This window comes from Falco punctatus (assembly GCF_963210335.1).
Source record: "Falco punctatus genome assembly, chromosome: 15".
Taxonomy (NCBI): Eukaryota; Metazoa; Chordata; class Aves; order Falconiformes; family Falconidae; genus Falco; species Falco punctatus.
Window position 1 is genome coordinate 17,142,342 of NC_137595.1, and position 72,089 is coordinate 17,214,430.

The 72,089-nt window shown below is 40.1% G+C and overlaps 1 long non-coding RNA gene across 1 annotated transcript; it reads right to left on the bottom strand.

Moving 5' to 3' along the window:
• Positions 1-14,076: 14,076 nt before the first annotated feature.
• Positions 14,077-55,864, bottom strand: LOC308053910. The gene is made up of 2 exons (XR_013923853.1): positions 38,488-55,864; positions 14,077-38,433 (listed from the first exon to the last, which is right to left on the bottom strand). It is a non-coding gene; the product is annotated as an uncharacterized lncRNA (long non-coding RNA).
• Positions 55,865-72,089: the final 16,225 nt, after the last annotated feature.

Consider the following 72,089-nt stretch of genomic DNA (forward strand, 5'->3'; position numbering starts at 1 on the left):
ACTTTACATATTGAAGACTGCATAAAACTGAGGTAGCAAAGATAAAAATGTAGTTAAAATAAATCGATGATATTGAAAACAAGTGACCGGCAAGAAGTGAAAACCTTTCCAGTAAAGCTATGCACTTGGTCCTGGAAAGATCCTGAGCTAGCATGGCTCTTAGCTATGTATGAAATGGGAAGCAGTGGCATTGTCTTTAGTGTCCTACCTGGTAGAGATCGAACCTCAAGGGGAATAGCCTTGTCCTGATTCTCAAAGCTAAACACATGCTGGAGTGTGCCATGGAACCACTGGCTGCGGCTGGTTTCACCAGCTGTGGTTGTGTGGGAAGGAGGTGGCACCTCTCGGGATGGAGCTCAAAGGACAGTTGTAAGAGTCCAAGCAAAGCTACTACCCAAATGTCTGTTACGTGTCCCTTATCATTTGAAAATTCACCAGTTAGTGGGTACCACCCAAAGGGTACAGGAAAGGAGGGATTAATTTAGGGACTCTTTAAAACCAGGTCCACATGAAGTTAAAAGCAGGAAGGGAAGGGGGAGGTAAAAGTGAAGTCACCTGTGCTGGCTGTAGGAATGGTGGCTAAACTGTAAATGCAAACCTGATGGCAACTTTGCTTGTTTGCTTGTAAACTATGGCTCTAATTTGCAAACTACAGCTCTCATTGCAAAGGCAATTTTTTACTTTTTATCTTTTTTAATTCTCCAGTTTTAATTTTGTTCAGCTCAATGCTTAAAATATATGTAGAAAAAATGTTCTTACAGAGGTTTAAAAATATGAGGGTTCTTCAAACAAACTTTATGCAAAGTTGTCAGAAACCCACGCTACCGGTTAAATTGTCAGGTAACTTTATTTCCTGTGAGGAGGAAGTCATATATAGATTGCAGTCGTAAGATGATTCATATATTTCTTGCTCATCTCCCAACTGCTTCCCTCCTACGGAAAATACAAGACACAGTATGTCCTACAGATATCTGGGCAAGTCAGTCTCACACACGTTTTCTTCCTGTAGACAGATAGGTGAATAATCCAGATATATGCAGATTAGAATACTTTGACAAAGAATAAAGTTCATAGTATTTTAATTGATTCAGTAAATCTTTTACATTTCTGCTCAGTTAAACCAAAGAACTCAAACAATATTTTTGAGATGCTTTTATTCTCACATTCAAAAATGGATAGTGTTGTGCCATATTTTGAGGATTAGTGTATGTCAGCCTCTTAAATGTAAGCAGAATGTCTTTCTCTTTCAAGGGAATGCAAGCATTTTAAAAATACCGAGAGTCCTGAACTGATTTATAATGATTAGAAATGCTGTTCATATAGCCTGCTTTTTGGCAATGTACTGGTGTAGTATCTGTTGTGTAAACACTGCATACTGAGCACAAAGGGTCCGCTTCTGTCAGCTGTTCCATTCAGACAATCCCATTAAGATAAATGAAAATTCTCAGGTAGTATTAAGACTTTGCTATGCTATATATAAATAGTTTCTCACACTAAGGAGTTAACAAGTATACTATTATTATTTATTTTAATGTATGGAAAAGAAGGTAGAATTGGAAAAAAGATCTTGGTTCTTTTTATCATAAAGCACAGGTTTTCAATGTATAGGTCATTTAATAGCATGCTCATCAAAATAAGAAGGATAATAATTTTGTAAGAACAAGCACCGAAATAATATTTTAATATTCATTAATAGAATGCAGTGACACTGAAGTGCATTTATCCTATAAATTGGCCTGCACTGACATTGGGAATCATCTAATGTAATGACAAAAACCTCTTCCAAAGGGTAAAGTGATTCAGCTGACAAACTGGCAATTACTCCCACAGACTTTTCAAGTCTGTCTTTAAATAAAACATTTGTTAAAACATTCCACTATATGCCTTCTATCACCTGCAGCAAGATAAATGCTGCATTATATTCTATCAGTTACTTTCAATTAAAAATATTTCAAAGCATGTTGATGTCGCTGAAAATACACAGGTTTTAGATCTTTAGAATGGTGAAATTTCCTTTTTGGTGATGACTAGCAAAAACTAATGAAATGGGTTCATCAGTTAATTTAATGGCTACAGAATTTTATTCTTTCATAAGAAATCTACGTTCTATTCATTCTTCATAATCATCATGCATCATGACTACTGTTACTGCAGAGTCAAACAAAGCCAGGTTGGATTGCCTTTACCTCCCCAGTTGTTTTCTGCCCCGTGCCTTGGTTAGCTGTTTGCAGCAGGTGAGCAGTAGATCTACAAGGCTGTAATTCTTTGGTTGCTGTTTTCAGCACGCAGGCTTCAGGATAACAAGGCATCATGGCCAATGAATATTACCAGAAGACGTTAATCCAATTAGCTCAGCATAATTTATTAGGCAGCACACAAACTAATAATCTGTCCCTGTGTTAAGTATTTTGGCACTGCAGAAGAGACAGGTCACATTTTTAAAGCTGAAAGCAACTCACAAAGCTGGGTTTGTTGAGAGAAGGCTATGTATTTAAATTACCTAACTATTATGGTTAGAAATAAGGTTTGCACATGGCTTCTTTTACTTCTTGGAATCAGCGCCTCTGAAGAAGAGACCTAAAGAATGCTTTCTGTCCCTGAAAGCTTAAATTTTTTCTTTCCCCCCTTGATTGTATCACCTGGGCTAATAACAATAATTACCTCTGCTTTTGAACCTTGCCTTGCTTGTATCTTAGACTTAGCTACCACAGTGCTATTGCTAAACCAGGTTATACGTCAATGTCCCAGTGATGTGTGAGGTCTGGCAGAGTATTGATAGCAAACAACCCATCATCTGCTAAAATCAATGGATTGCATGCTGCTAAATCCTGGTGGTGATTTAAAATCTGGGTGTGGTGAATGCCTTGCTCACCAAGGGCGTTCTGCTAGAAACTGGGCAAAATTATATCTGAATTTGAAAGCTGTTACAGTATGAAAAATGCATCTTAGTCACCATGAACAAAATGGATACGAGTTTCTAACCTCTCTAAGCAACTCTGGGCACAATCCCGTGAGCAACACTTGGAGCTGGTTGTGATTCTGAATCTTAAGGCGCAATGAGTGGCAAGTCATTATTAAGACCCAAGAGCCTGCCTTTTATTTATTGTAACATGCACTGTTATACGTGATAAAGGTCCTACTGTATTCAGTTCTCATGTCTGCCTTTATGTACATAGAACTACATCAAAACCAAAGCTCTTTGCTCATGCTTTTGCCAATAGCTTTATTCCCTGCTTGCCTCAGTTGCAAACCAGATCTGTCTGTGGTGGGGGTAGGAGGAGGATGCAACAAAGGGTGCTGCCATAAGTGTCGTCCTCACACCAGCCTGCCAAAAAAAACCCCAAACCCGTAATGAAAAGGTCACAATTACTGCTGTCTAGCTGCAACGTTCTCAATAGATGTGAATGGGAGAGTTGCTTTTTTGATTGCTTGATTGCTTCCTCAACAAGAAACTGGCATATTCGAGACTGGAGACAAAACAAAAACTGTAAAAAACCCCAGCATATGGAATAGCTGAGGAAGCAGAAGCTAAAGAGTTTGAGATTCCTCTAGCCCAGGACAACATTTTTTCTTTTTTAGAGATCCAATATAAACTGCAAAAGCAGTGGTTTTTACAGAGTTGTGACAGCTTGCAAAGAGCCAAATGATTAGAGAAATAAAGCTAGGGCTGCAGAGAAGTAATTCTCTGAAATCTTCTGGATACAATTTTTTTGGTAAAACCACGTACTAGCACTCAGCAAAGATGAGATAAAATAGTGACATTAGAGATTGCGTCTGTTCTCCCAGTGTTTTACAGAAGTTTCCAGACGTTTAAATTACCTGTTCAGAACTTTTAAATTTCAACTTTCTTCATGGTTATTAATTTATAATCACTTTGGATCATCTACATGGGGAATTTTAGTATTCTTTGAATTTTTAATGTCTTTTCAAGATTGATATTTATGATGTGTTTATAACATTATATTTGAATGCCATTAAGCAGTGTGGTAACAAAATAACGTAATATTTCTGCTAAGACATGTTCAGTAATGTATATGGTTGTTTTTTTGAGGAAGAAAGAAACCTTTGGTGTTGAGAGGCTCTAAACAACAGGCTATACTGACAAAAGTGTATTTGGGATAGCAGGGTTCCTGGAAGGCCTTCAAGAACAACTCTGGAATTTATTTGTAACAAGTTTACTATAAATTAAGTTAGTAATTGCTTCGGGATAGTATGACTCTCATCCAAAAAAATAAAATATATTCTCAAGAATAGCATATAGAAACTCATGAGCAAAATAATCAACTTGTGAGCTGAGATGGAAAAGTAAACCCAAAACTTCAAAGGTGATATGTATTCAAATTAAGTCTTAAGAAAACATCTTGTTTATATATACATGAAACTGCTCCCTCTTCCCTCCTACTTCCCCTCTTTATTTTACTGCTGGCTTTAATGTCTACACATACTTTGTAATACATATGGGGCTCTGTATAGGTAGTAATAAATGATATCTCCAATTGACATTCCTAGAAATGACAGCTTCTGAAATATAGTCAGTCATCTGACATATAAATCCTCCTTCTGAATCTCATCAAATTCTGGATTTGTCAGATGCCTTTCAGATTCATGGTCTCTGTGGTTTGGTTGTTGCATCTTTGAAACAGCATGGGATAATCAAAGTTGCCCTTGCTGGATCCCATTAAAATCTTTTACAGAAACCCCAGAGGCCTGTACCAGGCAATAGACTGCACATCCCCAGAGCCTGGTGCTCTTGAGTTTCTCACAATTCTTGCACAGGTTTCAGATGAGTGGCTATGTGGTTCTCTCACCGGGGGACTGGTGCTAATCCAGATGAAAATTAGAAGATGCTTGCTTACAAGGTGGCCAAAGTTTCAAGAAAATATTATCCAAATAATACTGACCCTTCGAACAATTTTTTCATCTGTTTTTTTGTTGTTGCTAAGCTGGCGTGACAGATTTGAGTGGTGGTTCATTTTATACCACTGGTTCTTAAAGCATATTGCACTAATAGCCCACCTGGGGCACTGTCTTATCTAAAATGCTACAGAGACCATCAGAAAAAATGAAATTGAAGTAGGTAAGTCCAACACGTGAATATTTTGTCCATTTTTCCTTGTACAGGAGTTCGGGGTTGTTCGGTGGTGCTGACATGGCTATCTGAGGCTCTGAGGCAGGACGACCCACCAGCCAACCACACAGGTGACCAGCATTTGTCTGAGTATGCTGTTCTCTTGATGCCAAACAAAAGATCCTCCAAGGTTTCCAGGGAATTGTTAATTTAAATAGAACAATCAAGCTTAATTAGCACAGTTTATCAGTGAGATGACTCAGAATATTTTTGTGAGATTTAGAGAGTACACTTGAATGATTTAGATAGCTTTCATTTCCTAGCAGGAACTACAGTCTTCATTTATGGTAAGTCAGCATACCTGCATCTGCTGAGGCGTTTGTTCTACCTCCCTAATGAATGCAACAGTTTGTAATTTGCTGGATAGATAGAGGTGCACAGAAAAGTGACTGGTATTCCATGTTCATTTGCAACAGGGTAGATGTGCTCTAATGTAAAGCAACCATCGGAAATGCTTCCATTTCATGTTATTTTTTTGATGAGAAAAGTTTGGAAAATGAGCTCCTTTGGCATGGTGAAAAATGGTTTCCCAGGTCATGCTGTAGGCCGAAGTGTCGGTAACATAAAGATTCTTTCATGTTATCAATCTTAATCGGATACCTTCCGTAATTTTATAAAATATATATGTGCCATCATGGTACAAATAATGTTGTCCTCCCGTGGTTCCTTATCTCCAGTCTCTTACCTGAGTATGCATTAGATTTTCCCTTCTGAAATGCCCAGTAATTTTAGAGCTGAAAGCAAATCGTTCCAACTAAAAAACTTTAGCCCTGGTAAATCTGGAACTGGAGGGTAAAATCCTAAGGAATGACAGCAAAAAAATACATGAAGCTTTGGAATATTGTCCCTAAAGGCAAAATATACAAGAGTGTCAAAGATGCAAGGTGGAAGGACAATGTTCTAGAAGACCTTTTGCTGTAGCTCTTGGTGAATTTTGGAATTATTTGGTACACTTTTATTTGCCAAAGTGAGAAGGGATCCATGCCTTGTTGCAGTTCTTTGGATATACTGTTATATACTGTTTTGATTCTGAGTTTTATTATCCTGAACCACCTGGAAGGAACAAAAGGGCAGCCAGTTTACAGGCAAAGGGTTTGTGTAGCAATGGTCACAGGGTGCCACCAGCACCACAGGCTGGACGGACAGTGTGGGGGCAAGCATAACCTCTAGGCATTTTAAAGAAAATATCAAGCCACACGAATTAAATTTGAAGGGGAGGGACCACCAAGCCTGAAAATAACATATTCAAACAGTACAAAAGACAGCTTACCAAGCCTTTTCCAGGAAAATCTGCTTCTGATAGAATGGGATAAAGGCAGAAAAGCCAGGATGCAGGCTTCCAAGTGGTATTCTAAACCATGTGCTATAAAAGATGGGATAGTTGTATATGATTCTTACTGTTCTTAATGGACTGAGCATGCATTAAATTAAGAAATCTGTGGGCTTGTAGCACATCAAGCTGAAAGGTTATTTATGTATCCTGCAATAACCAGGTAAGAATGCAGTTACTCATAGATGTATTATGAATACATGCTAATTGCTATCAGTGGTTGTGTTCTGAAGATCATGCATTTTTTATGCATGGCAAGCTGCTAAAATATCCCTACTACTTACTTCTGCATCACAGCGTCCTCGTTGAAAAAGCACTAGCAGAAAGGTCTTCCATTTTAGCGTTTTCACCAAGACTTTGAAAGCTCACGGTGAAGGTGCAAGAAGGATGTGACAGACGTTGCATTAACATAAAGCTCGGAATACTTATCTGCTTCTGCTTCCCAGGGAAGCAGTCACTCAGCTTCCTGTAAAGGCAAAAAGCATAAAGAGACTGGGATCTGTTATCAGCCCTCTTGGGCAGAACTGCAATACAAAGTGCTCTGCTTAATATTGCTTATCGCTAATTTTGTGCACGATAACTGAAGCATGAACAATATCTGAGTGGGAAGCAAAACTAGATCTATAGCTGCATAGTCAAGCCTATCAAAATATATTGCTGAGCTCCTGTAGCCAAACAGTTCTGCAGAATATCAGCTGAAACAGAACATTCCAGCTCACTGGGCCTCCAGTCACCATATGCTTGTGCAGCCTCACCTGTAATAGCAAATAGCTACGTGCAAAGGTAGGGTGCATTAAAAATTAGGAAGGGATGCCGGAGTGAGCCTGCATGATATTGAAAATTGATGGGTTTTATGTGTTTTGTTATCGCTATGTCTTACTAAGTTGTCAGGCAATGATGGTGAAGTGAGCCTTGCTGAAATCACTCACATGAGTGAGGAGTGTATATTACTCTTAGAAATATATACATGCTAAGTCGTGCCGTGGAGATTACCCTGAAGAAAATCCACTCTTGTCTGACTGTTCCTTCTGTAAGAGAAGCAAGAGAAAGAACAATGGTGTTGCTATATGGCTTGCCTGTTTAAACCAGAAAGGTTCTCTCTTCCAAGCTTATCCTGTGCAGGAGGAATTATTTGCGTATTTTGAGGGTGACCCAACTATAGGTGAGCGTCGTTTCTGAGAATGTAGGATCCAGGGTGGGATTTCATGACAGTCCCTGCATCCTTCATGCACCTGTGTTAGATGTGGGTTACAAACCTTGCACTGGTGAAGAGTCTGAGGATGCTCTCTGGTTTTTATGCAGAACTTCAGGATTGTCCTGAGTTTTGTCTGTTTCTAATGGAAGGAAACACTCAGCAAAATGCCAAAAAGAAAATATTAATGTCTTATTTTACACTGATGTGTCCAATACAAGATCTTTTTTTACATAGTCAGATTTAACTGCACGTTACTTTTCTGGGAATTCATGCAGAAATGCTACAATTAAACTATCGTGAGGAAATACAGGGAGTTTTCATTTCCCTGTTCATTTAATACCAAAAAAACCCACATTTGCACTAAGGCCACATTTAGAGGAAGTAACTGAAAAAGTTTAGCTAGATTGGGTTTCTATTTGTGTAATATTTTTCCTGTTTATAATGCCAAGAAATCTTCAAAAGATTTCAAGGCTTGAGGGCTGCAGTACAGACAAGCCCAGCAACACTCCAGGGTTTTAAAATTTCAAGTAGGACTTTTTCTGGGGAGTGGGAGGATGTTTAGTTTTAATTCAATCAAAAAAGCTTAAAGGAAAGAGATTATCGCTGCATGTTTACCTCACTGTTCCTTTCGCTTGGTCCTGTTACCACAATTACATCCGAGCAGATGGCACCAGGTACCTCATCAGAGCCTTGGTGGGTAACTGGTGCTGCTCCCAGTAAGGATACAACTGGGCTACCATTAAAGTGTTAAAAGTTAAAGCAACAAAATTACAAGGCAAAGGGATGAGGGAACTTGTCATTCTTTCTTTGATGTCTGCTACAGTCCGTGCACCATCATGTCTGAACGTCTTGCTGTGAGTTAAACATCATTTTGCTGCTGACAGATAATCTCTACAAAAGATACTTCCCTGCCGGCCGGCGGTTTGGGAATCCAGCTGCGGAGAGAGGCAGGGCAGGATTATCATGAGCTCCCTGTAAAATCTGTTTCGTTAAGTGTGGTTCCATATCCAGCGTTGATTTGGATAAACATGATCTCAGGCTGTTCAGACATAGCATTAAATAATGCATTTTCCACCAAAAACATTTTTTCTCTGTTTATTCTAAAAATCAGTGTTCTATGATTAAGCTTGTTCCTAATGACATATTTTTTTCTCTTTCAATGTGCCCTTCTGGTAATACTGAGGGTAATAATAAGCTAGAGCCAAGTGCAAGTCAAATAAATGGGCAATTGCTGAGGGAAAATATTAGGAACTGCTATAAAATCATGTGCCATTAACAGGGTTTTATTTTGACCATAAATGGCAATAATTATTCTTTCATGAATATTTCAGAAGACCGGGATGGGTTATTGGGATAGGATGAGATAGGAAATTGTTCAATTTAACTGTACTTTCTTCACATTAGAAACTCTGGCAATGCTATTTTCCTTTTTAAAGTGCAATTTGTCATTTCTGTCCAAATAATTAATTTGAGAAGTATGTATATGCTCTTATGATATGAGCTACAACTTCAGCTCTCTAATAAGTGTGTGATAAGCCAGCACACATGCATGAAAATAAACATGTAGGGTAACCTGTGGTGCACAGAAGCATCCCAAGTAAGTCTCTGACAGAGCTCTGTAGGCCGTGGCACCAATTTCATCCTTGATGAAAATCTTGTGTTGCTTAACCCATCTTGATAACCAGAATAAAATGATGAATTTGTTCACATTAATTAAGCATATTACCTAAATGATGCATTATGAATGCTTTTATATCTTTACTGTTTTTCATTTCCCTGTTATAAAAGGGCTTGCAGAACAAGGGGTGTGTTGTGAAGGGGAAAGAATTAGAAAAGACTTCGAAGATTTAAAATAAAACATTCCATATAGTTCATTTTCCTTTGGAGCAAAATTACAATGCACTTAAGAGAAAGCAATATGTCAATCAAAATAAGAAAACCAATATTACTAGTGACCCCTAAAGAACTTGCAAGCAGGCAGGTTAATCAAGTCTTTATTTTTCAATACACCTATCTGAACTTCAGCACAAAGTAATTAATTTTAGGTTCCAGTACAGAAATGCACTAAATATCATCTCCGGTTGTGTGCTTTTTCATAACATACTAATCAGTCCTTTTTACACTGTGACTTTGTTAAAATGTGGGGGGTGGTAGAACAATGGTGACATTTGAAAGGTCTGTCCTTACATTCTCTGATAATCTGCTGGAGTCATAAAAACTGTTTTTCTTAATTAACAGACAAAGGCAACATGTTTTCCAAGCTGCTTTGCTGTATAGATGTATAAATAATCCCTAGCATATTTAGCTGGTGTATTTTTCATCTCTGAGTAGTTTGGGGATTTGTTTTGCCCCGGGAAAAGCGCTGTGGCATCCTCTGTGCCGAGGCTGGGTCTGTGCTGCTGGGTACCTTGCCTGTTACGGAGGGACTGCACCTGTCTCAGGGCTAGGTCTTCCCTGAATCCAGCCGTCCTTCTGATGTCCACTTGCTCTCCTAGTCTGCTTACCTGTTTGTGGCTCTCAGTCCAGTTCCTCCAGAATTAAAATCTGCCAGAATTAACAGTCTGGAGACTTGGCCAACTCTCAGTCCCCCACCTTCTCTGACTCCACCTGTGCAAGTGCATGAGATGTTTTCCACTTATATTTTCACTGAAAAAAAATGAGCAATTTAACATTTGAAGTGGATAAGTTTCTATAGAAAGGAAGGAAAGAGAATGTGTAATTTCCTTGTTTTGGATACCTCTGCTCCTGAATGCTGAAGACTTTATGTTAACTGTGGAAACTGTTCTGAGAGCACTTCAGCAGGATAATAGGATTTGGAAAACAGATAAGTTTATTTTCCTATACGTTGTTTCTATAGGCAGTATTTTTATTTTTCATATAACTTCCTGAAGGTGCTGAGAGATGCATCACAACTTCAATGAAGTTCCTTTCTACCTGGAGGTAAGGGTGTTTTCTAGAAAGAGCAGCACTTCTATGAGAGTTTGGTTGATATGGTTTTATCCATACAGGATATAAAAATTGAACCATGTTAGGTTTGACAGTGCAGCTAGGGCTACATACACTGGGAAAATACAGGACATAGCTAAGCAAGTTATCACTACTAAAATAAAATTAAAAAAAAAGCTGAAAGAACAATCCATAAATGATACGAAATCTATAATGGCCTTATGTGTATACAGCTGTATATTAGGTTTATTGTTGAAGTGTAAAGGTTACTTTAATTTTATGAGAGGTCTATACTTACTAGATATAGAGACAACATTGAGAAATCCCTTCTAAAATAGGTTTTGTTATGGCCTGAAGGTGCAGCTTATCACAGGTAAGTAGAATATTGCATTGATCTCCACTGTAGATAATGAGACTGCCTGGGAGCAGCAGTCTGGTCACATGAAACAAATTGCTGATCACAAGTCAAACATACTGGGGGTTTTAATGTTTATTTTGAACTGAACTGTAACAAAAAGGGCAAACCCCTGTGTTGGCAAGTACATGGGCAAAAGGAGTCTGCTAGGGGAGAGGAGGGAGTCTGGGAAAAGTGGTTGGGGGCTGAATGGACATCACGATCAGGCACTAAGTGAGGAGGCAGAACGCCTGCTGCATTGATCACCAGCCAGAAGTGCTGGCCTTTCGCTCCTCAGTGCACACACACCAAGATGGCAGAGGACAGGCTTTTGCTTCTGCCTCTCATCCTGCCGTGGTGCTGGTGCAAGTGCGTGGGACACGGTGCACAGCACCCTTGGGAGTCTCTCAGCTAAACAGGGAGGAGTGTGATGAGCAAGTACCACTTCTCTGTGTTCCTGGCAAAGGATGCTTGTTGCTAGGAATGCCATTTAAACAGTGTCTAGGGGCTGAGTGAGTACACTTATCTTATTGTGTTAGGTGAAGGGCTATTACCAAAAATAAAGTATGTTGGCACGTTGCGAAATGATAGCACTTAAAAGATGAGCAGGACTTTTGTTGTAGAGAGCACATCATCAGGTACAAGTGCACACACATGCCATGCCCAAGTGGCTGCTTGGCTTTTCAGGAGGAAGGTGGATGAGATGAAGTTACCGATAGTGAAGGAAGCCGATGCCCAGCCCTTCTCTTTGCTGGGAGAGGCTGCAGCCCCTGGAGAGACCCCGGTCCTGCCTGGCAGGATGGTTGCACTGCGCGTTCCCAGCCCCTCTGGTGCTGCATGCAGCTGGGAAGTGACTGGTGGTGGGGGGGTTGACACTTGCCCTTTGCCTGGGGGCTGACAGTGCAAATTACTAGAGATTAGTTGGGGCATTCTGTGATTTCTTTTGTATTTAAACATTGCAGTCAGTCCCCATGCTGTGGTTTACCCCAGCTGGTAACTAAAGACCTGCTCACTCCCTCCCCTCACAGTGGGATGGGGAAGAGAATCGGAGGAGCAGAAGTGAGAAAACCCATGTGCTGTGATAAAGGCAGTTTAACAGGTAAAGCAAAAGCTGCGTGCACAAGTAAAGCAAACCAAGGAATCCATTCAACCCTTCCCATCACAGGCAGGTTCAGGGCTCCATCATGCATGACGGTTACTTGGGAAGATGAATGCCATCACTCCAAATGTCCCCCCCTCCTCCTTCTTCTTCACCCAACTTTATATGCTGAGCATGAATGTCATATGGTATGGGATATGCCTTGGGTCAGTTGGGGTCAGAAAACATAGTCCCATACTAGCTACTATGAAGAAAATGAGCTCTATCTCCGCTAAACCCAGCATACACGGTAATATAACATAATATATCCTCAAAACTTGTTTCTTGCTTATGCTTAGTGAAAGGAAAAATGAACAGTGCTCCCCAAGCACTTTCCTCCATGTAATTAAGGTATAAGGCTTATCCTGTGCTTGCTTCTTGGCTGGCTGCGTGGTACTCTTTCTCTCAGTGCTTTGTCTTACGTATTGGTGCAAATAGATAAATGGTATGTATATAAGATCTTGGTCAACACCACAACGTAACATTAGATTTTTCCTTTAAAACTTCCGACTCCTGTGTGTTCCCTGCTGCTGTCGTACCTCCATCATCCACTGCGTGTGAGCCCAAACACAGAGACTGTTATGCAAATGTTTAGTGTTAAAGTGAATGGATGACTTGTTGTGCTTATTTATATAAATTTGTTTCACTAAATCCTGTCTCTGTATTGTAAGCTGCAGGGCAAACAGCCGGGCTCTGCTCCCACTGTGTGTGAAGAGTTCATGTTTGCAATAGCAATGTAAACCCAAATTACAGGTGTTCTCTGCACCCAGGCTCTGCTGTAACAAAGCATTCTGTGATACTGCCTCCGGTCAGGAAACCACGCCGGTGGAAGGATGTACCAAAAAAGCTTTGGTTTGTTAAATTCCTGTGCTTTTTCTTGGACATGTGAGGATGTTGGACAAGAGAGAAATTTTGTCTGCTCGAATACGGCCAGTTTTGAGTGAGAGTGCAGCCTTAGGAATATATAGTTTTACATTACTGGTCTGTGCTTTGGAATTAAAACTAGATGTGTGGAAATACAGCACTGTCAACATGTCAGCCGAGCCGACACCTTTCAACTGGCAATGAATACTAATTACCTTCGCCACAGCAGACAATTCTTCTGTCTAATATAATTTCATTAAAACGCATCTGAAATGAAAATCTGTTTGGTTCTAATTTTAAAGGAATTTCTTCGGTAGATCAGGCCAGAAATACATGTTTTCCTTTAAAAACAAAAAAGTGAGAAAATCATAAAATAAAATAATTCATCTGAATATTAATGTTTTTCACAAATTAAACTGAGTCTTAGAAAGGAATTATTTCCTGGCTGAAGATGGTGTCCTTAATGCCAGCTTTTTGGGGGTTCAGGCAACACCTTTCAGGTGGTACCTTTCCTGTATGTCTCTTAAGTTTATACTGCGTTGTTCTAAATGGGCTTTTTACTGCCATAGTGGATAGTGCTAAAGATAGTAATAAAGATTTCCTGGTAGTTTAAGTGTTGGAGACCTGAGCTGCTGTGCCAGCAGGCTTTGAGCAGATCTGTTGCAGCGAGAATTTCCATTTCCTTGGAAGGTGGAGCACTTTTTGTTGGAAATGGAAACATAACTGCTATCCTTTTTCAATCTTTTTGTAATTGAAGCAGAGTAGCCAGCTGCCCTGGTCCTTGGGGGCTGCCCATTTTTCCCTCTGGCCCATTTTGCCAGACCCCCAGTTGCTGCCTGCAAACCTCGCCGTGCACAGCCGGGTGCGTGGTGGCCAGAGGGCTGGAGCTGTGACCCAGCTGGGCTGCCCCCAGCAGCAGGACTCTGAAGGCCAGATTTGCCAAAAGGCATCAGGTGAGCTGCCGGGGAAATGGTGGGTTTCTGACAGACGTTCCCAGTGCGTTGGCAGAAGCTTGCTCAAGCTGAACTCTTTCTATAAAACACCTGCTCTTGGTGAACTACTGCACTTTTTTTCTTACCTCCCTGAAATTTTCCTCACTGTCTTCCTGAAGTTCTGCGTGTTTCTGGTACACAAGGTGGAAGAAAGTCTGATGTTTGTGACAGCTGCCTTTAGACACCTACTTATGTCATCTGATAAATCAAGGCATTTAAAACCATGTTTCATCCTTGGAGAGTGGAGTCGTCTTACTATTGTATGAAATACATCCTTTAATTGTCCTTTTCTGTGGGAGCTTTGTCTAAATGAAGAGCCAGAGTTTGGGACTTTGGTCCTTAGAACAACTTAAAAGCCAGCCAATTGTTTATTGGCTTCCTTGTCAGAGGTGGCGGAGGTGACACGTCCCACATTGCTCTCTCTCATCTGACACCTCATATATTGTCCATTATCAGAACAAAATGGGAAAGAAAATCCTTTATAGATGCCTCTTTGGGAGCTTCAGCAATAAGATTTCAACAGTGCTGAGATTTTTATGACAACATAATTAGAGCTTCCACCAGACTGTAAAAACTCAATTTGTTGAAAATTGTGTAAGCTGATTTAGGGTCAAATCCCAGACTTCTTATTCAGGCTTTCCTCTGAATTTCCATTGATCTCAATGGCATAAGTTCTCTATTTCTAGCAAATTATCTCTGTGCTTCTTCAGTTGTTGTTCCAATGAGAAATCTTCCTTCTCACAAGCTGTATTTCAGAGACATATGTTGAAAAGATGTTACTGATGCAGTTAACAGAGCAAACAGGATCTTCTGTGTCTGTGATGCTGACTTTGACATTCATTGATGCTACAAAGATATTTGATAATCTCTTGTAATATAGCCTTGTGTCAACAAAGCCACAGGTGTGACCATAGAGATAAGATGATAATTTTGAGTCTATTTTTTTCTCACAGTTACGCTTTTAAAAGTTCAAATCTTTAGTAAATAGAAAGGTGAATCTGTGCTATTTTCCTTTCTAAAATGGTGACATGGGGTTGTTTCTCAGCATGTCCTGATCAAATTGGCTGAATTTACAGATACAAAGATGTGTTTTTCTACCTGCCAGTTTGATCTAACCTCATGCTTGCATCTGAAAGCCAGGCTGTATTTGATGTGATCTAGAGGACCACCTGTAGAGGACCACCATCACAATAACGGTATGGGGATCAGTTCAGTTAACGGAATTGCTCTTTTGGGGAAGATTATTAGTGTATTCGCCAGATGGAGGAGCAGGTTCTTATTCTGCAATCTTGTTTCTAGGTCAAAAAACACGGGCAGGCCCCAGCAATGTTCCCTGAATTATGTTATCTTTGAAATACTCTGAAGAGGAGGTAGCATAAAAACTTTCTTTTGAAACATCCTAGATCTCAGATAAGATTCTGAACACATGTAAGGAATGTATCATTGACTACAAATTTTCTGGGTTTCTTAAAATCATTTTGTTAGTCTCAGTGGTGTGTAGGGAGTAATACTTTACATGTTTTTTATTACTATAGTCCAGTAACCCTTAAAGCCACCATCTTCCCCTGAGAGTCCCTTTGTGCCAGGTGCTGTACCAACATGGATGAACGGTATTTCCACATGGCAGAGCTTATAATCCTCATAACATAAGGTGACCAAAGAGTGGAAGAAAGTAAATATGGCCCTTTTCACTCAGGAAGAGAATTGGAGGACAAAACTGGAACCAGTTTAAGGTCACATGGGTGACAGCAGAAGAATAAGAAATGACCTGTGATTTTCTTTATGGTAGTACAGAGGCCATGGTGCACAGCCGTCTTCTTGCTAAAAAAATAGTAGGGAAGTCTTAGCAGCGTCAGAGCTAATGATTATGGCCCTTCATTGAAGGTATCATCCAGGAAGGTTTCCAGGTTGACAGGTCTGGAACAAGCCACATCTGACACGCAGGAAGCTTCCATGCAGATGTCGCGTGCTGCACACTCAGGGAGCTCTCTGAGCCCATGCTGTCTTCTCAGAGCTCCGTGGTGGGTGGCTGTCCTGCTGTGCTTCGCTGGCAGTTCCCTTCACTGCAAAGGGCAAGGTGGCTCACAGCAGTCTCAACATCCACTTTTTTCATATTTCACATAATACAGGGCTCACAAATATATTTCTGAAAGAGACAATAAGACCATGATCACCACCTTCTAGAAGCAGCTGCAAAGCCATAATTCTGTATACAAGATACTTTTCTTAGCACAAACCGAGCTGTTTCATTACCTGGGAGTTCACAGCTTTCCAGAACCTGACATTGTAGGGAACAGAGCACTGAGATGACAAATAGCTTGTAAGCTTTTAACAAGACAAGTAATCTTTTATATCAGAATTGCCGTAGTATCTACTCTGAATGTACCTTTCCAGTAAATCGCTCTTATCACCCATTTTAATCAGAACTGAATTCAGCCTTCCTTCTCTAGGGGACTTCAGATCTAAACACCACAGCTTATTTAAAGCATTGAGGTTTGATCCTGTCGAATGCTGGGCCCCCTCAAACCCCAGTGTAAAGTAATTGCCAACAGGCAGTGCTCAGTGTGTCCCACAACCTGGCCCTTATCACACAGCAGCCGTCCCAAACCGCTTGCTGCACCTTCCAACATGAACATGATCTCTTTGGTTCCCCCCTTCTCCTGCTTCTCCACGTTCCCTTTTAACAAAATCCCACCAGAAAGGGTGTAACACAGGGACACTAGCATGATGCCTTCAAGCCAAGACCTGCCCCTATGCCCTGCTGCTCTCCTCCGCCTTGCTCTCTTTGTGCTCTCCCAGAGGCAGGTGGCATCTCCTTGCCTGTGCATGGGTGGTGTCCACCCTTGTGGGACCCCATTTTCTGCTGACCCCCAGAACCTACCAAATAAATCATTGTAATGCCAAATGACAGGGCGCATGCTTCTCGTGGCCAGCTGTAGGCAAGGCGGACCTTTGGCTGCTGAGATCTTTTCCTGCAGAGGCAATGGGCAAGTTAGGGGCATATTTCTCTATTTATTCTTGAAGAACCATCCTGTTTGGGAGCTGTCAAGCAAAATTTCAAATCCAAGTTTTCCAACTCTTTAGTTCTTAAATTTTTTAGCTTTTTGTGTACGGCAGACTGTATTGACAATGGAGAAAAGAAAGCCAGCTTGAGACGCTTCCTAAGATTTTTTGCTTTTTTTAGTATCTGCCTTTATTGTGGGGAGCAGGGAGAAATTCTCCAGCTCCATCCACATGATACAAGGTCACTTAGACTGACATAAAAATATATTCTCTCTAGCCACTGTGGGAAATGTAATCCATTCATTTTAATGGCCAGTGAGCAAGGGCTGCCCTGGTATTTCTGTCCTTGTTCTGTTCCAGTGCATGCCCTGAGGCATGGGTCACGCTTCTGAGCCATGACAAAAATTGTAACGTTTTAGGCAGGGCTAAATGATGAAAGCTTTAATAACTGTAAACCTCAGTAAACATTTGAAGGAAAATAGTCACCAATTTCTCTCTTTGCGTGAGCAGATGAGAATGACATTGTAAACTACATAACTGGGCTACAGCAATCTTGATGTAATTCCCAACATGGTTTGAAGCTTTTCATCTGAGTTTTAGGCCTCTGGCTTCACATGCCCTGTGCTTCTGCTCCCACTTTGAAATGGGATAATGATATTCCCTTTCTCTACCCTTTGACCATGCAATTACAAGGTTGGAGGCCAGTGGCATGTTTAAGTGTTTCTACGGCACTTAACAGGTCCTTGGTGTTGCATAAAGCATCAAGCTACTTTAAACCAGTATTTTACACAGAAAATGAGGGAGAAAAGCATCTTATGCTTTCTGACTATCTAGTAGAAAAAAATGTGAAATTAATTTGAAATAATAAAAAAAAAAGCGTGGCTTCTAAACTTCATTTCGAATGATAAATGAGATTTTTATGGAATGTCATTTCTGTGAAGAGTTTGTTCTGTACAGGATTTAAAAAAAGAAACTGTTTACGGTAATAGATGTTGTGTTTTAATCCATGTCACAACCTCATAAGACACATCATCTGAATTTGCTCTATTAAGTGAGTTTTTCTTTTCCATTTACGTTGCAATCTTTTTCTTTAAGAAAACACTTTACATCATGTTGTCATGACAACAGAATATGCTCTTAGGTTGAAATGCTGACATGTCTCCCAGCATTCATACCGCACCCTGTGCTCACCCCTCCCTTCTTGGCCAGTGCTGGGGGTCTCTGCACACAAATCTAAATCTACAACAGAGAGATGGATTTGGGGGCCAGAAAAGGCTGAATCCCGTGTTTTTCTTTTTCTTTGTTTGTGAGTCTCTGTAAGTGGGTAATCATTTTAAAGCTTAGGAATATTACTGTACCAACATTTGTAACATAATTCAAAGATGCATAAATACAAGGGCGTTTTCCATATCACCAAAACACATCTAAATTATCTCTCAACCAAATGTCTCTGCTGGAACTCACGTTCAAGCAGTCTTGGGTCTGTTCCAAATGATGTTAGGAGAAAAAAAACCTATGATGAACTTGAAAATATAGAAGACCTAGAACAGGCTGTAAAAATAAGTAAATTCTATTTTGTCTTATTATCCTCTGGAGATGTTCATAAAATTGAATACATGAATATGAAAGTCCTACAGTCCTCAGGGTATTCAGACGCAATCCCCATATTTCCTCCCTCCTCAAAGAGAATAGGTGATGTTGAATTCTAATTGTGGCAATTTCTAGAGAATTATTATATGTACACGGTGAGTGGAGGCCATAGAAAGTGAAACCTGAAATCATCATAAACAATAACATTTATAAAAATGTGTATGTCACGCAGTTTCAGTCATTCACCCAGAAGAGTAAGACCTGAAGGTGACCTGTCAGTCCAAGTTTACAGACATTACTTCCTTATAATAATGAAAACAATCATACCAGTTTGCTTCTACCTTGCTTTAGCAGATAACACAGTAACTTTCATTTTGGGTAATCTCTTATCTTTGCTAAAGGCACGTACACAGTTAAACAGAACACTCAAAAGCTTCTTAAACTTGTCTTGATACTTGCATATTCTTTTGAATATCTGAAAGTAGGTAAAGTGAGTTCCTGGAATGGACATTGGGAACAGCTGGGAGAGAGTGACAAAAACGAAAAAGACTTACTCACAGGATATGGTGGGCGAAGCAACATAGGAGTAAGTGCTGATACTGGACATACATCTTATTTTTTCAAGCCCTGAGAATATAGATGAACTTTATAGACTGTATATAGTTCTGCTTGTGAGTTAGGCAGAGCAGATTGTCTCACATCTGCTTCCTGTAGGGTCTTTTATCATCTTCTGAAACATCTGGTACCAGCAACTGTTAGGCTGTTGGATGACAACATCCTGTGAATATGGTCCACCTTGGCAAACTCCTTGTTTCTCTGCAAAATATTGCAAATAGGAGAGTTAGGAAACAGTGAATAGGGGAGTTTTATGTGCAAGCATAAAATAATCGTTGTGTCTTGAGGGAGAAGCTGAAGTAACAAAGTAAAAGAGTAAACAATGGACTGATGCAATCCATGGGCAATATTCTCTGATTCAGCAGCTTGTGAAGTGGTTAATTGGTATCGATCAGATTGTTTGTTAAACAAGAATGCTTGTTTTTATATGCAGGACACAGAAAAAGTTAGAACTTCCTTGCTAAACTTTATGGCCTACTCAAACACTGAAGCATCATTTAAAATCTTTGAGCAGGAGATCTCAGAAAATAAGAATAATAATAGTAAAAATGCTTTTTATCTACTTGCTCATTTAGTCCTCTATAAAAATATTACTATGAGAGAAAATGAAAGATTAAGTTAGGACAAGACCTGAGCTACATGAAAAAATTCAGAGATTTGAAACTTGTACCCGATTGCTGAATGAAATTCAGAGTGGCTAAAGCAAATGAGATCACTTGAGCAGCTTCAAGGTGAAGGACTTGCGAGGCTGGCGTTTGTGCATTCAGAGCTGCTCTTATATCCAAATGCAGCATGTACAGTACCTCCTCTGTTGTAGATGAGGTTTGACCTCTAAGTTTGATTTGTATTAGGTAGTGATTATTTTCTACTTTTCACCAGAGAAAACTTCAGACTGCAATTTTATTAAACAGGATGTAGGTCTCTGAAAACTTTCAATCCCAACTAATTGGCTTTTTTGGATAGGAAAAGCTTAATTAAAGAATCCCCAATGAGCTGCAGTTATAAACCCTTTTATTTCATTACATATGTGGGTCTTTCTGCCTCTCTGCATAAAACTTTCCACGCCAATGCTCCATCCGAATGAAGACTGGGTGTGTGTGTGTGTGGTTTTTTTTAAAGTGAAGATAGATTAGCTAAACTAATGAGTGTAGATGAGCTTAATTAAAATTAATAGTGAATTTAGAAATGAGAAAATAATTATGGCATTGAGTAAAACGGCAAGATGGAGAAAGCAACTGTAACAGCTTAGAAAGCTGCTGTGGGGAGCTGCCAGAAGACCGCTTGGTTTTGGCTTGCTAAATGGAATCATCAAAGCCACCACCTAGTCTATCTCTGGTGTCAAGGATTAAAGAGTTTGGCCACTTACGAACTGGTGTTAGCGGCAGTGAATGACATCCCCATGTACTGCAGTCTCATCTACCTTCTTCTTTAGCCAGAAGGCACCGTGGCACCAGCACAGGGGCTCTACCTTGCAGTGACTTCAGTTAATGTTTTTATGTTAGGTCTAAATCTAATCCTGGTGGTCCAGCCACAGCAACCCCAACACAGAAAGTGTCAACCAGTTTTCTTCTTGAAATGCTTTCCACAGTAAAACTAAAGGAACTCGCAGGCAGTTGGCCTGGGGAATGTCACCAGGGTGTTGCACCCTGATGGAAAAGCTTGGGGCTACTGTCCTCAGATTTTCACTCCAGCTAGGACAGCACCCAGACCTCCTGCGTGTTTTCAGTCTTTAGCTGATAATATACCAGGAGTATGTCAATAAAGAGCACTCCTCTACAAGGGAGTTTTACCTTCCTTTTTCTCCAATTCTGGTCATTATTCTGGTTGCAACAGGTCGTTCCTTTGAAGCATCGTGAGCGACAAGCATTTAGCTTGAGGTGCTTGTGTCAAGATTCAAGCTGTTAAAAGTCACTGTCAATCACCGAAAGGTGAGCCTTGCTCCTGCTGCTTATCTCTCTTTACAACTGATTTCCTCAGGATCATAATTCTATCCCCATAGTTCCTTCCACCACCTTTTTCCAAAATAAGGATGTTTGTGCGTATGACTGTGTGAAGCATTTAAAAAGCTTCCACTAAGGCATTTTAAGAGAGCAGCGGTTTTTTGGATTCTCTCTGTTCTGGTGTTTGGTTCAGAGAATCCTCCTTCGTAATTTGTAAATGAAATCAAAATTCTTTGGAAAGCTGAGGCAAGCCCCGATAACTGGGCTGGAAGGAGACCCTGTGTCCTGCAGCTTGTGCACAGCCTGGGAAGCTGTGAATTCACTGAAAGCTTCTTTTATAATCTTCCTTCTCTAAACTCTGAGAAAGTTGGGGGTTTTCCTATCCATTGAAGTTCTTTAACAACAGGGCTGTAGCATCTCCTGAAAGAATGAGGAATGAAAAGCTTAATTCCCTTACATGCATTCCTGATTTGTTCAGCTGGAGGGGATTTATGTGGGCTGTTGCAGTGTCTCTCCATTTGTGATAGTTAAAAGTAACCTTAATGGTATTTCTAGTGGGCAAGCTTGCCTTCATGCTCACCTTCTCTGTCAGTCAGCTCATTTATTTTAATTTCCATTTTTTGAACGAAACCAAGGTCTGAATTAAGTGAACCAATATATCTAACTAATGCCTTACTGGAATACAGTACGCAGTGGCTTCAGATCTTCTTTCTTTGCAGAAAATTAGGTAGTAACATGGTGTGGAGTGTGTCTGCCCCTTCCAGAAATCATCTCTGGGGAGTTGGCCCTGGTGATCTGGTATTGCACTAAAGCTGAACATTAAGTTACAAAAGGAGGGAATTACTTCTGCATAGGGCTCACCGCAAGTGGTGGACCAGCCCCAGCTCGTTTAAAATGACCACCTCGGATATCATCTGACAAACAGCTATTCTTCACCAGAGACATCACAAAAGTCATCAATTTTATGGTATAGCCTACTTCCCATTTTAATTTGATACTTAATTTTGTTATCTAGTAGTTTATATGGGCACTTTATTATATTTTCTTTGGTGGCTGGCTGTAGGTGCCTGGCTCAATTTCAGCTTGTTTAAAGGGACATTTGCAAACTTGGTAAGATCTTCATACACACATCACCACAAAGCTGGAGCTTATTTCAGTTCTTTTAAGGTTTTACAGTGGTGTAAATTTCCAGATTACAACATTTATTCCTCACTGAAAGATGGGAATGATGATAAACTCCTGCTGGGCTATAGCATTCTTAATCAGGTAATGCGGGAGTCACACTGTAAATGAAAACCAACACATTTTCACAAGTCTCAGTACTATGGCCAAGTGAATTGAATGAGGGGAGTGAAAAGAAAACCCTCAATCACTCCAGCCTCGTTTAGAGAAGTGTGTATCAAAATCAGAGATCAGGAGCAGAGTTTTCTGTAGCATTCTACAGTGGCCAGGTATTATGCTCTGTGGTAGCGCGAGACTGGCTGGGCTTCGGGAATGCAGCAGGAAAACCACCTGAGGCTTCTGCAGACCTCCTACAGACTGGTGTACAAGGGCAGGGACACTGCAACAGGTCTTCTGCTTCTGTCATTATCAAGGGCTAAGAAAAACCTGGCCTAATGCAATGAGGAGCCTTGCTTCTGCAGCAGTGTTTAACACCATATGCATCAACATCCAAACTCAAGCTCCAAAGCCTTTGAAGTTTGCTCATCGTAATTTTTAGTTGAGTTCCCCACTACTTGGAAATAAAAGGTAATACTGACTAACAGAAAATTGCTGAAATTTAAATTGCTTGTACACCCACAGAAATGCAGTAGGTTTGCAGTTTGACTAAAGCAGAAAAGGAAGGAATTCACAGCACTTTTTCATAAACATTTTAAAGCCCTAAGTTAATGCATGGTTTGTGATAAGGAATGAATTTAATATTTTGTGACCCAGGCAGGACATGATAGGAAATTTTGCTTTTTGCTAAGAGGCACATATATCTAAGTGAGAGTATAAATAGAGACCTGGAGAGCAGATTAAAAGAACCTCAAGAACGAAACCTGGCATCTGAATCATGTCAGGGTTTTACCAAAAGGGATACATTTTGTTGATCACAACACATTTGTAAAACTTGCTCTGAGCCTAAAAGAAAATGGAGGTCAATGCAGAAAGCACAAAAATGTTTGTTACTAGTCTGGGCTAATGAACATTTTGAAGATGCTAATTTTCCTTTCCATTCACTCTGCTGCTTATTGATCTTTTTTGTTAATTACAAGCAAAATTTTAAAATACCAGAATTATTCTGATTTCAGTTCATTGCATGCATTTTAAAAAGCTGAAGTACTGTTTGGGTTTTGTGTCTGAGTACATGCTTTTAAGCAAAAATTATTTAACTGAGAAAGGAATTTTGTCTTTCCAGAAAGAAACTAAAATGCCATGAGATTAGAAATCTTGCACCCATACCCCCTCCGCCTTCAAGTTCTATTTGAGCCTTTGTGTAGATATAAATATTCTTTGAAATAACAGATGTGTATGATACATGATAAGCAAAACAGCAAATAACATGATTACTATTTAATCAAAGCATAAGGGTGTGAAGCTGCTTTTCCGTTGTTAGCAAGTGCTGCTGCGTGTCTTGTAAAACTGAAGACAGTTGCAACGACTGGTAGAGCTTTTGTGTATCAGATCTGGTAGTATCATTACAGGAGATACGATTCTATATTCAATCTATCGAAAATAAATATTTATAACCATGACTAGACAAGAACCCAAATTATCTGTACTGGGTTATATTCATAAGTGAATTTGGTGCTAGATCTCTCTCTTGCCTTTGAAGCTAATGCTGCATGATGGTTAATTATGCTTCTTCCCATGGTTCACTGGGGAACAGACCTCAAACAAGCATGTGGTTTGCCTGCCGAGTTTCATTTTACAAGCCAAATTTTTATTTCTGCTTATGCAACATCTTTCATAGACCCATAAGTGAGTGAAAATTTAGACATTTCTTCCTAATGCTGCAGCTTTCTAGTGGTGAAGGTCCTGAGGGGCACAGCCCATTTTACGGGTCTTGCTTTGGTAGCCTGTATGTAACTCAGATATGTGGGCTGCCTGCATTCACAGCTAGTGGCTCGGTGCATCCTGGTTTCCCCACAAAGCTTCTATTTGCAGTACAGTTCTCAAAGATATGGAACTGGCTGCAGTTATCATACCACCCCATGCAGCTTCTACTTTCTTATTTTTTGTCATTTTGTTTGAATTGGGTTCAGTCACCATAATAGTATGTCATGGGTATGGTATATAAATCAGTGGTATTGCCCTGAAAATATTGACATCGTCATTAAGAACACTTGGTAAGTTCGATGAGTGAAGTTGAACTATTTTTCTGCTTATTTTAGTAATGACCTTTTTTAAAAGCACATGGAGTCCCTTTCTGTGAATGTCACTTGTGCAGAACAGGAATGTGCTGAGGTTCTCTCTGGCTTTCTCACCTGTACTTTCCTGTGCTCGGTCTACTAACAGGCTTTAATGCTGCCCTGTGCAACTTGCTCCTAAAAAATATGGCTAGATCATGGATGTTTTCAACTGATTGACTAGCTGGCAAAACAATTTGTTGGTAATGTACTCCATCTGCTTTATGTTCTCCAGGATCCAGTAGCAGTTGGTAGCGAGACGACCAAGGCGGCAGTCCAGATTTGCATTGTGTCTAGTGTGTAGGCATCAAAGGAAAGAAACGGAGGAAGGAGTGTTAGATTTCCTCTCAGGCTCTGTACAAGCAAGTAGGGCACCTTAAAAGAAATAAAAATTTCACTTGCGTGTGACTGAAAATATATCAGAGAAACATTTTTCTAGATAATTGTTTAAGTAGTTCTTTATTGCATAGCTCCAGTATTAAAAACTAAATAAATCTCAAGCCATTTAGCTCTTTAACAAAATTATCTGAACAGTGAATGAAGATGCATTTCAGTCATTCCTACATTCCTGTCCTTTACAGAGACACCAATACGTTTAAGTTACTTGAGCTATGCGGGGTTGATGTGAGCCTGGCTCCAGGCCAGACAGCACAGGTAGGAATTGTAACTTGAAGAAGTTACCCTTAAAAAAATCCAAATTTAGGAATATGTTAGATTTAGTTTCAGATCCTGTTTCTCTTCTGCAATTCATTAACTTCATCCCTTCCCCATTTTGCAAACACAGCGTATGGGGTTTTTTTAGTTTTTAATCTGGCAATTATGAAGTATAGTTGCAAGGCCTGGAGGCTGAAATCTTGATACTCACAGGCATCGTGTTAGCAGAGGCAGCAGCAGCAAAACAAACTTCCCCAGGTCCCAACATTTTGTAAAAGCAGTAAGAAAATGCTGCCTCCTCAGCCAAGTTTTCAGGCTTGCTGCTGGGCCTTCCAACTAGAGTATTTGCATGGTGGAGATATTTTCAAGCTACATACTAAGTCTTTAAAATGAACTGAAACTGTGAAGTCGTTTCACATAACTATTATTAGGACAATCTTTGAATTGCCCCTAGCTTGGGCAAAATGTGAATTGATACCTCCTCCAAATGCAAAAGGCTCCATGTCTTATTGCCACTCCTCTGAGTCATCCAGGTATTAAAATACTAAAAATCCAACTGTTTCCATAGTGACTATTCTTATTTAATATTTTCCTTCTCCTGTCCTCTATTTGCCTTTAGAGTTGCTATTGCTATATCGTTTGTTTTCTTCCAGCAACTGTGCTCTGTAACTGATGGTTAAAATAGCAAACTCTAGAGACCAATTCTCCCCTCAGTAGATGCCCATGGCTGCTTTAATGTTAATAGAAATCACATTTGTGCAGAAGCTTCATCAGTTTGTAATTTACCCCCTTCATGCTAGAAATCAGAATCTAGTTTATTAGTCTTATAAACATACCCTTCTGCTAACCTTAGCCCTGTCCAGTCCTCATTGTTGCTTGCCTCAAAGCCTCACACTTTATCTGGGACTTGACTTTATTATTACAAAACCAGGTCCTAAGTCAACATAAAATTAAACCTATACTTTCTGTGGCTGTTTGTGCAGTTGCTACGCTGAGAGCATTCAGCTTGTTGCACTGTCAACTTTTCTGACCTGGAGGCTGGGGAGAAGCTCCTGGTTTAGCAAATCCTAGTCACTTTTTGCAGAAGATTCACCCCTGCTTAGTAGGGTGCATTCAGAAAAGCACCACCAGTTTGCATCTAATTAATTATGCAACTAATTTCCATAGCCTATCTTTGATAATGGCTTCAGTACACAATTCAAAGTACTTTCATTAGTATAGATAAAAATCATGATATTATGCTACTTTAAATTGTTAAAAAGAGCAGGTCCCTTTGTTTGCAATAAAAGTCTCGTAAAAGGAGACTTAGACCAAGACCCAGAGGAGTGTGGGGTTTCAGAGAACAGGGGAGAGATCCTTTCCTCGTGGAATGATATCCACTGATCGTGGGCAGTCAGTTGTCCTGGGGAAGCAGCACCTTTCTGACTGGAGCCAAATGCTCGCTCAGAATTTTCCTCCCATTTAGTATTGAAAAGAATTGATCTGCTCAAACTAGAAAATCTGGAGCAGAAGTTAATCATCAAACTAAACCCAAACAAATGAGAAAAATCCAAACTCTCTGAAATTAAAGTACAGTCCTTGGGGTTTTGGTAAAAATGGTTGACAGTTTTTAGGCTGTGCAAGACTTGATTTCAGCTTGAATTCTGTAGGAGGAATGTGCCACCTTTGAGGTATAGCTCAGCCACAGTGAAAGAAGAGGCAAAAATCTACTCATTTGAGTCCAGCAGAGACAAAGGTGATCAGAGAAGACGGGTCTGTCACATTGATCCCATAGTCAGATCTCTCAGAAGATCAGCTGAAACCAAAGATTCTCCTACTGGCACTATTTATGTCATACTCTTAGTAGTATGCCCATAGTGTTCTTTGGTAGTAAGTCCTGAAACTTTGATAAAGAGAAGGAAGGAGAAATGAGATTCCCAGCCCAGGTACAAATTTCTAAGCATAAATAAACCCAGCAAATAAAGGTTTTGACTAAGACATCCTATACATAGCACAGCGGTACCAGCAGCTCCCGTTCTTTCCTCATGGCCTTTTGCTTGACAGATACATGTGTACTGCCCTTTGTGAATATACACTTCTCCCTTTCAATCTGTTCTATCAGCCCTCTCTATCCTACGTACCCACTTGTATGAGGCGTGAATTGATATATTTTTAACTTAGCATCTGTGTGGGTGCATGTGACTGGCAGGCTGCCAGCGTCTGTTGTTTCTGAACTCTTGTCTTCAATCATTTTGGAAGTAAGCCTTGTAGGGAGACGCTAAGCGGGGATGAAAAAGGATTTCAGCCTACCTGCTATGTGTGGTAGTAACTAATCACTTAAAAGGAAAACGTAGAGGTAAAGTTCAGTGTAGAATGGAATAGAGCAGGAAAATTCAATTTGTTCTTTTAAATCTCAGTTGTGGAACCCTTCAAATCAATGTTTAGGTATTCAGAAGCTAAAAACTTCATCCAGATTGTCTACATGGTCAGACGATATCCTGGCACCCCTCTCCTCTGGCCCTCTTTCTGTCTTCTAGAAAGACTGTGGAAACAAAGCAGCTAACCTGTTTCTGTCAAATGACAGATCTACTAGGGGAGTGAGTTGTGTTTAAGTCATGTTGTACTTCTTTGGTGTAGTTATCTAGCCCAGGCAGGGCAAATCATCATTTAATCCCCTAAACTTGCTTCCTACCGAATAAGGTGTTCTGTGCCCCTTGGCGAAGCAGGATTCTGGCGCCCGGCGTGGGCATCAGCGTTATTTACGGAACACAGTGTGAGAACAGTCAATTCACAAGTCACTGAGAGATCTATCCTCTTCCCCGGCAAGTTTGTTACCTAATGGAGATACAATATGAAGCAAACAGAAAATGAAAGGTACGGGACACCCCGTGTGCCCCCGCCAGCGGGATGTCACCCCATCCCCCACCACGCTCTGCCCGGCCGCCCAGCCAGCTCTTAGCCCAGCGCAGAGCACACCCGCCCCGGCCACGGGCAGCCGGTGTCTCCAGGAGATGCTGTGGGAGACGGTGCCAAAGGCTTCGCCAAGGCCCAGGCAGACACCAGCCACAGCCTTTCCCTCAGCCACTAGGCGGGTCACCTTGTCACACAAGTGTCTCAGGTTTGTCAGGCAGGACCTGCCTTCCATAACCCCATGCTGGCTGGGCCTGATCCCCCGTTGTCCTGCACATGCCACATGATGGCACTCAGGACAATCTGCTCCAGAACCTTCCCCACCACCGAGGCCAGGCTGACAGGTCTGGAGTTCCTGGATCCTCCTTCTTGCCCTCCTTGTAGATGAGCGGCACGCTGATTAACCCCTGGTCAGCTGGGATCTCCCCGGTGAGCCAGAGCTGCTGGTAAATGATGGAGAGCGGCTTGGTGAGCTCCTCCACCAGCTCCCTCTGTGCCCTCAGGTGGATCCCATCTGTCCCCATAGCCTTGTGTGTCTATGTGGCATAGCAGGTCACTGACCATTTACCCTTGGATTATGGGGGCTTCATTCTGCTCCCAGTCCCTGTCTTCCAGTTCAGGGGGCTGCAATCTCTGCCTAGCAAACCTGTCTTCCCACATGAACATTTTATCATAATAGTTGAAACCACTTCCACTAGACTGTGGGATCTGTGACCTAGTTTGGAGAATGCTAGAGCTTCCTTTGTTTATATATGTTTTAATGAGCTTTTATTGGTTGTTTTAATCCAGTTGCCTTGGTGTATAGTGAGCATGAGTGGTGGAAGACAGATCAAACATTGCTGAGGCTGTAACTCAGATTCACTTGGTTGTCTTCAGTGACAGCTCTTTGTCCTCGCTCCTGAATCTGGAATAACACTAATGTCTTGCTGTTTCATATAACGCAAATTTAAAAGCATTTAAGAGACAATAATGAGGTATTTCAACTGTTCAACCATGCAGAAAGTCCAGTAGGCACAGAATGGTCACTTCTGTCTTAGCTGAAATAACAGCACAGAGGTGTTGGAAGGGTTAATATTGTCTGTACAATATTCTGAAGCTGTAATATGCTAATTATTCACACCTGTCTATAATTTTTTTGCATTATTTCACTTCAGTGTTTAATTGTGTGCTATTTTTGTCTTGAACCTGTTTTTGAATTATTCTATACGGAGATAAATTTTACAGCTCTTTTGTCTTTTTTTCTGTGCTAAGTTTTCTATGCTGAGCATATTTCTATGCCATGCTCTAATGCTCTCCTTTATCTTCAGGGCATTAGTTGTATTTGTCATAAAACAGAAAAGCATCTGATAGAAGTAAAGTTTCTCTTCCTTTTAAACCATGGAAAAGGGTTTTGAATGTAATGCTTGGTCTTGCAAATCTCTTATCTCTTTGGTATGTGTTGCCTTTTGCAATCAAGCCTCAGATGCCTTATGCTGTATTTAAAAAGCAAGGCCACTGCTTATCAGGATATAGCTTTGCTTACTTTTAATATTGGAGACTGTTTTATATTGCTTAGTCAAATTCTTTTGCTGTTTAGCTCAGTTCTGCTTCCCTGTGTGGTACAAGTAACGGAATATTATCAACCTGTGGAGGCTTTGGGGTCCTTCTTTAAAATAGTAAAACCAACCTTAATAATTAGACTGGGAAAACAATAGACTTTAGTTTGCTAGTTTACTTTAATAGAATGCCAATGTAGAATCAGAAAGCTGTTCCTCCTGCTAAACTCTGCGTGTGGCCAGTAGACTGGCCCAGCAAGTCAGTTTAAATAATTGCATTGAATTTAGATTAGGCTCAATATTATTTGTCTGTCTTGAGACCACAAGATTTACTGTAACAGTGTTTTTCATGCTGAATCATCAGTAGATAGTGTCCAATCCATTACATTGGGAATGTGAAGTCTCTGAGTGCTATTTGTCCTCTTCCACCACTGACCATCTTAGCATCAGTAAGGAGTCACTCTTCTTCCAAACATGCTCCAGAGATGGGAAAGTTTAAGAGAGGTGGAGAGTCTGGTAGGAAAGGCAGGCAAGGAGACGGGCGTTTGATTAACCTTTGGAAATTGAAGCAAGATTAATCCAGAATTTTACGCTCTATATAGTATATCCAAGTATATTATTTCATTTATACAGCCTTTTAATTTAGGTATGTAGAAGAATTGTGCAACAGATAGAAGTGTCTATGGGAAGTCCAAGGTGAGGGAAGCAACCTGTGCATCCACCATGCTCAATCTTGCTGAGAACAGTTCTTGCATGCTGCTGGCCACCCTGCTGCATCAGGGGCTACTCCCCACTGTATGCCCTGTCTTGTCCTACATGCTGGTGTTCTCACACAAAACATTATTTGCTGTGAGGGCTGCTGGCTGTGAAAATTGTAATGTAGCACAGTTGACTTTATAGGGAAAAATTAAAAAAATGGTGACCTGAGACAAGTTCCATTAAACTCACGGACCTTGAAAGACAAGTAAAATAGATCAGTGTAGTACAAAGCAAGATGGCAAAACTTGAACATTGTTTCAGTTCATTGATGTTTTGTGTATTACTTGTTGAATTGGTTACTGGGATGACAGAAAGTAGATTGAAAAATATAGAGAAAATAAAGGGTCAAAGGGAGAGGCACTGAGCTTTGTCCTTGTAAACTAACAAGCAGCTAGTCCTACTGCCATCTGTCACTTTTTGCTTCAGAAGTCCATGCCAATATAGACGTTTAAGGCAACGCTTTCTTACCTTTGAAGAACTGCATTTCCCCTGAAAAGGATGCTAAGTTCCTGGTGGAAACACAGATAGCACACAATCATGTCAAGTTTACCAGTGAGTTGTTTCCTTCATTAACGGAGTCTAGCTTTGGGAAATATTTAACAAAGAACAGATAAAATTAAGATAGATCATAAAAAGTAATTCCTTAGTATTTTTTCTCCTTAGCCTAATTTAGACTAGTTCAGAAGACCTTCTTTAATCATCTGATATCATAACACAGAAATGTATTTAGCCTTACAAATTAAAAAAAAAACTCTCAGAGATGAATCATTGAAATAATTGATCTATTTAAGTTCTGCTTGAGACACATTTCAAGGGCATAAGTTATTTCTACATGTCATTAAAAAGACTTGGCGCATCTTTACAATTAATTATTTGGGTAATGTTAGAATGGGATGAGATTTTTGGCCTCTCAACTCAATTGCATATGGGTTTTCTTAATGAATTGTTTAATTCTGTGAGGCATTTGTAGGTATGTCTCTCATCCGATAGTTCGAAACTGAGCACTGAACCCCTGATTATGAATGTACCTGAATTTGGGGAGATTATTTGGAACTGATTTTTTTTGAGTTCTGAGTGGATAAAAAGGAAATTGAAAGAAAATGCAAAAGTACAAACTATTTGGCTTACAAAGGTTATGGCTTACAAGTTAAAATGCTTTGTTTTCATAGGTACATAGGGATTGCCATACTCGGGTAGATGAGTAATTTCCAACCATAAATAATTTCTGAAAGTGATCAGCACCATATCCTGCCTCAGAAGACACAACAATAACACCTACCACATTTCACAAGTAAATTTCAGGGCACCTTGTCACAGAGATCAGTATTTTACCTCTAGATAGACATGGTAAAAACACAGGGCAGGGGGTTGGAGTGACATTTGGGATGTCACCCAGCAGCCAAGAAGCTGCACTGGACAGAGAATCCAGATCTTGGGAGACATGTCAGTGCTGGTGGGAGACTTCACAAGGCTTTCTAGCATGTACTCACTGAATGATTTGCTGTAGAAGTTTCTTCCTGGCCTGAAGCAGTTTGTGGCAGCAATCAGACAGTGCACTATTGATTGAACTTATACCTGTTCAGGCTCATTTCTGACTTGCTTTGGAGCCTGGCATCTCTAAATCAGGGGGTGCCTGTTACCACTGTATCTCTCAGTGTCTCAGTTCACCTTAGATGGAGAAGAGAACTGGGCAATATTTGCCTAATCCTTTTGTGAATACTAAGCACTTGGTCTCAGTGACTTACTGCAGTACTGGCTTGACAGGTTAATTATAATTGATGTGGAAAAAAAAAAGTATTTATTAGCTTTAAACTTTATTGCACTTCAACTTCACTTGCTTGTTCCCTTATTCTTCTTTTAGTAAAAGGTAGATAGGAGCCCCACATTTATCTTACTATTATCTTCTGTCATGTTCGCTCTCCCTGAATTAAGTCCTGCACATTTTTATATTTCTTCTCTCTTACACAACAAAATATATTGAATTCTTGTAAGGGGAAGAAAAGACCTTGCTCTCATTAGACAGATGGTATTTGAAAGGGCCAAGACTATGCTTCAACATTGTCAATCCACAACTGCAGCAATGCTCAAGTTCTCTGTCTTTCCTTGATTATACCTCTGAGGCAAAGGCTGAGTAGAAAGCAGTTATGTCTGTAGAGAACACAAATGACACTTTGTCCTATCATTCACAGCTCGTGAAATCTCTTTAGTCCAAACTGAGAACAGAATGCTATCCTGAGAGCAAGAAACCCAGTCAGACAACCATTTAAAAATGCTTATAAACCAGCCACGCATCTGCCCTTTCTCAGTTACGGTATTCAAATTATGTTTCGCCTTCTAAAGTGGTAGAGTTGCTAACCCTTCTAATTGCTTCACCGCAGAGATTACTGAGCCGTGGCTGCGCAAAGCAGCGGCTGGGGACCAGGATCAGCCTGGTATCCATAATCTGAATGCAGCCCAAGCTGCGCTGGGGAATGGAGGGAGAAGGTGGCCTTTTGTCACCAGCTGCGAGCGATTTCCCTGAAGAGCAGGCACAAAGCTCTGGCAGGGCTCAGGAAAGCAAGGATACAGCAGCAGGGCTGGTGCTCTGAGCCAGGGATCAGATACGCCCAACCTATTCTTTCTAGTAGACTTAATGGTCTTCATCTCCTTTGGCACTGGCATTTTCAATGTTTTCTTCAGTGCTGCAGGAGGACCTACAACTCTTTTCATGTACTAATGCACCCACATTATTGCAGTCCATATTTCTGCCTCTGTTTCTCTGCTCTCAGGGTCTGAGTAGCATTTCTTCCACCACCAATAATGCTCCAGCTTTGTTGGTCCAGCCCTTGCCACTTAGTCCCACTCAGGAATGGTTAGGACTTACATTTTCTCAAATCCATTCTGATTTCCACTTGCAATTTATGCTTATGCTATCCCTTTATTTCTCTATTCAGCAAGGCACACAAAGCCAGCTGGTAAAAGGCAGTGCTGCACGTTTCATGCTGCTGTGGCAGAAGCTATATTTGTTATGATTCATTGAAGTACCAAAGAGCTGTCTTGGATTCTCCTGAGGCAGATAACCTGCTAGAGAATCAGTCGTAGCATTCGCAGGTGCAGCAGATGCATTATTGTAATTAAGTGTCTCCTTAAAAAGTAATGTATTCATCAGTACTAATAGAACTCATCCAGTGCTGTACGATATTTTCTGTTTCATCCTCCATGAAAATGCTCAGGTGTGAAATATTCAGGCTTAAGACAAAAATTGCATCCTCTGGCACTAATAAATACATTTCTTAGATCATATCATAGCTCAGATAATTTTTTTCTTTTTGCCAAAGAATTTCATAAGCCCAGCACATACAAAGTAACATTATAGATGCATTTGAATAACCTAGCTGTAGTCTCTCCTTCTCACAGGCAGACAGTGCTGTTCTTTGACCTATGCCATGAGGCCAAACCTGGGAGAAATTTTGCAAAAAGGAGGAAGAGAAAGAGGATGATGGAAGGGGGCATTATTCAGAGTGCAAGGAAAAAAGTAGGACAGGTACCTGTCGACTGAGTCTGCCAGGTTCTAGAGTTCACGTGGCTGCCATTAGCTGTGATGCAGGACTGCCTTTCTGGGTACCGCAGAACTACAGGCTAATCTCTCAGAAACTTGGAAGTTTCCTTTCATTTGAAATAGTCCTTAATCATGAACACTGAGCTTCTGAATAAAATAGTTTAGAAAATGTATTTTCCATTTACTCTTTGCTTTGTTTCCCAATCCTTGATAGTCATATCAGAAAGTCTTTAATTTTCTTTCTAAAAAATACCATGTTTGACTATAGTGTTATGGTTTATAAACTGTAATTATTTCATTGATTATTTGTGCATTTTTAGAAATCTTGATAAGGCAGAAAATTATTTTCTTTAAAAAAAAAAGGGATGCTGCTTCTGGGACATGATGGTTTTGCCTCTATATACTGTTGTTTCAATAGTGAATTATTGCACCAAGTTAATTCACATCCCTTTGCATTTTGTGAAATAACAAATCCCTGAATCTGCTTCTACTTCCCACATTTCTCTGATGGCTCTTGTTGTCTCTGCAGACTCCCGTTCTCCTGCTGCAGGTATAGAAAACCTTCCTTCCCAGTCTGAGAACAAGGTAACAGCAATAAATACAGTGCAGATCCTGTAGGTTCTTTTCTGTTAGGATGAACAGGAAAATATGGGCACAAACCCAGTTTTCCTTTTTTATACATGTAGGTCACCTAGGGGGGGAAAAAATTATATATCTTGGGTGCACAAAATGACAGGCTTCTCTAACATAAGATTCAGCAGCTGTCAAGATTAGCCTAAAGGGCTGGAGGATATGGCCTGACATATGGGTTTCCTGAAGCTCTGGCTTTACCTATTTCAGTGTAGCAACAACAATAAATAGAAAGCTGATGGGAAGAGTAAGCGCTAACGACTGGAGTTCTGAACTTCTTCCTTTATGGCCAAAACTTCACTTTGTTTCCCGTAAACAGTCATCATTCCATAAGCCTTTATAATGTTTTTCAGCTAAAACAAGCCTTTATTGTGTTTAAGTATAACATGGGGAAAAGCTGGAACATAAAAGGTTTCACCCATGCAGATGTGGAGGTTAAAATCCTGACTCCTACTCTCAGGTGGAGAGGCAAAAATTACCCATTTCAACAGGGCAACATTTCATTCAAATGTCTTCTTAATTGAGTAACTGGTGTGTCTTACGGAGGACCCTTGATACATGGCAGGTTCATCTCTGGTGTTTATGGCAATGGTCATGTATTATGACATGAGCACACACTGGTAACTTGTACTTAGCATTCGAGCATGACAGGAGAGGAACTTTTTAGCCACCATCTGTTATGGACTCAATGACACCAAGAGCAATGGTGTGTGGAGAGGGGACAGGAAAAAACATTTTCCCTGGAGCTGTTTGTCTGAGAGGTCCAGCACTGGATTTGCTCCAAAATAAAGGGAATTTTACGTTTACCAAATGTAAAATGCCACTCCCTTCCTCCTTCCCTTATTTCAGTTTCTCTGAGTGGATTGACTTTCTGGCACTGGACATTTATTTCTTTATTTTTAGAGAAGTAATTTGGGGGTTTATTTTCCCCTTCCACTGTGGAAAGGCTAAGGAAGATAAAAGCAAAGTGTATTTTATTTTGCATTGAATGAAATGGCTCTGGTTGTTCAGAAAAAAAACCCACCTTTTTTCCCTTTCCTAGAAAAACAACCCATTGCTTGTATACTCCAGGTTCTCTCAAAGCCTCTTTCTTGAAGAGGCAAAGACGAAACTCCACTGAGCTGATCATGGGTCTGCCAAAAGTTCAGTTTAGGTCCTACCCCCCAGTTTTTGGGTTTTTTTTCTTTTTAAATTTCCCCTCTGGTCTACTCCGGTATTGCTCTCACGCTGCGTCCTTACCATTTTGCTTTTGAGGTAAATTTAGAGGGACAGTGAAGACATCAGTAAGGACAAATGCAGCACGAGGACACTGACTTAACTCATTTTAACAGGCTCAGATCTCCATCATATTGAGTGATTTCAGAAGGACTGCAAAATCCGACACTGCATGTGCCCAGATAGCTCAATTTTAACGTGATGTAAAAGAAAATCCTGCTTAGTGTTCAAGTAGAAATTCACACTTGGGTAGCACACAAAAAAAACCAACCCAACCCAACCCAAACAAACAAAAAAACCAAACAACCCAAAGAATCCTAATCAGAAATCTATCTTGATAACTCAATTTCATTTCATCCAGCTTGAGAGAAGCAATTGTGCAATTGTGTCCTTTCCTTGTTTACAGTGTGGTGGAAGGAAACCAATCACCCCCAGTGATGTGAGCTGCAATTAACAGATCAATAGCAACTTCCCCTTAATAAAAGCCACAGTTCTGTGCTGGACTGATATTTTATTCCTTTATTGCAATCAGCAGAATGGATCTTTCTTTAATCATTGCACGTATGTCTTGCTAGGTACATACTTGGGTAGCAGCAATAGGTGCGAGCCAGACCTTTGAAACAGGCAGACGGACTTCCCGCAGCCGAGCTCACAGCGCACCCTCGCCTCCTTACAACAGGCTGTGTCTTTCTGCACCAGTGTGTAATTACTCACCATGTTCCACTTCAGTGCTGTATGGGTATTCCTAATGATCTACTGTACGAATAAGTAGAACAAATCTCCAATGACATAAAATGCAAAATGTACATTTTAATCAGTGCAATATTTAGATATCTACTTGGTGTATATTTATGAGAAAATTATTTATTTCTAATGACTGAGGGGTGCTGTAGTGGAACTAATTGTGATAGATTATTTTCTTGGCTCTAACAATTTATCTGATGAACTTAGCCCACATTTATTTTTTTTTTGTAAATTGTCCAAAGCACTTGGACTTCTCTAAACATACGTATTACTTGTAATAATTGTTTGCAAAATTGCTTTACCGATGGTTCTTGGGTTTTAGATCATTTGCAAGCTGTTTACAGCTAGCACTTGCTCATGAATATGAGAGCTGTGTAATTTTATTTGGATTAGTCACATGGGTCTTTAACTGGATGAGCAAGACTCCTGATGTGATCTTCAGCCCTTATGAATCCAAATCTTACTTCCTATGGCTGCTTATTGATTCACTTGTGTTTCATGGCTGCTTCCTTTTCCTGCCAATATAATAACCAATATATTTATTTATGGAAATGAACATAAAGTGGATGTGACTACACAAAGCTTATTCTGGGCTTTGGGATTTCCTAGTGAAAAAAAAAAATGATGGGTGTAATTAAAAATAAATGACAGGCAAATAGTTGTGCTTCAAGAATCTTTCACTCCCACTGAAATACGCACGCTGCAGCTATGGGTCCCTCTCTGAATAAGAGGGCACTGTCCCTGGTGGTCTTACATTCAGAATTCTTCTTGACTTCAACTGTCTGGAAAATGGCTGAAGGTTAAGTGTATAGCTAAAAGGTCACCAGTAGCCACAAAGTAAGTCATAACTATTATGATTTCTCATTTAACAACTTGAGAAGCATTAGAGTAATGAATTGTCTATTATCCTTTCCTAGTAAATGCATTCTCAGTGTGATAAGAGCATCAAGCAATAGTCAAATGTATGAACATAACCCAGATAAGAAAAAAAGCTGACACCTGGGCATTGGAAAATTAAAAGCTAACTTTTCCTGTAATGCAATTAATTCTTGAAATAGTTAAGGTTTAATTGAATGGGAAAGCATCACAAGATAACTTTATTCCTGTCATTGGGTCATTTTTACCTTTGTATGAGAGGTGCCATGCTTGATAGAAACCAATTAGAACTGAATTTAATTTTACAAATTATTCATTTAATCTTTAGTTCTCATTTATCAGTCTAGAAAATAAGGTAATTGAAATACATAGTGAATGTGAATCAAGTGAAATAAGTTGTAAGAACATTTGAAATTAGTTTAATAACTTTACATCTTCTGTATCATCAGAAAGTATCTCCGAAGACATTGACATCTTGTCATTATTTGACATATATGCATTTCAAAATCCTGTTTGTTCAGAAATTAATTGAATCACAAACTTAGGTCTTTGTGCTGATTTTCAGACCTGTATGCCAGACACTTTCTTTGCTTTTCAGAACATGTTAATGGTGGTGGCCACGATGGTTTGGGATATGAGAGAAGTAATTACAGAAGCCTAGCTGAATGTCAACGGATACCTATTAGGAATTAGAATGTTGTCAAGGCACAGTGATGTAGTGTTGTGTTATACTGATGCAGTAAAACTGAAGTTCACATTAGTGGGAGTCCGGGACAGTGTTTTTCAGGACATTTTGAGGATCTCTTGAGGCTCAGCAGATACTCTTCAAAGGGGACTGGTAGTGCTGCTCAGCTCTTAGGTGAGTCCTTGCATTAGTTCAACAGATTCATCACAGAGGAAGATGTAAATAGTCAATGAATGGTGCAAAAATAGTAGACATTTTACAGAACTGGTGAGCTTCCCCAATCTTTTGTGGTGCTTTTCTTCATGTATTTATTCTTTACTTTGTCTGCTTTGTAGGTTCTGTATATGTTGCTGTGTTGCTCCTGCGGGTAAAAGTTCAGTCCTCCTGTGCTAGAGGCTGAAAGCGGGCGAATGCTATCGCCTCTTGAGCATACACTGGGCACAGAACCCAACAGAACTGCATGGATGGTGTGCTGAGGAAAAGCATTTTCAGCTCTTCCAAGAGTGTAAAAACACTCAGATGAGCTGGAGAGCTGGGACATCCTCTGTCCCTCCCAGCGCCACGTGTGTTGGAGCTGCCCTGATCCACAGAACAGGGTCTGGGAAGGCAACACCAGGCGTTCAGCAGGCTTGTGCCTCCCTGAACACATGCCAGTGTTTGAAACTTCTGCTTTATCTTGTTCATTCATGACACACAGAGCCCCGTCGGAGTGGGGCTCTGTGTGTGTGAGCTCTGCGGTTCCCATGTGCGCTGACAGAGAAGCTCAGGGGGGCCAAAGACCTGCACCCAGGCCATGATGGGCAGCACGTTTTCCAGACAGCAAACTCCAGGTTGGTAGTGACTAAAGAACCTTCCCGTGCCAGAAAATGGTGACGCTGTGTTTAATGCGTGAGAATTCAGGGAATTCCTTCTTTCCTAACAATTGAACGGGATGACACTGCTAGCACCGGGTGGTAGTGCTCAGCGATGCTCAGCTGAGCTATGCCTGGCTCCGGTTCCCTCTGCTCTTTGTTCGGCAAGGTCCATCCCATTTTGTCAGTGAGAAAGCTGAGCCTTTCTCCTGCCTTTCCGTGGTTACCAAAAGCAGTGCTGTACCCTCGGTCTGCCCAGCTGTTCCTCTGCTTCACGGCTAAGTGTTTGCATGTTCCTCCTGATGGATAAGTAAGGCTGGAGCCAGCACAGACAGGCAGGGTTTTAAGAATCCATAGACTTCAGACATGTCATATTCCTTCTGATTTCCCTATTGCCTTGGTGTGATAGGTTCATATATCGTAGTCAGTTTTCTTCTCCGTACTCACTGGAGCCCTCCAGCCTGGGTATTACCATCACTGACAGGAGCTGAGCTCCCACGTGAATAAGGCATTTAGTCCTGCAGCACACAGTGGGTAAGCACAAGATTAGAGTTGGTGTATTTATTTATGACGCTGTGTTTTTCCACTGGGGAATACCCTCTGAGAAATACCTTGCTATTTCTAGGAAGCCCCAACCAGTGTTAAATTATAGCTCTATTTAGATGGCAATGGCACCTGGTGGTTACTGAAAGCAGAGTTTATGCGCTTCTTAACGTATCGTGACACGCCAATATATTACCAGGGTGGGGTGGCAATATATCAATAGCCAAACTTCCCTTTGAGCCAGGCAACAATGGGAGCTATCATCTTGGTTGATTTTGTACGTCAGGCTGTGCACACCTTTTAAAACACAAAGCTAGAACAGTTTTAGCATTTTGAAAAGCTGCGTTGGTTACCACAAAGTAGCCCGAGTCCCTCAGCTTCTCCAAATTTTTAAATGAAACATGTGGCTTTGGCATTTTATTATATGTGTATTTATTTCTCATAGTGTTTTTTCTAAATTTGGGGTTTATATGATGGAATATCCATATGTGTTTTCTGATAACTCTGATTTGTATTTTCTGTAATACAAATCATGGAGTCACATCAACAAAGAAAACTCATTTTTCCTCTTATTTGTATTCAGTTCATGTTATTTTATCCTGGAATGGTAAAAACAGGTTTGAGAGATTCATGTATAATGTTCATAAGATCTTAATGAACGTGTGAAGTGATTCCATCACAAATGTGTACTTATAAGTTCTGCACAAGGTCAGTCTTTGTCAGTATTGATTGGGAACAGAATTAAAATGCCAGAAGTTGTCCAGTTTATCATCAAGCTACTGAAACCATCTCTTCTCTGATATTTCAACAAAGGAGCCTCAGGCAATCACAGTAATTATTCAGAAAAGCAAATCTCAACTACTTTTAAATGCAAAATTCTCTGTCCTAGCCAAATGATTGTTAGCAAGGGATTACAGCATTATAGAAGATACTTTGCCCTTCCTTGTGCGTGAGTCAATCTTGTTTACATCTGGCCAAGCAACAAAGACAAAATTTCAGTCAACAAATTCTAGACATCAGGCTTCAATGCACAGCAGATGATGTCAATAAATATGAAATAATGCAAGAGTGTTCAATAATATTTAGGTTTCAGCTGAGATCTGAATATGAAGCATCTTGTGAGATAAATCAATACACTCCAATAAGACCAAAGTGTAGTCTATGATAACCTTCAAGTTATTGGTCTTTTCAATTTTTAAAAAAATAAAATATCTCTCACCTGGAATAATCGATAATCTGGTAAAAGAATTTTTTTCTTTCAAACTCAAAGGCATAGATTTGAAATCACATATGCAAACAAGAGAGTTACATACAGGACTCTCCCTTCTTTCACAATTAACTGAAGCAAGACTTCTTACTTGTTACCAGAGTAGTTGAGATAAAAATAAATAAGTAAATAAATACAGAATACCAGGGCAAGGAAAAAACATGTCACCCATAGCCTGCCTCTGCTGGGAAAGAAGGCAAAGAGGAGTGAACTAGCTGGCAGCAGAGCAGTTCAGGAGGGCTGGGTTCAACAGTTAGCAGCTTAACGCTGCCCAGTTTTTAGAAGGAGGGCTTACCTGCCTGTCTTCAAGGACGGATTTAGGACAGGGATCTTACTGGAATCAAAAGACTAAAGCTGTGGTGAGCAGGCTATACAGATTTAAGACACATGGCCTGACAACTCAGCTGAGGCTGGACTCCCTGTTTGTCTGCAGTCACTCTTGCCGGCCCTCGTAGATCTTCTGCCTGAAAGGTCTGGGCTCCCTTTGGCCTCAGCGCACTGGGCACTGCAGCACCCGAGTCCTCCGCGCCCGGGGCAGCCTGCTGTAGAGTTTTCCCTCGCTAAAGAGGCCAGATCTTCTACCTGATAGCACTCTACATCACTCAAGTGACTAGTTCATTTAGGTTTAAATGGCCCTTCTGCCTGAAGAGAAGTGTTGGCTGCTGTCTTCATCTGTCATGGCCATCTGCTCTACTTTGTTTTTTTTTCTCAGCATGACTAAAGTAACTTACATATAAGAACAGATTGTGGGACTCACATTAACCTCTTTAGAGACCATAAATGATCCCCAAGGAGTATAGAGTTTACTCTTTAACTCCGATTTGTCTTTCCTTGCAAGCGCACACACTATCTTAAGCCACTATTCCCACATCTCAGTGTTCCAGGCATCTCAGAATAACCATCTCTCTAATCTCCTCTTTGGGGCACATTCTGCCTTTAGTTTTTACAGACTTCCCATTGACGTCAGTGAAAGCTACGTGCAAATATTAAAGGCAACATATGTCCCAGAGTCAATACATTCTTTTTTCTCATGTCTTTTCTTCCATAGTGGAAAATCATCTTGAATCAAATGTGTTTCATTAAAAAATAATAATGTGCTATGACTTTTTGAGCTCTGCCATTGCACTCGCTGAATGAAATTAGACATACACAAGACAGTCATCTCATGTACCTAACAACGTGCACCCTTCCTTTAAACACGAGGTTGATCAGAGCGTTAGTTGAATAGGATTTAACCTTGCTATCAATGATTCCTAAGAGCACATTTTTTACATAAAGACAGAAGTGGAAATGTTTCTCTATTTAGGGGTATTTAAAATTACAGCATATATTTCCACATTGATTTACTTCATATGTCTAGACCATAAGACAGTCGTGCCAAAAGGATGTTGCTTTTTAGCAGTCCCCTTTTCTTTGATGAGTTTATGACAGTAGCAACACTTACCTTTAAAAGGTTTTAGTTATCAGATAAAACTACGAATTAATGACCACGCATTTCCAGTGCTGGAACCTTATTACACCTTTACTTCTGTATCACCCAGATTACAAAGAATTTAGGCCAAATTATTAAAAATTTTCTACGCTGATCATTTAACAGTTTTGGTTTCTACTAACACAATATAATTGACCAAAGCTTATGGGACTTCTGAATTGGGGAATGTCTTTCTGTAACCTAACAGCACTCAAAACCACACAAAGGTTATTGTGGTACTGATAAGAAGGGGTACTTCACTAGCATTCAGATCATCAGAATCACCTCATTTCCTATTAAGACATAAAATCTGCCCCCAAATTTTCTGGTAACACCAAAATATACCAAGATCTGCAACTCCTTAGAGAAAGATGGTGATTTTGTGTTTAGCCACCTTAATTTTGCTAAATAGTAAGAAATAGTGTAAGGTATAATAATTTAACCAGAACTGAATAAAACTGTGGTACCGACAGAGATACATTTGGGGGGAAAAAAACCAAAAAACAAACAAAAAACCCAAGAGAGTGTGAGGTAAAACAGGGTAATTCCTTTGAAACTTCCCCAGAAGTCCCACAACAGCTATAAAGACTTCTTTGTCTGTATCTTTGATTTTTCTTAGAATAAAAACCCCCAAATTGGTTTATATTTGGATCTGGAGATGGAGTTGCAAGAAACAATATAGTTAGGTAATACTCTTTCTTAATCTAGTCACTCACTGAGTAATCAAACGAACTGAAAGACAAAATGTTTTCTGTACTGCTTTATGGCCTGACTCACAAGGCTTTCCCCCATTAAATGGTGCTTATCTACATGAATAAACCTGTTGAGTCCTTAACAGCCAACCCCAGTAAAATTTGTGGTGCTGCCCAAGACAAGCAGGGAGTGCTGAGTAAGACCCGCAGTTACCATTTTACCATCGTTTTCGCTTTACTATCTAAAGCCCGTCTCTTGCATCACAGGGGAAGCCTAATATTCTTCAGAACGTGACCAATATTTTGTCAGATGACCATAAATCAACATCCTACAGAAACAAGCAGGGACTCCTGTTTGCCTATGAAGCAGCTTCCAGACTGAGTGCAGGTTAATAGCTCTATTCAAAGCTGACAAGGTGTATCAATTTGTATCTATTTTAATTGAGGATTTATATGTTCTGCGGATTTTGTGCAGTCCGTTCAGGAATGTAATGCCTCTGCCATTGATAAAACATAAGAATAATTTTTATTTGTTGAAAAGCAGTCTTATAAGAAATTAATAAAATGAGTATGACAAAGGTGAATGACAGAAAGGTGCTAACAAGGGCTTGGGGAGCAAATAGTTCTGTTTGCAGAATCAAGGTCAGCATGAATTTGTCCCTGCCTGAGTATGCTGGCTTATTTCAACTAAAGCCCTCAACCTCCTTGTGTTGTGTCATCCCCAGCCAAACAGTGAGGATAGCAGCTCTCACTCTCATTTGCTGTAACTCAACATAACCTTTGCTGATCTACCCAGACCACAACTAGTAGAGTACTCACCACTATGCAGTACAGCAGCACTGTAGAGTACCCTGAGCTGGTCTGGTGAGCATTCAGGGCCTGTTCGTTAGGTGTTATGCTTCATTTATAAAGAGTTTAAAAACCTCCTGACGAAATAGCTGACTGCTTCCCTGCTCCTCCCAAGGGCTCAGAGGCTTTGCAGACAATACAGGCAGCACCAACACCTACAGTTTCACAGATTAAGCCTCTACCTGGAGAGATTTGTCTTCTGTTCTTGCCCTTTCACGTGAGATTCCCCTACAGCCTTTCTGATAGTGGGTCCTCTTTTCATTACTCCACCAGTGGCTGTACAGTTTATTTTGTTCCTGACTAGAATACCTTAAATACTGTTTAAATATTAAAGGATAAACAAAAGATTCTGCATGATATAGTTGCAAAAGCACAGGGGAACAAAAACATAGATCAGTAAAAAGGTTGGACTCTACCTGTCTCTCTCCCAGCTTCAGTACTGCAGCCTAAAGTACAAGGGTACCGGTTCCTAGTGGACACAAGGAAGAAAGAAATGATCAGAGATCTCATGTAATAAAAGATTTTGTTCACTGAATTCAGAAAATGCAAGAAAAGGCAGCCTGGCCTTGGGGCAAGCTAGCCCAGCAGCTAATGCTGAACTGCAAATCTTCTCCAGGAGTGTGAGAAGAAACCCTCTGCCTCCCAGACATGATCTCAGCTCCACTATCCTCTATTGCACAGCAAACAGGAGTTACTGGGATTTTTTTGGATGACCCAAGCACCAGAGAAAGGAAGAAACTTAGTGTCTGAGGTTCAGGTGAAGGTACCACCCAGGTTAATAGCTTGGCACCAAAGTGAAAGCTGCAGTCAGAAATCTGTCAAAACCTTTATTGTAGGCATGGGATAAAACATCCCTGTGAAGATCTCATCTTGGTCTCTGCTGTTTGCATATCAGTTTAATCCCTAAAGTGTAAGATTTTTTTACATTCCTCGCCAGGTTTGCTTATATTAACTGTTCTAATGCCTGATATTCTTGGCACCCCCTATGTTGTGATTCAGCCCTGGATTCTGGTAAATTTGTGAAAACAGTTTTACCTTTGTCCCTACTCCATCTGCCAGTCCTAGCTTTTCTCTTGGCAGTATCCAAAGCTGTAGAGTCTGTGCTGAAAGCTGTGCTGACCTATTGGCATCTCTCACAGAATGGATTCTAACTCTGCAGTTTCTACCTTCACAGTTATTCATGTTTTTTAAAATGCTGTATTACAGCCTTGTAAATAATGTAGAGCTTTTAGATGAAAATACTTTTTCCCTTCAATGTAGAGCTTTTAGATGAAAATACTTTTCCCATCAGCTCTACCTTGATTAAATTAACACATTTGTTTATATGCTTTTAAATACTTTTTCCACCCAGTAATTTATGAATCAATATCTCTGGCATGCAATTTTGTTTAACAACATAGGCCAACACTTAATTAGTGCCTCATAATCACATGAAATCCTGTTAACACAGTAACATAATATGTGTCCTGGATGTTTTGTTGCTTTAATCCTAGCCTGATGAAAAGGAAGCCATTATAAACATCTTTTATAATTAATATAAGAACATAAAGAGATCGAACTTGGAACCTGTCTTCTAGATATAGCTTTTGCGGAAGCAATAAATGAAAGTTATGTAAGTTTTCTAGGCCACCAAAATACAGCCATCCCTAAGGATGTGCTAGAGTATGTATGTACAAGGTCAGGATTAAAATGTCCTTACTGAGCCTCTCTTTAGCTCTATTACGTGCAGCTGGATCTTGAAAACACTTCAGGCCAGACACTGTATTTTTCCATTTGTTTTTGGAGAGCCTGTAGGAGCACTGCAAGCTAAATGATAACTACTCCAGATGATTCTCTACTTTTAGAGAAATCTCATGGGATTTTCCTACCATCTCATGATAATGATGTTGCCCTATTTATTTACTGATTTTGGGGGATCTACCATTTGGAAATAGCTGACAGACCACCCAAGCCAAACTTTAAACAGCTATATTGTGTAAACTGCATTATAGGAACTTCTAAAACTAGCATGTTCTCCATACATACACAGTGCAGCACAGCTGACAAAAAACAGGCTGGTATGTGTTAGCTTCTGTGTCATGCAACTTAGAGGTCATGTCATGCAGGCACCAGGTCATTTTTTATGCAAGATCAAGTCTATTTTTATAGTAGTTATTGAAGAAATCCTGGAAATAAGCAGAACAAGTCAAAAAGGAAATATATACTTATATTGCCTTAGAAAATATTTCAGTTTCTTTTTCCCTTCGGTATTCCTTGACGTAGATGATGCAACACCATCAAGTTACTCCCCATCTTAATACTGTGGCCCATACTCCTCCTCTACAGGCACACAGTTTTTCTGGAAACTCGTCAACCTGTATCGTGAAGAAAATAATTTGTAGGTACAGAAGGCATCCTACGACTGCATGGGAGGTGCACATCTGGATTTGGCTGCTGGGAGACGGGGTGTACCCACATGTTGGTGGCAGATGCCAGTGCCTGCACCCTCTGGGTCTCCTTTCAGCTGCTTTGCCACGGTTCTGAAGAGCCCTGACACTGCTGTGGCAGACCCAAGACAGTCGGACTGTCCAGAGCTATCTCTTAGAAAAACTGGTTAACGGGTAATTTCAACATGGACTATCAAAAATCTTAAAGTTTGTAAAACAAGATATAAATCTGCTGATTTAGGTGGCACTGCAGCCTACTGAGAGCCAACTGTAAACTTCCTTGGTTTAGATAAATTTGGGGAAAAGATTAAGTAGTGGTTCTATTAAGCCATATACATATTCATGCAAGATTTGTTATTTGTATACTCATTATTTTTTCTGTCCTAAGTATTTAAAAAGCAACACCTTTTGTATGCAAATTTCTGCTTAATAATACTTGCCAGCCTTCATATTAATGAATTGCAAGCATAATTTTGCTCATGACTTTGAATCACAAAATGAATTAAGATTCAGTCACAAAGATGCCATTTATCTTCCGTTTTGCAGTAGGTGATTCTTAGTGCCCTGTGCGTCAGCATGTAAATATTCAGGCTGGAGATGCACAGGCTTGTACAAACAAATTGGTGAAAACTTAACCTACAGATAGCTCTTATTTTCTTGTGTTCTTATATGCTTTTAGTAACTGCCAAGTGCCCTGAGTAATTTCAACAGGCGAGCATGTATATACATACTGCATTGACAGAGTTTCGTGTTAAGACTATGAACAATACATAAAATTCCTCCTCCTCATGGATTCATAAGGGTTTTATAGAGATTTGTGTGACTTAGCTGTACCTACAAATACCGTCCAAATCATAGCAAAATCTAAACCTTACACTTTCAAATATAATAGGCAAAATATCAAAGTCCATGACAAAATTCTCAGTAACTGTGGAAGGCTTTTCCTCAAATGTTGCTTTTCTCCCACTGTCCCCTCTAACCTAGCTGGCAGGTCATTTCCATAAAATTACATAGAACCTGTTTCTTATTGTCTAATTGCCAGTTAATACATCCATCAAATAACCTTGGTGCTTGAAGCTAATATAATTGAAGTCAGAGGTGTAAGAGAGAGACTGGGTAAGGAATCACTGATGTTGTAAGAGCAACACATTTGTGCATGCCAGTCAGGTGTAGCAGCTCAGTGCTTTCATTGAATGAGTGATCCCTCAACCGGGAGAAATGACATTTAAAAAATGCAACGAAGTAGATGCGTATTACTGAAAGTTACATGTTCCTAAATGAAACAATGCTAGTATTGAGGGCAGTTCATTTCATACTTGAGGACGGGTTTCAGGCAGGTCATTATTTCAGTTTCATCAGCTTTCGTTACTGCTTGGTTGGTAAAGAGGAAAAAAAAATTAATCAAGCTGCACTACAATTAATCTGTGATATGATATGGCATGAGCAGTTATTGCTCATGGTGAAAAGCAATTTACCAATTCATCCAAAAATAGCATAGGAAAAATCTTATCTGTAAAAATTATCATCCTGCACATTATTTCCATTTATGCATTAGCTCACTACAGCTACTTCTTATTAACTCTAGGAACTGTTAAGCATTTCCCTAATGTGCATAACTCAGTAGGATTTTCCACCATTTGCGTTTCCAGTTGGTGTAATGGCATTTCTGAGAAAATGGTTCTTGCTTGTATCCCATTGCATTTTCTTGCCTTTTCAGTTTTAAGCATCACAATTTTAGTTTAAGCTTTAGAAATGCTCTTGAAATAATTCAAATACTCTTATGGTTTTGGTGTGGGGTGTTTTTTCCAAATATTTGGGTTTTTTTCAGTAAAAGTGCTCAAATGAGAACCACGAAGACAAAGATTTCAGTGTTTTTTCCTTTACCTGCAGGAGATTTAAGAATCTGGTCTCATCCTCATTTCTCAGAGCTGCTTGCTAGGTGTAGGCAGTACCTTGGGATATCTTTCTACAAACAAGGGCTTTTACTGCACGACTGTAGTGTTCTTGTTTTCCTGCCACAGTAATAAGCTCCAGTACTCTTTCCTCTCCATCGCTATTTAAAACAGCCAAGAGCAGAACCACTGAGTGTCCCTAGTAACAGACCAATGCCAGCTGTTTGGGTTTGATACCAAACCTGTACTTAAGTGCATGGCCGTGAGCAACTTATTTCCTATTATAGCTGTGAGTCTGAAGAAACACTGTAGTAGAGAGTTTATCAGAAAACACTTGGCTTTTGCCTATTTGCTGTTGGGCTTGGCACGTAACTGTCACGGGCACGGTCTGGTTTCCATCCAGTTAGACTGTATTTGGTGTCAGCTAAACTGTTTTGCTGTTCAGTCTTGTTCCAGAGCAATCTGTAGAGCACGTGAGAACGGCGAGATGGTAGTTGAGTCCTGTGTGTTTCCTGGAACAGGCAGGATCTACGCGTACGTTGTCGCTCTAGTTGTTTGCTGTCTTTTCATTCATGCTAAGGTCAGAAAGATCTGCTTAAGGTTAACGAGCCAGTTGTTGTAAAGGACACCAGTCACAATGACTGTTTTCCTGCTTCTTATTGAGTACATAAATTGATACTGGAGATGGAGAAGTATCGTAGTGTTGCAGTATCGTTCTGTACACAAGCAGGCAAAAATTGCTTGCTGGAGATAATTACCCACTCATGCACAATTCAGAAAAACAAACGGCTCTTTCATTAAGTTTGTGATTCAATACACACATTTTCTTGCAGTTGGCCCTTAAGCATAGCACGTAGAAGATGTATTTTTAAGTTTTCAATCAAGTTTAGAGTAAATTGCAGTAATGTGAATTCTCTTAAGTTCCCCAGGACTTCCTCATCTGTCCACTTAGTCACACACAGGTGAAAACTTTGTCTCTTAATGTAGCATACATGCTGAGGCACATAAAGAAAATATAAGCTGTGGTAGGAAATTACCCTTTTAGGTGATGTAGTTGTATAATGAAATACTGGTTTTCTTCAGACCTTTTTCTTACCTATAACCAGTAAATGTGCAATACATTTTTTACTTAAGTTTCCAAATTGCAACTTTATTGTTGCCTAGACTATAGAGGTGAAATCTTTTCTTGAAAATATTCTCTGTTTTGGTTGCTATGTCTCCCACCCACAGCTGAGGAGAGCATTTTCTTCAAAGTCCCCATCCTAAGATCTCTATTTCCATGTTTAACCCCTACTGAGATACTTTCAGTTGCCTGCGAACAGTATCTGCAGTAGACCAAGTTGCTGGGTTTTTTTCTTCTGAACTGTTTCCTTTTGTAGACAACAGAATTATCCTGGGGTCATCTTTGAACTTTCTTTCATGTGATTCCAAACATCACTTTGGTTAAGTGACTCTTTTCACTGTTGCAACAGCATTGCTACTTCTCTTTCTGTTTTTTATTTATTTTGGCTTTGTTGCGTGAGTTATGGCATACGTGGTACTAGTTCTCCATCTCTTAGCTATAACATGCATCAGTGAATGGACTTAAGCTGGCCCATAGTTGAAGAAGATGATTGATGATAAGCTCCCTCAGCAAGCAGCAACTAATAATAAAAACAACTTTATGGGGTGATTTGAGTTAGTACAAGTAACTACTATCACACCTGCTACCCACAGCTCACATTCTTTTGAACTTCAAAAAACTCATTGCAGGGAGAAAGAAACCCCACTGAAGCAGAGAGAATGAAAAAGATCATCTGCGCAGATAACTCAACCTTATTTTATCATTTCCCTGTTCCCACATTTGGGGTTTGACCCCAATTTTTTTTTCTGTTCACTTCTCCCTGTTTCCTGATTAATCCAAAGTCATATTGCACTCACCAGTTTGTCAAAGACACAGTCTGACCAGTTTGGGATGGTAGTGTGTGCATGGTAGAATTTTATTCCATAAGGATGATTCTGGGAACTGTCCATGCATATCCAGAATTGTTCCTTTTCAGCACACCTTCTGAGCTCCTTCATTCATTCTCCAACAATTTTTACCTTTTTATAATCACCTGATAAAGTTTTCACTAGTGTAGACAAACTGCCATTTTGTAATACACCTGAACCTTTAGTCATCCGCTTTGCCATCTGCAATAATAGTTTGCTAAGTACAAAACAGTTTCATTTGCTTATAATAAAATTATTTAAATGTGATAACAATAAGGAAACTGACACTAACGAGGGGGATTTTTACAGCATTGAGAAAGCTGGGGTTGCCACTTATGATTGATATGCATGGAGTTTCACACCACACAGTTCTGCTTTCTTCAACCACCACACCAATTATTATACTAAAATGTTAATGATACAGTCAGGGAGTCATATATAGTTGCTGTTTTATCAAGTTAGCAGGGAAAATGCAGGTAATTAAAAAAGAAGACAATTTTGGGAAGTTAGTTTGTCACTGCCTGTTGAGAAAAAACAGTGAAAACACTCAGAGATGTGGAAATAGGTTAATTTTGTAATAGCTACAGATGTTCATTACAATTTGTATCATGAGAATTTTGTTCGAACTCTGTTAGTATCACAGCTAGATTGTTCTGAGAATGTTATAAGAATTATTCTATTTTCTCTTCTCTTTTAATCTTTATAGCAGTTATGAGTCATCACAGAAGTTCAGGCTTCAGTATATTGCCACTTTCATGAGCACGTCAAAATACATAAAAAAAGAGAAACTATGCAAGTTGAATCCATTTTTGTGAAAATTTTAAAGAGGATAAATGATCTGCTTATGATAAATTGTGTTTCTAGGGCTCTTTCTTATGCAGCATTTTCTAATATAGCTATAAGGTAGATTGTCACAGAATTCCAGACAGAAGATGTATCATTAAGAGTTTGTAATATGTATAAGTCGCATCATCCATTAAAGGTATACTTCTTAAAGTATCATGATGCATAAATTGCCACCTTATTCATGGTAACTGAAATCACACATATAGCTTCAGTAATAATATCGGTTCTGTTTCTGGCCTGGAAGGGAAAAAATTATACAAATAATCAACACTGCACACCTCTGTTGGGCACAGAGGGCCTGGTGATGTATCAAGAGTCCATAAATCCCAAGTCAACTATCCCGGAGGCATCAAGCTACCCACTGGAAAAAAAGAGGACAATCTTATTCCAGATTGCCAAATGAATTCCTGATCTGGCTTGACTGAAGTGTGTGTGGCTACATGTCAGATAAAGTTGGCACCAAACAGGACAAATCACATCTGCTCACTAGTGCAGTCATGCAGTTGGCAAGACCAGGTGTCCGTTTCCCTACCAGAGCAATGATGATTTATTTTTACTCTTGCTAAATTGCTTTGACCTCAAAGTGGTGACGTTCAATATGTGTAATTGTATTTGTCTCTTGGAGGATGGGCTAATGGAAAACGTTCCTCTGATAAATACATTCAGTCCAATTTGCCATTATCAGACGATGTGGTGACTGTCAACTTTGCAAAGGAAGCATAAAATGATGCCCACTTGGAGCAGAATGTGAACCATTTTGCACAGGCTTAGGTGGTAACTCAAGATGCAAGGCAACGTGAGCTAGGCTCAGTATGCTCCTAATTGTGCAGCTTAGTTGCTCTCCTAAGTGCATCTTAGTTATTTCTGTTGCTTGTCTTGTTTTATATTTTGTATAGCACAGAATCCGTTATTTAACTTCTTAGATTGGAAGAACACACTATCAAGTTTAAAAGATCATGCAAATTTTTCAGTTCTATAATTAACTCATTTTGTCCTTAATTTTAATCCTTAATTTAAAAGAACAACAGGTTCTTAAAGGTGTTCTAGCACAAATTTTCTTTTATTTGAAATGTGCCCTAAACGAGGCTTAGTCATTCTCATTGAGAATCCTCTTCCTCTGAATTTGGGCATCATGAAAACTCATTTTTCTTGGGTGGTTTCTGCAAGCCACGGAAGCAAGAATGAGAAGTGGCCTGGAAGTCACCTTAGGAAGCACAGTAACATCTGCATCTGAACTGCTTTAACATTAACTTTTCTTGAGGCTTGCAATCAGGAGGAAATCTGAATCTTTCCTTTAATATTCTCTTCAGTATGGATTCAATTGGGAAACTACTGGGCTCGTTTTCTAGACATGCAAGAGCACAGAATTTCCACAGCACCGTTCTTCATCCTTGAGACTAGGAAATTTAGGTCCAAGGAATTTTAGGAAATTTAGCCCCTACTTGAAAATCTTACCAGCTCGTTCTGGACCATCTACAAATATTGCTGTATTCTGTAGCTGAAGTTCCCTGGATTTGCCACTGAAAGTTGTGTTAATGTCAGTATTTTTAAGAGGCTAGTTCGGTCCACATGGAACGCTCTCTTCCCTCAGTCACTGCAGCGGGTGTTGTTGTGTCACTGGGAGCCCTCCTATACCATTTCCCTACTGCCAGCCGGTGACACTCACCTGATTTGTATAATGACATCCTGAGGTCTTCAGGTGCAGTAGTAAATTTTCTATACTATTTGATCAAATCCCTTTCTGTTATAGATACTATCTGTGAAATACTTTTTTTATCTCTACGTTTATTAGGTGAAAGCATATTAGGAATTGCAGACCAGTAATCCACAGGATTTTTTTCAGAATTGCATTTACCCTGCTCATCAGTTCCATCACATAAACTCTTTCACACTTCCCTGAGTGGTTACAGCCTAAATTAAAGGCAAAAATCCACATTCCATCACTGCTAATAAGAACTGTCATCGTTTTCTGGTAGTGCCCAAAGACTCAGCTGAAGCCTGGAGCCTGATGTAGCCAGGCTTAGTACAGATATATGAGAAGACACTGATCTTACTTCATCATGCAGATTTTGCTACTGTTGCTCATACTGAAAAATCAGAAAATTACCTGCAGAGGAGAGTATTCCATAGCACAAATGAAACGGTAAGAGAATCTTCTCTTCTGCCCCCTAAAAGTTCGAACAAGGACACCCCAAGTGATACTGTGGCGTACTATCAGGACACCTTATTTCAGGGTAGTGTAAGCTAATGCATGAAGAGAACTGCAGCTTTCACATAGTTAGTTTAAGTGTTAATGGATACCTTTATTTAATCTCCTTGATAATAGAAAGAAATCCAGTCTCATAAAAAATATAAGGCAAAATTTACTACCCATATTAACATGAATTTAAGGCCATTGCTAACAGCTACTGCGGAGTATATAAAGAAAAGAGATGTTTTATTCAGTGCTGGCACAGCTTATCACCAGCCTGTGTCTGCACTAGCAAGGGGAGCCTGCTGTACTCCATCAAAGGCTGGGACAGTCTATAAAAACATTCAAGGAACCGGGAGAAGCAGCGGACTCTGTTCCAGCGAAGAGCGACAGCAGCTGTGTGCCAGGATGTCGTACTTCCTGCTGTAGCAAGCAACAATAGCAAGCATAAATTAAGGAGGCGGGATGGGAAGTGATGGAGAAAGAGTAGCCGAACAATGTGGAGACAGTAATTTACAAATTGTTTAACTGTTTGGCATAGCCCAGTGCCAGCAGGGCTGGATCCAGCCTCAAATATCCTCTCCTGAAGATTGCCGTCACTCAGCTGTAGTTTTGGTGGAGGAGAAGGTGACAGATAAACACCACTGGGAAGCTGAGCCCGTATCAAAACGGACACCAAAAAGATACCTCAGGCAGGATGCTGCCAGGCTCAAGAACTGTTAGTTGTTTCTGGATAGCCCTTTCTTCTCTTGAGCCATGGACTGAGACCAAAGATTCATTGCACACAGGTCAGCTGGGAGCCAGCAGACAGAGGTGACCTTCAGGCTCTCACTTTGGTTTGTCCCTTGGGCTGGAACTGAACAGCCTCGCGTGGCGCTGCCAGTTCTCTGACTCACACAGCTCTCTGTTGGCCTTTTGCTGTTTTCAAGACCTTGTGCTTTGATTTTGGAAAATCTCTCCAGTGGCCTCTGGAGAAAAAAAAAAATCAGCTTCAAGCCTAATTTCTGTTTTTATATATATGTCTTCAGCAAAGTTCAGAAGGGGAGCAATTCTTCCCTCCAGTACCTGTACTTTCCAGCCGGCAATGAGGCCTCCAAGGAGCGATTGAATCTTGAACAGTAGGCGGTGATGCTGAGAAACAAATAGCCATGGGATGTCACCACATAGATTTACAGGTCTTCCAAAAGGTTTGCCCTCCCAGGGTACTCCAGAAGTTCTGTTTAAAGTTACCCTGCCTAACAGCACTATGCCTACCTAGAAGAAAACAGGGCAAACAGCAGCTGCCCTCTGTGGAGAGAAATCCCTTTTCTGGATGTGCTGGGATTTCTTCCTTCCAGAACTTGCCAAGAATGACCTACATAAAATAAAAAATTCTCTCGTTGTATGGAGGAAGCAAGAATGCCTTCAGTCAAGAGCCAGCTCTGGGGTACTCAGGCTAATTTCCATGGCCTCCTGCAAAATGCCACACTGCTTAGAGTCTCAGTCCCAAAGCATCTGTGCTCCCAAGTGTCAGCATTTATTTCCAGAATCACTTCTGTTTTGCCAGATGACATTTCAGCTCCTTTAATTTCCTCCCTTTTTCTTCACAGCATTTTTATGGCTATCTACAGATACATTCATCCAGGCATTACCTTTTCAGTACAGCAATCTATCAGTCTCATAGAGAATATTTTGATGTATTTGGCCTCCCACAGTTGTACAAAATTCTTCAGCAAATCCCCTACTCTTTTAGAAGGAGGTATAATTGTGCTGTGTCTCTTTTTTTCTTTTCCAAAGCTGAGTGGGATTTACAATAATACAAGTAGAGCATCAAAGGAAATAGAACCTATTTGTCAGTTTTCAGCTTGCAAAAGAGAAGCACCAGCCCACCTTATCCATGTGGGTGTTCTTGGCCTGTTCCAACGAGGTGCATACTTTAAAATAAGATTAGGACAATAAAGTCTGGGAATCATTCAGCTGAAATCACCAGCCCGCAAGCACTTTGGCAGATTAAAACTCCAGAAAATTTCAGGCTGACATTTAGAATGGAGTGAAATTGTTTAAACCACATTTAACAGTAACTTTTCCATAGCCCTCGTTTCCTCCTTTTCCTAGCACGAAGCCAATGGGCAATTCGCTTGGCAGCCTGCAATAAGCCTGGCTGAGATGGTGCCAGTCTCAATCAATAATATACACTGCATATATATCACATACCATGGTGATTCACTGGGCTGCATTAAGACACCTGATAGAAACTTTGCAGAGGTGAGGCTGTTTCATCTTTTAAAACCATATCTGGAAGGCATTTTGCAGTATCTTATGCTCACTACTGGCAAACCACCTCGGGTGCCTGACTGGCCAACCACTGCGTTAACCCCTAGGTGTGTTAACCCCTAGGTGTGTTAACCCCTAGCTGCACTGGAAACTGCATGGTTACACTGTGCTTACTATAAGGTTTGGCCAAGGCTCAGGGAGCCGAGTATTCAGTCATTACTAGAACGACAAATCATCTCGTCAGGTCTTCAGAGCAGACATATCGAACAAGTTGTTGATTTTGGCATGAGGTTGCAAAGCAGCCATAAATGCTAAGAACTTGTCTTCCATGATTCCACAGTACTTTGTGCAGTAGCAGCAATTTTCCCAGCTCTAAATTTTATTTCTTTCCCTGTTTTATGCTTATGTCCAGACTTCATTGTTTCAGTGTCATATGACACTTGGAAAGTGACAGTATAAGATTCCTTTTCTCATCTTGGCAATAGGTTTCAATTCCCCATCTTGAATTGTAGCTTCTATAGTTGAAAAGTCCTCGCTTAACTTCCTCATGCAAAAGTGCTTATTTTGTGTGTGTGTGTGTGTGTGCATTGTTATCTTGTACTGCAGGTTTAATTAAGGCACTTATTTTGCAAAATTATATAGTTCATTGTAAAATGTCTTCATAGAAACTATGAAAATAAAGCTGGAAGGGACTTCAAGGGATTATTTATTCCAAACTCCTACTCAAAGCAGGGTTAATTTCAAAGTAAAATCACGTTTCTTCAGGCTTTGTCTGTTCAAATTTTGAAAATCTTTAAGGATGGAGATATATATTCAATATGATATGGTCTTCCTTCCTTTCCATTCCCATGAAGACAGACAATCAAGGAATATACTCAGGCAAAGCAAGCTGCAAGAACTGCTGATTCTTGCTTACCATTGGAGAAGGATGAGGAAACTCATTTCACCTGTGAAACAAAAATTTTCATTCCGTTGTTACAGATTTTTTTTTTTTCAACAGATGGAAACTTTGTCTCATTTTTACCTCTTAAAGAAGCCAGCCTCCATTTTTATGATTCATACAGCAGCAAACCACCGTATAACAAGTGGCTATGTTAATCCCTTTAGAATAGACTTTAGATTAGACCAGCTAAGAATTGTACACTTCCTACTATTTTATCCTAAATCTAACTCGGTTCTTTGGCTCCTGTATTTGTTACATCAGGCATTCATGCTCTAAGTTTCCAGGCCAATTAGATTTTCAGACAAGGAGAACTTTAAGGAGGCTAATTTCTTATGTGTTTGTACGACACGTAGCCAAGAGGGCAGTGCCTTCCTTACAGATTGTAAGCATGACCAATAACAATAAAAATGCATTACATTCTGAAAAGTAACTATGTAAAAAGTGTTGTATCTTCAGCTGTCCTGCTCACCTCTTTGTGTATTCCAGTGATCTTCAAGTGCATGAAGAAAGGTCTCCGTGGGAGATATTTGTCTAACACTCCTGGTTAGCTACCTAAGGAAGGAAGGGATTGCCGTCTGGAGAGGCTGTTCTCTCTTCCTTGACTAGATATATAGAAAGATGCTTAACTTGGAAACAAATAATGCTGGCTGAGACATACTGCAATGAGAGTGGGAGCAAATGTGGGGATCAGTTTACAAAGGGTAGCCTTACCAATATGTGGAAAATATTAGTATTTAATTGCTTGCTTGTTTTGCAGTATCCTACAGGCACTCACTGAAGTTGGAACTAGGCTAGAACTAGCCTAGCTGCTTCATACAGCTTTAGTTTTCACATAAGGATTCTGTGCCATGCAAATGTTTTTATTTCTGTGGTGGGCAGAACAGGGAGATGGGGTGGGAGGTGAATACCACCTGGCATTTCATAGCACAGTTGTCACAGGAATGGTAAAACCTACTCAAAGGATGCTGTGGAATTAGCATCCCCCTCCCAGCCACCAAACAGAATTTCCAAGAGCTGAAAGCAGCCTGAGTGTGAATGAACATACTGCTGTGACATTTGGGCTGGCCTCATTCTCTATCACCTTACTTGTGCAACAGCAGGGCATTTGGGCTACGTCTAAAAGTTGGGATACTGGGCAGTCAAAGAGTCCTGGCAGCTGGGTGCGCCACGAAACGCCTCTGCCATGGAATCTTATCACAGCCTTACTGACTGAAGGAGGATTTAGTGGTTTGTGTGAGGTCAGCAGGTAAGCTTGCTCTCGTATTAGATATCCACCACGTGCATCTAACAGGGCAAGCCACCTTCCAGGCTTCATTAGCCATCTCAGTTTGCCTTTAGAAAAAGGAGTCATCCAACAGAACTGTTCCTGTGTCATATTGAAAGACACGCTTCGGTGGATTTCAGTGTTTAACCGTATGTCACGTGTAACTTCTGCTCACCTCGTGAACAATATTGACTGGATTCCACTAAATAGAAGTGAAATCTCAACTATTAATTGTAATGAGCTGGAGTTTATTTTTAGGAGCTTAGAATACTCGGTGTAGGAGAGCTCTGTTGTTCTAGCAACTGCATGTGTACCCATCCTCAACAGTAAATCATTGTATTCAAACCTCTTCAAGTATCAGTAATTCATTTTATTTCCCACTATCATAATATGCATTAAATAGTACTTATCCACTTTTGGAAATATAACTATAAACCTTCATTCACTCTTTGTTCTTAGTAAGTAGACTTTTAGTGAATTTCTGTAACTACAGGCATTTTTGCAGCTCAGAGAAAATGTCAGATAAATAAGGGCATAGCTCACACTTCACTAAGCAGGTGGAAAGACTCCCATTGACATCAATAAGAGTTTTACAAGGGTTTAAGTGCTTCCTCCTCTTTTACCCCCTTTTTCCTTGTACTGTTATCTGTAATCTCCTCTGTTAAATACAGTTCATCTCATACATGATAATGATAACAAATCCCCAAATAAGGGTGAGAAGAATCTATTAATGGATAGAAACTAGTTGATGACAGAAGCCTGTTATAGTTTCATAGGATTACGGTGGCACAAAAATCAGTAGATACTCCCCAGAAAGGAGAAATGTGCAAGATTTTCTTCTACTTCAAGCCAGAATACCGTATTCCTTAAAGATAGGAGAAATGTTAGGAAACCTCCTGAGCATCGCCTCTTTTGGGGACTTTATCAGGAACAAGTTAAGTGAATTTGTTTCTTGAAAAGCTTACTGGGTATTCTCCCCCCCCCCCCCCCCTTTTATGCTTTCTTTAAAATACACAGGGAAATACTCAGAGGATCTTTGGAACCTTTGTTCGCATGAGATATAAGTAAGCATCACACTAGGTATGAGCTGGAATGCGTGCCTGAAAAATATATAATATTCATTTGAAAGCACAGTTCAATTTTAAGATAATTTCAGATAGATAAGAGTTGCCTCTTTCCTAGTAGGCTGTGCATAGCAAAAGTAGAAAACCCTCAACATGTCTTAACTTTAAAAACAGGAATCTGGTGCTTTTCTCAAATTATATCCATCTTCTCTCATTTTACTTTTTTCTCTAGCTATCTGCAGTCCCACTGAGATCTTTCCCTTCCAAAGCCTGGTAAATTCACACTTGATACAAAAGCACGTAGGCTGAGCACCAAAGCTGCAGTGGTGGATTTTGCTACGCTTTCACTGGCAACAAAGCCACATTAAATAATTCTCATGCTGTCCTGTCCCTTGTTCCTTTTTGCTTCTTGCTTTTCAGCCTCCTCTAGGTTACTGTCCCATAAGATGTGATGATCCATCTGTTCGTAAGGCCTTGCATGTAGAACTTAAAAGTGAGAATTAAGAAGAAAATATTGCAGGATTTGGGTTTGTTTGTTTGTTTTTTTCATAGTCTGGGTCAGGGATCTAGTTTATAGTTTGTTCCCTGAAAGCTAAAATAGTCCTGCTTAGAGTTTAACCCTACTAATAGTTGCATCAGCCCAGCAAAGGGAAGCAGTAAAGGACAGCGGTGGACAGCAGTGGCCAAGAGAGGCTGAAGACTTCCGATACCTTTGCTACCAGCGAAATCCCAGTGTTGTGATACCACGGTTAAGAGTATGGGTCCGAAAATAATTAACAGCTGAGTAAGGTGTGACCTTGCAGTCTGCGAGCTGTCCCACAGGACCCACCAAAGGGTATGTCCCATGCCACAGTAAATACCAGCGGGTTTGCCCCGTTCCATTTCACTGTCACCCTGCAGCGCTTCGTACCTGGTCCTTGGTAAGGGCAGAGATACCTTACCATGGGGTAACTTGCATGCTCTAAATCAAAAGTTACGCTGTCCTGTTCATCTGCCATATCCTAAGGTCTGTTTAAATCAGCGTCAAACCTGATAAGGATCCAGCCATTCCTTTTTTAACTTAAATTATTTCTGTCTTTTCAATTAAGTTTTCCTGTGGCCTGTTTAAAATCCTCCACACGCTTTCTCCAGCTCTCCATACAGTACCGACTTATCTGCTGCACACATTCTCCAGCGATCAAAAACGCTGTGCTTTTCACTCCCAGTGCAGCCAAGTCAAGCTGATAAACATGCTTCCCCTTCTCCTGTGTGCCAGTTTGCAGCGTGCTGCACTTACATTTTCATTAACTCAACAAAACTTTTCACAGCCCTCCGGGGATGGTGGCTGCCCGGTGTAGCTGCTCAGAGCACCACTAAGTCAGACAACTTATGACAATCTCTACCAGCTGAGGTCCAGCCTGAGAACATTGGGTTGTGTCTGATGCCTTAATTCCTCATGAAGCCAGATTTATCCTAGACTCCCGTCCTTTCAGTGGGCAGCTTTCTGAAGGAGGAGGATTGCATGGTTTCACCAAATGCAAGTAGATGAGAGTGTTTCTCAGCAGAAGTTTCTGCAGCTGTTTCTGCAGGAAGTTCTTTGAAAGTGGCTTGTGTTGAGAAGGGAAAGGGAGAGACAACTTCATTGTTTTGAAATGTAATTTTCTTGCTGAATTATTTATTGCCCCTTCTGCTTCTGTTGCCTCAGGTGTTCTTTCAAGTGAAATGCCCTTAAAGCTGATCGCATCAATGCCACTCTGTCTCTTCCCTCTCACTCCTCCGTAGTACTACGTTTCCTTTTTTCTTGCATCTGGTAAGAGAGCTATAGCATATCAATTGCAGAGCCTACAGCTTCACAAAGATACCTTGCTAGACAGCTTTGAGTTTCAGGAATGTGTCAAAGGTCTTTTCCTTCATTTTGTCCTTTCACAGCACAGAATACTCACAAAGATGCCGTGGTCATTTTTCCTTTTAGTTACATTACACAATTCTGATTATCAGATAAATTTATAATCTCATTACACCCCCCACCCCTATCTCTTTCATTTTGGTGAATGTCATGTTATTTGGCCCATGACTTACCAGCCTGCTTGCATATTATAATTAAAAGTCAAGCTCAGAAACCACCACTATACTTTATGCTAAATATTTAACTCATGTACTTGGCAGGAAGACAAAACCCCAACCATAGATTTAAAATGGCCTTCAAAATCAGAAACCATTATCTACAAAGAAGGTTTATTCTCAGTTCAGCCATCTATAATTACTGTACAAGATCAAGCATCTGCCTATCCTATTTATATTGCCAAGATGAAATTACAACCATGGTTTTATTCTCTTTATTTTTATACTGAGAACTAGAATAATCCACATTCTTTGCAAAAATAATCAGCCTCAGCCATTTAATGGTATTAGCTTTTCATTTTCACTCAGGCTTCAAAATCTCTCTCCATACTAAATTTATTAACAATTCTCAAATAAAAGTATTTTTTAGGTATAATTATCTGTTGTTCTTACTTTGTAAATGTAGTAGCAAGAGCAGTACTACTTGATTACCATCAGTAGCATTAACACACACTAGATTTATATACTAAAAAAGAAGGGGATAAAGCTCATGGTAATAAGTATCTTTACCAGGCTCCTACCAAACAGTGAGGGTTATCGTGCTCTAGTTCAGCCAATAACTAGAAACTCAATCACTGCGTGCTGGCTCAGAATCTGAAACTATGCACACACACGCACACGCACACAGACACACAGACACACACACACAGACACACACACACACACACTCTCTGAATAATTCCATTGCCATCAGTGAGATAATTTATATAAATAAAATTCAGGCATAGCTGTATTTTTTCAGGCTCTTACTGTGTAAAATCACATAAGCGTGTCTGCAAAAATGAGAGGAAATTCTACTTTCTGGTCATAGATTAAGTCTGTTGCTTCTTCCAAAATCTCTGGTTCCACTCCTGCCATTTTCTTTTGATTGGTTTGACCCTCGATCCAAGTCTTACATCTGTTTCCCTATGTCTTTAATTTCTGAAGCTCAGCCTTGTCCCCCTCTGTCTCCTAAGTTTTAAGTAGCAGCAAACTGGAAGTTAGCTCTTTGACATCATCTTCATTTTTCGGTGCTGTGAAAAGACACAAAAGCTGCCTGGGGTCTCCTGACCTGTGCTTCCCAGAAAAATCCTTTCTGAAGTACTGAGAGTCTGGGTGAGCAGGTATCTCATAGATTTGTCATTTATAAGCAACCTTGCTGAGAGCGGATGGAGCCACACTGAGCTATTTCAGAATTAGCAATGTTTTTTACTCTGGGTGTGTGGAAAGACATAACACTCCCTGCCAACATCAAACAGAAATACAAGCAACTGTAGTCTTTGTAATAAGTTGGTTTTTTTAATTTTTCCTTCAGTGTTATCAGCTGCTTTTGGGGGGGATATATAAAATCCAAGCCATATCCATAGCTTACAGGTGCAAAAGCATCAGAGGAACTGTGGCAGAAGCTTATTGACTATTGGTATCAGGATTCTCCACGTGAAATCCAGCCGAGACCCTGTAATGTATTCCTTTCTGAATACCAGTAGTCGCGGTGCATTATCTGCTTGTGCCAAATGGCTCTTTGTGGCAGGATTTCAGTCAACATAAAATGTATAATATACACAAAGAAACTGAATCGCACTGAGACCGACGTAGATCTCCTTGTAGGACAAGGCTTAAAGACTTGGGTTTTTTTGGTTGGGTTTTTTCCTTTTGGAAATACAAACAAAGAATTGAAAATTCCAGTTTTAGAACCAGAACAAACTTTTGTTTCAATGCCTGGACTTGAAAAAACATTATTTTTAAAATAACACAAATGCATTGTCTCTGCTCCTCTCTCTGCTGACATTTATGGGAATCTTTTCAGCACAGAGTAGCTAATTTTAGACAGGAAAAAGTGAAAGTGGATATGCAAAATTCAGGCTAAAAATCTTGAGAATTTGTTGATAGTGAGGTTGTTCCATCTCCTCAGGAGACTGAGGACTACTAATAGCAGCAGAATTTTACTGTGTTTGTATTAAGTTACAGTCCTTTTAACCATGCTAGCACAATAGTTTAAGTGAAAGTTATGGAAACATTTGAAATATAAATATTAAAATATGGAACAATGAAGAACTAAAGGTCAAATTCTTCGCTGATACATACAGGCCTCTACAATTTAGGAGGGGGAGAGAGGTTATTTAGCAGCTTGTTTTATTTGGTTAATTTTGCATTGTAAAATTGGGTTTTAAATTTGAGGTTTCACTCTTCAAGCATTAGGAGAGAGCAGATGGTATTGATATTTTGCCCACTTTTATCGTTAACCGTTCTGTTTGGGATGTATTTATGTAGCCTTATTGTCATGGAAATGCACACACAGGAAACTTTAAATCAGCTCAGCCATGTATGTGTTTTTGTAAACCTCTGTTTCTCTTATTTAGCTACAAAATTATACTGTTTTTTTCCATGGGCATATGTATTTTTAGTATTTCATGTCTTAAGAAAACCTGGGAAGCAAGCATTGGATGTATCAAATTAACTGTGGAGTACAAAATCAAGCTTACTAATACAGGAGCGTAGAGGCTTCAGCCCCGCATTTATACGCAGCAGCAAGGCAGTGGAGTGGTCTCAGAAACTTCTGTTAGGCGATAAAACATCTGCAAAGGTGGCTTTGGCTATTCCTCAGAACCGTTAAATATTTATGTAGGGCCAGTGTCTCCCTTCACTAAACTGATCAAAGTAAGTGAGATCAATAATGACCTTTCCTCTGATCCAAAGCCCTTATCATATTGCAGAAAACTCATAGAGATGTAAAATGGAGACAAGGTCTATGAGGGACATAAAGAAGGCAGACAACAGTAGAACATAATTTGGAGATTGTGTTATTCACAGTGCCCGGTGCAGCTGCACGCGGGGAGGACCTGCTGTTGCTGCACCTGCTGTACGTAGCAGCGCATGCGCTGCCTCCTCTCCCACATGAACCGAGGCAGGTCCCACGTGCACCGGTGGCCAGAGGATGACTCAGGTCCTGCACCTGCACGCAGTTGGGTAGAACTGTAGTCCTGGCCCATCCAGTCCAAGGCTTGCCAACTCCCAGAGCATCGGAGCTCTCGGCAGGTGAATGAGAGTGTGTGTATAGGAACGAGTCTCCTGCTGAAGCCAGTGCAGAAGTAGCCCCGCAGAGGAAGGCAGGGATGCTATGAAGGCCAATCTTTTCCTCACATTTCCTGCTCTCTGCACAGTTATTCTTAATGCTCCTTCTTTTAAAAAGAAACCAAACAAACCCAACAACAAAAAAAGTTGCTCTGAAGAGAGAACGACTTCATTCAGGGCAATTATTCAGAACTTGGGGATATGAGGGAGTCTGTTTGAATTTTCAACTTTTCTGGGTTTGAGTCTCGGTATTCATTCTGTTTCCTGAATGACGTTTGTGAATCACCAACATAAAAAATGCAGAGGAAAAAATCATCCATAATAAATAGATTAGACATCAGTGAGAACTGGAAAGTACTAATGCTGGGAGAGACCTGCTGGAGAAGGCAAGCAGCAAATTACATTTGCGTTTGTAATTGATATAGCAGCATGAAAGACAAATGCAATTTGGGGCAGGATATGGAAAAACATCATGTGACAGAGCACGATGAAATGTAATATTGTATTTAATTCTGGGCACCAAATAACCAGAAAGGTTAGTTAGGAGTTAATTAGGATGCAGTGTATTGGTTCTTAGAGCCACATTCCCCTGGGACTCTTCTAACTTTAATGAATTTAGCACCAGAAACATTTTCTGCCTCTTCAGTTTTCTAGTCTTGCCACAGATTTTGCTTCTTTAGAGTCTTTTTCACAACTGAAATTCCAGCATGATTCTGTCTTTGCACTTCCCACATTTCAGTCTCTTCCTGGAAAAGCAGGTGGACGGTGACCACCTCACCATCATTTCAGGACATTAGACCTCTGTTTGATCTTTGGGGGCCAAAGGTGCATATTCCTAAACCCCCTAAAGCTTTTCAGTCTTTTTCATAAGCGTTTCCTGTGCTATTTAGATCAATGTTGGAATCACAGCAGTAAAGGAAAAAGAGGCTCAGAAGGGTTAGCAGCTTAAAAATGATGGTGCTGACTTTGTACAGTCTCTCCGTTACAACAATGGCAAAACTGCAGTCTGAATAGCCCTAAACTTCAATTTTAGTTGACATAACATTTTTAAAGTTAAACTACTTTAAAAAGCCTGCTTATGTTAACTGACAAAATCTTTGTACTTCTATACCAGATGGTAACTGTCACCTTGAAATTAGCAAGGAGATAGATAATTTGAAGGTACAGATTGAGTGATTTATGGGCTTCCCCTTTTCATTTCAGTGCTACTGCAATCTCACTCGAGATCACGGCTGTAATCTAGATGAATGTGAGAAAGGTATTTGATAAAGCAGCGTATGGAATCTGTAATTATATTTTGCCAACGCATCTTCAAGAAAGTGTTATTTTGATGGAACTTTAAACCAACCCTATTGGCTGTGAAATTATAAAGGAGGTGCTCAGGGCTCATCTACAAGAAAGCTGAGTGATACAAGGTTCTCTTTGTTCTTTTATTTATTGTCTCATCATACAATCTCTAGAAAAAATATGAGTTTATCTTAATAAAATATGCTAATCTGAGGTAGTGAGTGTGGTGTTAGAATACAGATGAAACAGATATGTGTGCCTATGACCCGCAGCCCAAGCTTGCTTCGGTCTATTACCAAATGTACTGTAATGTTCCAGCCTGATTATATACAAATACAGGTTTTTAACAGGTCTGTATATCCAGTTTGGGTATCTGATTTTGCTTGATTCATTTTTGAAATGTATGCTCTTCTTCTTGAACCAGAAATACTAGTTTATGAGTACTTACGAGTACTTTGTACTCAAGAATGTAGTTTCAGTTTTCTATTTCTGTGTATCTACTTTGTAAATTAAAAAAAAAAAAAGTGTTTATTTAAAAACAGTAGCACTTAAAATTTCCTTTTGGACTCCTGGGATAGGATTTAAACAGGAACTAACGAAATATTGGAAATCACTTGGGCATGAATTCATGCACACACTAGTTAGTCCTCTTTAAGATCTTAGCTGAAATTTCAGGCATATTACCGAGTCTGTAGGTTTAGACAAATTACCCTTTTCAGAAATCTCCAATTACTGTGAATGAGTGCCAGCACCGTAACATTGTGTAACCCCTGTGCTTTTTTACTGGCCTTTCTTGAAAGCTGAATACCTAAGGAAATAGAACATTTCCGCAAAATGATCAAATATCCTCCTCAACTATAAAAAGTACTTTTGAAAAATTATTTTAACCCAGCATTTCATTTTAGTATAGTTATAACTTCCTGGTATTTAGTAGTCTAACAAGGAGAGAATGAAAAGGGGTCAACAGCTGAACCTAGATCAGCTTCATGACAATGGAAATTGTTGCTCTTTTTTTCTTCAATTAGAGAACAGTTTCCCAGATCTGTGGAGTATAATTCATTTTTGCAGTTGAAGTGTGATTATGTGTTTTACATATCTGCGAAGCCGTCATCTTATTTTTTGTTTTAAAAGTTCTTTTATACCAACCATCAATTGAGAAATCGCTCTTCTGCCCTGTGTTCTCTTCCTCTTTTCCAAATCTAACTACTTTCAGATATAATTGGAAGACCTCTCCACCTTTCTGTTCCTCTGAAAGAAATTTAGAGTAGGAATAAATCTGTCAAAACTCCCATCAAATGACATAATAATTTTGCCCATTTACTTTTCCATACCTGCGCTCAGAATATATACAGCAGAGTGTATGTTGCGTGATAGCTCCTCCTCTGGAGACAGGGTTGATCTCATGCATACAAATAAAAAATAATCTAATTAAATTTTTCATTAAAGTAAAAAAAAAATTTAATTTAAAGGAGGCATTACAATACAACCCTCTAAATTAGTTTTTCTCAACTGTAAAGTTCTTGTGTCTGTATTGAGCCTTATTCTTCCAAGATGGCATTATCCAGTGATAGTTGACATGTGGAAAATACTGCAAGTGTTGTTGTTTTGAAATGTTTTTACCGTCATTGTAGGATTAAAATTGTGGAGCCTCCACAAATAGGTACTTTTGAAAGATTTTTCAAAAGAGAGCAAGTACGCATGTGACAAAGTGAAAGACTTTGTGTGATCCCAGAGTTTTCCTTCCTTCTTCCCATGCACATTAAGCAGGGAGTAGGCTGGCTCTCTGTAGAGCAAGTAGCAAACAGGGTTTGTGAGAAGGATCACAGATGTCTTTTCCTCAAGAGGAGAGAGGGTGCCAGGCATCAGCTGGTGTGTATGTTGAGACCATCTGGGATGCGATCAGGGCTCTGGTTTGATCCCCACATCCTTGACACAAGGATGAAGAGGGAAGGTCAGTCACTGCCAGCCTAAGGAAGCCTGTGACATGGAAGGAGCCAGGAGAACAAAGAGTTTCCTCCTCCCTAATCTGAAGTCCAGCGCAGAGCACAGACACCTTCCTGTGCCCACAAAATTCAAGGGCAAACTCACTAAACATGCAGATTTTCAAACACCTGGAGAAACAGCCTGAAGAAGGGAAAAAAATTCAGCTTTCACTGCAGCACAGCTAGTGCTGTCTTGTCGTACTGTAAGTGCCGGTGCACTAGGGAAATAATTTTCTTTCTACAAAAATGTCACAAAAACGGGAACATCCCCATCTGACTGGTATATTTGTCATGGCTGGAGATCAAACAGCAGCTGCCTAAAGAGCTGGCAAATTTCACCAGACAAGCGCAGAGATGATTGAGATCCACGTTGTTTGCATACAAGTGCAAAACTGGGTACGGGACTGCTGACAAACTGCTGTTGGGACTGCTCAGGTGCTTTTTCCAAGGTTAATGTAGAGCGAGCGGATCAGGTGGTGTTTGCCCTGCATCCCAGGAGGCCAGCGGTCCAGGGCAGGGCATTTGGGCTGAATTCAGCAGCCCGGGTCCCCCCCTGGCCCGAGGCTCCAGCCAGGGTGCTGGCAAGGTGGGTGTGCACGGGGACTTGCCAACTGGTGCAACTCGCTGTTCCTTAACATGGCAAAAGGTGAATTGAAGCGTGTAGGTCGCCACTTTACACACCTTTGCAAATACTTTTGAGCCAGTGCACAGTAACAGCACAGAGGAATATCTGACAGTAACAACTAGTTATTCTCTTTTTCCAGTGAAAACGTGAAGGAAAAAAAGGAGGATGTATTATCCTATTGTTGGCTATGCAAATGTGTATTTGTGTTAGGTAGAAAACATACTTGCCAACTAGAAAAGATCTTTCACTTGTCATGTCATGAGGGTGGCCTATGTTGCCAACGTGTTTTTAAAATCAGATATTGCTTTATGTGCTGTATATCAAATTGCTGGCTAACGCAGCTGATCACTTACCAAACAAATACAGTGTTAAATGATTCCTAATGTAATGACAGTCTCTGTTTACACCATAAAGATTTTGCATAAAATTCACTGGAGGACTTATTGTTCTGGTTTACCAGTTTTCCCCTGATAAACAACATTAGGGATATGAACAGCAAGGAAGCCTCAGAGTGCATTTGCGTTAAAATGAAAGAGTATCGGCAAACATTCATCATAGATAGCTGAGCTGATATAAAAGCACCTATATCCCAGACATAACGTTTTATACAACCGCTGGTATCAACTGACACTTTTTAAAGATACTTTTTTCTTGTTGTAAACAAAGCATTAGAAATTACCATTAGTGGTGTATGATATGTGGTAATTATCAAACCATAAGTCAATTCCCTTTAAAAAATGACAGTTTTGCTCAACTACAGAGTTTGCCCTACGAGCATGCACTGAGGAGAACCTGTTCTGAACCAGGACACGGTTTTACTCAGCTTGCTGATTTCAGGAGAAGCTGGGACTCAAAATCAATGAAATCAATAGAGGCCCTTCCTTTGACTGCAATATTTTTCACTGTGGAACTTCAGTGATGATTGAAATATGTCTGTATTATTGAGATGTATTTATTTTTAATTGCTGTGCACATTTACTAGACATGCGATCCCCTCGTTAGCCTAAGTAATCCTCCTCTGAAAGAAGGAAAGAAAGAAAAAAAAGAGAGATCAAAGGCAAGGAAACTTGCAGCTGCACTGCTATGGAATAAGCAATAAAGTACACAATGATACGTAAAGAGTTAGGGTAACAAAGTCATTCAACTTCTACCATTATAATGGAAATAGTTTATCTGCAATTAGAAGACCTACTTGTTTTGCTATAATTCCAGATAGGTTAGTAATGAACCAAAACAAATAACAGCTATGCCAAACAGGTAATGTTCAATGGTATCACGGCAGAAAACAAACAGTGCTATAAGTGCGTTATTACCCTTAGTAGTCTAAGTGCTTTATTACCTGATTTAGTTCTCCTGTAGCGACCAAACCATTATTTAGTAGAGCAAGCCCAGAAATAAAGCGACATCTTAGATCCAGAATGGCCAGAGAGGTCCCCTCAGTACACAACCTGGAATGCGAAATACACCTGTCCTACTGCTGATGTCAGTCATTTCAACAATGTAAGGTTCAAAGCAGTCGACCATTTTCAGTAAGATGTATCTCCTTCCACCAGAGCTTCATATTCCTGTTCATGTATTCAGCACAATAAAACACGGGCTGTGAATCCTTAATTATGGATACATATGAGCACTGTTTGGAAGATGGTGCATTGTATTGATTTTCCCTTCTACTTACCTAAATGTTTAATAGCAATAATAAAAAGAAACACAATAATTACAGCTGCCGTGACATTAAAAACTCTTCACACTCTGCTCTGTTAGTCCCAGATTTTCTGATTTTTTCTTTAGAACGACCCCAGTTCATTACGTGGGAGCCAGGGCAGAGGGAGCTTTTGTTAAGCTTTTTATTTGAAACTATTCATTTTGATTTAAGAGCCTGCTTTGTAACAGAAAATTCATTGGGTTTTTTCTGTGTTCTGGGGCAGGGACACCAGTCTGAAAAATAAGTGTCTTGCTGCAACACTGCTGCTTCACGTACAAACTCTACGTGCAAATGAAGTCAAGCATAGTCAGTGTAAGAGGAAAATTAACTGAAAGTATCTATAGGTTAGTCAAACAGAATCTGGAAATTAATCTGTTCAGCTGAGCATCCCAAAGCCTAACCTGAGACAACAAAGCTGTTGCATATATCAATGTGGCTGTAAACAAGCTGAAGAACATTTTCTGCAGGGGCTGCAGCTGGAAGAATCAACACTTCATGAATGTGATGGCTGGTGGAAGGTGTCCCTTATCTCCACCTCATCGTCCTTTTTTAGTGCTCTGAAATTCAGAAGCAGTATGATGATAGGAAGGCAAAGAGTGCTCTGAACCTGATTCAGCAGCACTTGGTTCTTGGAGCAGTAAATAAACGATAATCCCTCTGTTTGTACAAGTGCACAAAAGAGATGTAGGCACTGCAGCCAAAACAAATGTAAACTGCACCCTTCCCCAGAGACACCTGAGTACTAATGTGTCATCTAGTTAATAAGGTCGTAGACTACAAGGCCAAGAGAAACCTCTGTGCTATTATTATCTAGCCGTGTTAAACAGCCTTGAACTTATTCGTGTTTGAACTGGAGTTCTAAGAAAAACATCTGCTTTTGATTTTCAAATTACCATTGATAGAATTCTTCACAACCTTGATTAAATTGTTGCAAGATCTAATAACTCCTGCTGTTAAAACTGTGCATCCTATTTTTAGCCTGAATGTATCTGTCATCCATATCTAACCACTGAGCCTTTGTTAAGGCTGTTTGTGGGTGGAAGACAGCATTATCAGAGTTCTGTTCTTCACATCGGTCCTGATACACAGTTGTCCTCTTTCCCCTTCATCTTTTCACCAGTAAACTAAACAAGCTAAGTTCCTTGTGCCTATACATTCTCCAGTCTTCTATGCATTCCTGCGTCTCCATAACATTTAGCAAAAGCCTTTTGAATGGTAATTTTCCCCTACAGGTCTCACCAGTATCAAATAGAGAAACAGTATTTCCTCCTAATCAGTACTTCCCTATTTATACATCCAAAGATCTCGTTAATCCATTTGGCCTCAGCATCCCATCGTGATGGTTAGCTACCAGTATCAGCCAGCTTTTTTACTTCCACACTTTTTTTTTTTACAAGTGCTTCCACCTTGGTCTTCTATCTTGTAAATATAGCTTACCTGTATATGTAGGACTTCTGTTAGTGTTATGATTTTTGTATCTTTGGAAGTCCTAGGATGCAAACTAGCACACTTAGCTAAGTAATCTATTTACACTATGTATCAGCAATTTCTTTCCACTTCACTTTTACTCACCTTTACAGTATGTTCATTTTGTATTAGGTCTTAACTATCCAAAGATGTAGTCCTAGTCCCTGAAGATACTCGCTGAAGATACTTGCTGTGCTAAGGAGTCACAGTTTGCAGAGTTAAAAGTTAAGGGACAAGCCTTTTAACACAATTGATTTAAAGTGTGCAGCATTTACTTGGTATTTTCTTAATCAAGAAGCAGGATTGTATCTATTGTAGAGATGCTGTAGCTCAAAGAATGGTCTTTCTGCTCGGTTTCTCACAAGTTTTCCTCCTTGTTTTCTAAAGCCAGCATAGGAAAGTGTGTATTTCTGGCCTGTGCTGCATGCTCTGGCCGGTAGTTCCAGCTGTGTGGGAAAAAAATGTCTCTGAATACAATTACTTGCTTTCTGCTAGCATGAAATTACAAGAAAATAGAGGAAAGTGTATTTGTAAGGTTCATCACCAGTCATTAGTGCCTACTCGGTTCTGGATCTCAGACGTTTGGGCTAAAGGAATAACCTCACTACCTCCTCTGCTACTGTCACTCTTGATTAGCTATCCCAGGAAGGGAGAAGAGAAAGCATGAGGAAACTGTCCCGATAGTCACAGAACGTTTTATTATCTGTATTAAATCTATCAAGTTAAACCCACCTTAAAAAGCTAGCAGTGTCAGCTTGCCTCAGAACCTCAGAGGCAACACAGCTCAACTGTTTCTCCTGTTTCAGGAAGAACCTCAGACCACCTGAGCTCTATAGAAAAGTCCTTCAGCACCTCTAATTGCAAAAATCAGTAAATGATCAGCCAAGGCAAAGGGCTGAATGCATATTTTCAAGCGTACTTAAAACCTTTTTAGCGTATAATATTAAGTGATCTGTGCTTTGTGATGCGTGGTGGGGTTTTTTTCATTTCAAGAATGAATTCATGATATGTAGTGAACACCCATATCATTGTGCAGCTCATTGGTCCACTGTGCAACAAAGGCAGAAGATTTTAGTTACTAGAGTTTAGCACTTTGAATGTAATTGATGGTAGCTCTCTGGACATCATCTATTCTTCCCTTTAATGTTACTTACTTCCAAGCTATCCTCCTGCAAAGGTTGCTTCCTGGCAACTCCTTTTCATGTAGACTTAAACTTGTGGCTAAAAGTCATTCCTATGAAAACGGTTCATTTCAAGGGTTCAGGTCTTTGCTCATTTTTCATTAGCATTGTGTAAATGT